Source organism: Nelumbo nucifera, chromosome 5, assembly GCF_055504915.1.
Source record: "Nelumbo nucifera cultivar China Antique chromosome 5, China Antique-T2T, whole genome shotgun sequence".
Taxonomy (NCBI): Eukaryota; Viridiplantae; Streptophyta; class Magnoliopsida; order Proteales; family Nelumbonaceae; genus Nelumbo; species Nelumbo nucifera.
In genome coordinates, this window is record NC_142653.1 from 40,757,015 (window position 1) to 40,828,882 (window position 71,868).

The 71,868-nt window shown below is 37.2% G+C and overlaps 1 protein-coding gene across 3 annotated transcripts; it reads right to left on the reverse strand.

Moving 5' to 3' along the window:
- Positions 1-11,381: 11,381 nt before the first annotated feature.
- Positions 11,382-60,418, reverse strand: CDKE;1 (cyclin-dependent kinase E;1). 3 transcript variants are annotated; one of them, XM_010245186.3, is made up of 16 exons: positions 59,932-60,418; positions 59,734-59,844; positions 55,902-56,005; positions 55,719-55,761; positions 55,461-55,559; positions 52,574-52,643; positions 52,226-52,320; positions 52,042-52,075; positions 51,882-51,966; positions 51,677-51,754; positions 32,885-32,932; positions 21,545-21,577; positions 21,258-21,366; positions 12,840-13,067; positions 12,688-12,754; positions 11,382-11,815 (listed from the first exon to the last, which is right to left on the reverse strand). In XM_010245186.3, exons 1-15 carry the CDS (start codon positions 60,226-60,228, stop codon positions 12,689-12,691), a joined length of 1,500 nt encoding a protein of 499 aa, XP_010243488.1. In that variant the 5' UTR covers positions 60,229-60,418; the 3' UTR covers positions 11,382-11,815; position 12,688. The 3 variants fall into 3 exon arrangements, with proteins under 3 accessions (XP_010243488.1, XP_010243486.1, XP_088743575.1); XM_010245184.3 differs by having other exon boundaries at positions 51,677-51,757; XM_088887449.1 differs by lacking the exons at positions 11,382-11,815; positions 12,688-12,754; positions 12,840-13,067 and adding an exon at positions 13,303-13,502 and having other exon boundaries at positions 51,677-51,757.
- Between the last annotated feature and the right edge of the window lie 11,450 nt (positions 60,419-71,868).

Sequence of the window (71,868 nt, forward strand, 5' to 3'; positions counted from 1 at the left end):
ACTTCAAAATTTCTCTACAATCTTAATTTATTGTTCTTAAAACTCTCATTTCTCCACCCTGACTCTTTCTCTCTTTCTAACCCAACTTCCTAATTATTTAAGAAACGTCATCTCCTAGTTCCTCATAACTTTTTTTATACTCCTAATTAATCCCCACTTCTAACTAAGACACAACTCTCTCTCTCTCTCTACTACATGATTTAATTTTCATTAATCCAACCCAGTGACGACCCACATACTTTGAATGGTATGTTAAAATTTGTTTATAATTAATAATTTTATTTTATTTTATCATAACTCATACCAAAATCAATTAAATATTTTCGTGATTAATTAAAAATTCCCAAACAATATTATTACTATTTCTAATAATTAATCATTTTTATTTTATTAATATTTTTAGGATTAATTACTAATATTTTCGACAATTTACTAATAGTTTACTAACATTAATTACAAAATATCAAACTTCACTTAAAATATATTATTTATATCCATGTTTTATTAAGAATTACCAAAACATATTACTTTTTTTAGTAATTAATATTAGTGATATATTACCAAAATCAATTAATTACCAATAATAATTAATTATTTTATTAATATTAATAATTAATAATTAATATTTTTTCATGAATAATTAAATTAATTGTTTTTATTACTATTTTAATATTGGGATTAATTAAAAATTCCCAAGATTCAATTAAAAATCTACTATTTATATATTCATCATTAATTTAGAATTACCAAAGTTTAATACCAAAATATATTATTGTTTTTAATAATTAATCTTAGTGGCATATTACCAACAAATTAATTAATTGTTTTATTAATATTAAAATTTAAAATTTAATAATTATTTACATGAATAATTAAATTAATTATTTTAGTAATTTTTTAGTAATTCATAATATTAGTTTTGTTAATTAATAATTTTACTAAATATTACTATTAATAATATTACAAAATTAATAAAAAAATTATGTAATAATAGTATAACTTATAATTTTATGGATTAGGAAATACAACAAATAAGTAATATTGAAATAACTAAATAATGATATTATTTAAATAGATAAATAATACTGTAAATAACTAATTTTAAATATTAAAAAATTAATAACTAAAACATATTTTAAATATTATTTAAAAACAAATAAAATAGATTAAATAAAAAAATTATTTAATAACCTTAAAAATTTTATCAAAAACACAAAAATAATTATAATAGATTAAATAATATTTGATAATAAGTATAAAATATAAATAATTTATTTTTTTAAAATATTATTGAAATAATGAAAATAGATTAAAAAATTTAGAGGTATTGAAGCTTTCAAATAACAAAAATAGGTAAAACTTTCAAAAAATGTTTTTAATAGATATTAAAAATATAATAATAATTGCAATTATAAATGTACTAATAATAAAATCATTATTTCACTTACATCCATTAAAAATTCTAGAAAGTATCTTTTCATAAAATTGATATTTATTAATAATAATTTTAAAATCTTAATCTATATTTATTATATATTTATATATAATAAAATTTATATATATATATATATATTGTATTTTTAGTAATTAATTATTGTATTTTGTGATAAATATATTTTCAGTAATTATGTATAAATATACTTTTGTTATGTTATTTAATAGAAAATTTTCAATAATTATTGGATATTAAACCATTGTTATTTATTAGAGATTAAACTATTATTTTAGCTAAAATTAAGAGTATTCACAAGTTGGTTCGGTTCAATTGTATGTTGTTTGGCCAACCAAATTGACTTGGCCAAGTTGGGGAGTTAGTCACTCGAAACCAACCAACCATTAGTGAAAACCAGCCAACTTGGGTTATATTGGTTTGGATCAATTTTCAGTTTGATTGGTTGGTTCAAAAGATTTAAAATTAAAAAATTAAATTTAATAATTACAGTGGTATTACTGAAAAATTTACATTTGTAATATAAAATATCTTAGACTAAGGACAATGGAAAATTTTCCACTTTTCCATATTTAAAATATATATTCGGTTGGTTTGGTTTTGTTGATTTACAAATGGCCAAACTGAAATTGACCCGACATGGTTAGGTTGGGAAATTGTTGAACTGAAACCCACCAGAAATAGTAGAAAATCGACCAACTCAAGTCAAATTAGGTCTTGTTGGTCGATTTCACCAATTTGGTGAACAAGCTAGCTGAAATTAATTATTGTTATTTTTTATTGTAAAAAATATTAAAAGTAGTACATAAAATATAACTAATTATTAATTATTTAAAAGGTTAAAATATAAAACAATTGTCTCCTCTTATGTGCTTTTTATTGTTTAGATTTCTATTAACAAAGCTTGTGCATCGCAAAGATCCTTGTTAGGTGTAACTTGAGTGGATTGGTTTGGGTTGAAGGTCAATCCAATCCTAAACCTCAAACCTCAAGCTCAAGCTTGGTTTAATTCAAGGTTAAACCTGAGTTCACCAACCTAGACCCAACTCAACCTTAACTAAGCATCACAGGCTTAGGGATGGCAATTTCTACCCTACCCGGTGGGTATCCACCCCTAACCACCTCGACAAGGCGGTTTTTTTTTTTTGAAGGACGGGTTTTAGGGCACATTAGGTTTTTGAATTTTACAACACGTACGTTATAGACCGGGTATAGTATTAGGCTAAACCCAACCCCCTCAACCTACATATTGTTGGAAAGCATATAAACTTTATGTACTATGTGTTGAATTTAATAATATTTTGAATTAGATGTAAAGGATAATTGATAGTTTATGTGTTCTTTTACATCTTAATCAAATAATTATAAATTTTGTTGTTTATTTATGTTATTTTACTTATTTATTGCTTTTATATAACAAGAAATAATAGAAAATTAGATGTGGGTTTTAAACCCAACCTACCCTAACCTTGAATATGGAGAGGGTTTTGCATTTTCATGTGTGGGGAGGATTTGGATTCTCAAAATCCAACCCGCTAGGCGGGTTAGAATTTACAAAACCCTTCTTGGACCCACTCTGTTGCCACCCCTATTCAGGCTAGGCTTAAGCGTGGGCATATTGTGCTTGAATACGGGGAGGGTTTTGCTTTTTCGTGTGCGGGGAGGGTTTGGATTCTCAAAATCAAACCTACTAGACAAGTAGAGTCTAGAATTTACAAAACCCTCCCCGAACCCACTCTATTGGCATCCCTACTCGGGCTAGGCTTGGGCTTGAATACGGGGAGGGTTTTGCATTTTCATGTGTGGGTTTGGATTCTCAAAATTCAACCCGCTAGGTGGGTAAAGTCTAGAATTTACAAAACCCTCCCCGAACCCACTTTGTTGCCATCCCTACTCAGGCTAGGCTTGGGCTTGGGCATATTGAGCTTTGTAGCTCAATTTCTTGATAAAATGTTGGGCAAACTTAAATTGCATTAGATGAGTATTCAGGCCTCAACATAAACCCAATCTAAGTTTAGTTTAGGCCCAAGTTTTTTTTTTGGATCAAGTCCATCTTGGGTGGCATTTGATAAATCTAAAATCTGAAGTCTGAAAAGTTAGAAAGATATTAAAATTGTCTGAAATCTGAAAAGAGGCATTGATGCTTTTCTACTTTTCAGAGGCTCTGAATACTTTGGCTCGTTTGTGTTGGACCAAACTCTTAACATCTGAAATACCTTATTTTTACTATTTTACCCTTAGAATAGACTATTTGGTATATTTGAACTCAATTTGTACTATTTCATATAAAATAATTTATCAAATTCAAAATAATATTAAAATCGTACAAAATTTAATAAAATATATAATAATTACGAAAAATAATTAATAATTAATAAATAACATAATTAAATTAATAAAAAAATTAAAATAATTAAAATTTAATAATGCAATTAATAGTTATAATATTATTGAACTAACCCAAACAAAAAATAATTAAATACATAATAATTACGAAAAATAATTAATAAATAATAAATAGCGTGACTAAAATAATAAAAATAATTACTCACTATTAAAAAATAATAAAATGATTAAAATTTAATAGTACAATTAATAGTTATAATAATATTGAACCAACACGAATAATAAATAATTAAATACAGAATAACTACAAAAAATAATTAATAAATAATAAATAACATAATTAAATTAATATAAAATAATTACTCACTATTAAAAAATAATAAAATGATTAAAATTTAATTGTCTGCCTGTTAGAGCCAAACAATGAATTTAGCAGAAACAATAACTATCATGGGCCCATGGAGATGAAGAAGGCAGAAACTAGAGCTAAGGTCCAAAACTTTACAGAATGAGCTTTAAAAAGTACAGACTTCTACTCCCGTTGTCAGGGAAACAGGGATAAAGCAAAATCAAAGTTCAGCTGTTGAGATCCAACTCCAGTTGTCAGCATTCAAAACATTTCTAGATCTGGTAACCAACCAGCTCAGAGGAAAGGATTTCATAGAAGCTTTTGATGTGGAATGTTTTCCCCTCAATCTCTTCTCTTAGCTCATCTAACCCTGGTTGGGCATCTGGTATTTCTACTACTGCCATTCAGGGGTTGCTAGGAATGGTGGTAGAAGGTGGTGCGAACAATGTCAACCAGTGTTTTCTTGAAGCATCACGTTTTGGGAGCACCAAGCTTGTCCGTATCTTATTGCAGATAGGTCAAAGGAACATCTTAGATGTGGATGACCCAGAGAGTAGGAATAACACCTACTCTATGCAACTCATTGACAGACACAGTGAACCTGATCTATGAACCTGAACTTGATGACCAGTGATCCACTTGGATTTCTATGAAAGTGCACATAGACACACTGCTAATCATCTCAAAATATCCTATAAAATAACATTTTTGTGTAATATGGAATGACTACTAAAGCAACAACATAACCAATATCCCATGGACTGATTCAGCCATATCCCATGCATTTTTCTGCTATTACTGGTAAAAACTATACAGTGACATCTCATTAGTTGATAGGTTCATTCAATTCTGCTGGCAAAACTTATGTTTACCCCAAAATTTACCAAAAACCGTATCATTAATAAATAACACACACCTTATCTCTGATTCTGATATGCCAACAACAAGTTCCCCAAACTAGCACCATTCATTTACTCATCCCCAGAGAGCTTGGGACACTCAACAAGACCCAGCAAAAGGCAATACTACTTCAATGAATGGACCAAAAGTAAAATGTTATAAGTAGAACCGAGGCGGTATAACACAGTTAACAAGTTCTTTGAAAAAGTCCTATTCCCTCCCTATACAATGAGTAAAGTAACCCGATAATACAAACTGTGTGACCACAGAACACTAGAATAGGGAGTTCTTTCCCTAAAAACATATGCAATTTTGGGATTAAACTAGTTTCAACGAGATGATTTTGAAGATGTCCAATTGTCTTCTGCCAACATACTTCAAGGAATCTAAAGATGGGTTGTTCCCCATATTCGATAAATTGAAGAAAACTACAACATTGAAAGAAAAAAAAAAACTCCAAAAAAACGAATTTGGGTCAGTTCTTCTCCCCAACATACATTTGCTTAATGATAAATCTTATAGAGAATCTGGGTAAAGCAAATTAAACAAAAATCATTCCTGTTTATCCATATACCACAAAGAAAATGAATCCGAATGGTTGAATAGCATAAAACATTCCTGTTTATCCAACAAGCATGGCAATAAAAAAGAAAAAAACTGAAGATTGCGAGGGTTTTTGAGGGAGTTTCTTCAGATTCGGTTCGAAGAGAAGGTTCTTCAGTTCGAAGCAAGAAGAGAGCAGATTCAGTTTGAAGTGAAGGTTTACAGAGAAATGGCGGTGGAGCTTGCTTGTAGAGAGGATGGCGGTGAGCTTCTTCTCAGTTCGAAAATAGGGTGAATGACCTAATTTTTTGGGTTTTATTTAAAGGATAAATTGTTGTCATTTTTTATTTTTATGAGGATAATATCATCATTTACCGAGGTCTGAATGGCCTCTAAGCGCATTAAGCACTCACCCAACCACTTTCCTTTTAAGATCTGAAAATGCATTTCAGACCTAATATTAAGAGGCACATTCAAACGGCTGTGGCATTTGAAAAGCAACTATTTCAAACTTCAGACATCTGAATAGTGCAATCAAACGCCACCTTAAAGTTTAAAACTCAAACCAAATCTGTGCAAAAGCTTTGATTGAATCAGGTCGGGCTTGAATTGGGTACACCCAACTTGCACCCCTAGTTCTATTCTCCTCGCTTACAAATAAAAATACGATGGTATTACAACTTTAAGAAGAAATGTCTCAGCTGATGTAAACTAATGGAACCACAAAAAACCACTGAACCCAATTTACTCCAATGAAATTCAGCCAATGTTGACAGTTTTGTAGTTAAAACGAACAAATTAAACAAGCAAAATGAAACCTCACTCTCTTCCAATTTGATGCTCAGTTATGAATTGGAATGTGCTCAGTTTATAAGGAAAAAAGCTAAATTTTCCCAAACCATTAGATGTCTAATCATAAAAAAAAAGTGACCCCACCAAAACAGCAATGGAAAATGATGAAAATTGGATTTTATTTCTTTTTTTATTCGTAAGAGGTTAAGTATCTATACCTATATATACAAGAATCCACTTTCAATGGACATATAAGGTGGTGACCAGTAGTGTGAATATTCCCTGGATCAGTTGGTTTTAAAACACACCAGACCTATTAGCCATTCTTTTAAGGGTGAAACGGACCGGTTCCTTTTTCGGGTCCGATCGTCTAGTCCAATCCGATTTTGAAAACACTGTCAAATCAAATGGTTTTAACCATATGGAATTTTCATGGAGCTCCGGTCGGATCAGAAAAATTGGGAATTGGTCAGGTGACTGGTCCGTTTTACCCCAGAACCGTTATTTCACCAAAAACCGTTGATTTGGTCAGCAAATCATTGACTCGGGTGGTTGAACCATTTAAACTGTCCAACGGTTTTGGCTCTTTTATTTTTTTTGTCAGAGCGAGCCGCCCATTCGGTTCAAACTATTGGACTGTTCGACCCAAGAACCAAATCCCTGACTGGTTCGTTGTCCAATTCAGTTTTAAAAACCTTACTTTTGATAGTAAGCAAAATAGGAACATTATCTCGAGACAAATTTAGTGGAGACCTCTAAAAGAGGAGGATATCAAGATAAGTATCAGGCCATAAACAGTTTTGCGGAGGTCCTCGAGCTTGAGACCTATTTTATTGGAGTCACCACCATTAATTTTGTTGAAACTTGTGGCGCTAAATTTTGCTAACTCCCCCTGATAACCCCCTTCTGATCATTTCTTGTCTAAACAAGAAGACAAAAAAGCGGCAGACTGGGCTGCTCGGAAAACCCTCTCTTCTCAGCTACTCCTCTCCATTTTTGCTCTTTTGACATTCCTATACACTTAGTATCCATTTGCAGAGCTCATGTTTGGGGCTATCCCCATCGTGTGTGACTCCTGTTTCTTAACAAAATATATATATATGGTTTCAACCACATACCACTAGGGTTGAGAGTTCCAACCAAACTACACACCAAGTGATCAAAGAAATATAAATCTCTACTTATGTATTTACTTACTATCTATTCTCGCATTGAAATGTACTACTTAGTATTTATTTTCTTGCATCAAGTCCTTGCGTAGAGCAGATTAGGGGTGAACAAGAAAAACTGAAAAACTAAAAATCCAAATTGAACCGACAAGGCCAAACCAAAAATTCCGGTTATTCAGTATTTTTGAAAAATCAACGGTACCAGTTTGGTTTTGGTTAACCAATATAAAAAAACAATGATTAACCGATTATATATATATTATTTATAATAGAATATTTTGTATGTATTTTTAATTTTTTATTATATTTATATATTTATATAATATATTTTGTAAAAATCAAAAAGGCTGAAAAACCGACAAACCAAGCCAACAGTTAACCGAACTGTGAACACCCCTAGAGCAGATCACACATTAGCCCTAAGATGTTTTTTAATTAGAAAAGCAACTGCTTGAGCTTGAGAACTGCTTGTATAAGGAAGATCTGTATTACATTACACATTTTTGGTCATGATACCAAAGCAGATGCTCCCCACCAAAGTGGACCAGTATAGGCCTATCTATCTCGCTGTGCAATGTGCTCTATCAGTACGATTAAAGAGGTTCTTCCATCAGTTATTGACAAAGCTCAACACTCTTCTATCAATGGAAGAGGTATTTCCCCGATACTCAGCAAGGCTATGGAAAATAATCAACTTGTGGGGATTAAAGCTAGTCAAAGAAGCCCATCTATTTCTCATCTCTGTAATGCCAATGACTGCATCCTATTATTAAGGTCAATTTGGACAACTGTGCAAAACTGAATCAGGTCTTGGAAACTTTCACTAAAGCTACAGGGCTCAAGGTCAGCTAAGACAAAATCATCAGTATCTTTCAGAGCAAACACTCTGGGTTAGTTCAGAAGGATAATGAGCAAAAAGCCTAAAGATTCCTGAAGCTAAAGGAACCTCCAATTATGTGGGATTTCTATCTGTGGCAGGTCAAGAAACTCTTATCAAGTTGTGTCAACTTCTGCTAGCCCCATTTAGTCAATGCTCCAATATTTCAAATTGTCCAAAGGAATTTGTATGAAGCTAATTAAATAGCCAGTTAGGAAATTTTTTTCCATGGTGACAGCAGTGATAAGAAAAAACAAAAATAAAAATCATTGGGCATACTGAGGAAAACTGTGTAAGTCCAAATCGGAGGGTGGAATGGGCTTCAGATGGTTAGAAGAGTTTAACTTGGCTCTTCTTGCAAAAGGGGTGTGGCAGTTGATTCACAAATCAAAATCAAGAAGCTTTATGGGTTCGGGTTCGAGTGTTAAAGAACAAGTACTTGGAAAATACTTCAATTTGGAAGAAAATTTGGTAATTGCCCTTCTTGGGCTTGGAGGAGTTTGATCATGATGGGTCGAAACCTTCTAAGTAAAGGAGTTATTTGAAGGTCTGGTGCATGTTTTAGTTGAAAGATCGTTCCCCTGAAGGTAGCATTCGATGGATTCATAGCTTATCAGAAGATCTGGAGTCCAGTAATGCCCTTGTGGATAGAACTGTGGGTGGAAGAGTACTTTCTCGCTGGATATGTCCTCGGGGAGTTGTTAGACTTCATTAGGTGATGCAAACTCAGATGGGAAAGGCAGCTTTTGGCTTCATCTTAAGATCCCCCAATAGGATTCTAATTTCATCCAGGGGAAGTATTTTGAGAGGCACATGGATCTTAACTATGGAGGCCTTGGCAATTCATAGGGGTCTTAGAAGCAGTGGCTATGGGAGTGGAGTGTCATCCTTAATTGTTGAGTCTGATGCTTTGGAGCTCATTCACTTGATTCAGAAGCCTATTTCGACTCTTCATCATGAAATCCTACCTATTTTAGTAGGCATTCACAATCTATGTAGCAGGTTCTCTCCAATTTTGTTCTCATGGGTTAGTCGTGCAGTAAATAGTGCTGCCCATGCATTGGCTGCCTTCTATGGTTGGTTTGGGTGTGGTTCTTTGGCTCCCAGGTGGCTTAGGGATAATTGTTGTATTGGATTTGCCCTCTGTGTAGCCCCAGCTTTTCTTAGGCTTAGTTTGGAAGGAGTACAAATGCAAATATGTAGAATGAAAAATCTTATATTTTGTATTATTTTGTATGTATTTGCACCTTACATATTTGCATTTGTAAAATTGTATTCTTTTCAAACTAAGCTTTAATGAAATTTCGGCTCAGTTTCAAGAAGTACAAATAGTCAAATACAAATATGTAGAGTGCAAAACCTTGTTTTTTGTATTATATTGTATGTATTTGCACTGTACATATTTGCATTTATACTCCTTCCAAACTGAGCCTTATGTTTTCAGGCCCAATAGGCCTATATAATTTACTAGAATAATAGGAGTTTGGATTGGCCAGAGATAAAATCATGCGCAATGCACTGGGCAATCTATCATGAGTGAACACGCCAATGTTCTATACACACAAGGTGTGGGACCCATGTTTACAGAACATTAGCATATTCATCCTGATAGGTTGCCCAGCCTGTTGTGCATGATTTTGCGGCCAATTAATCCACACAAGTCCACACAAAGGATTCCTTTCTTTCTTTCTTTCATTTTTTTTTTAGAAAAATTATTAGATAAGATATACCCAATTATCCTCTAACTGCATCTTCTTAATCGTTCACACTAACAATACAAGGCACTTTGTTTACTCCCCTAATAGCAACAGTAGAAGTGGTGGCATTGGAAATATTAGACCATACTATGATACTACAATACAAGGGCATTACGAATAAAGATAAATTATAGGTAGCATTATAGTATATATATATATATATATAATTTAAAAATATAATGTATATTATATTATACAAGTATATATTAAAGAAATATATTTGTAAGTGTATAAAGATATATAATTATATAAACATTATATAGTATATATTGTTTTATTTAATGTAATATAATATAAAACATAATGCTTGAAACATATTATATGATATAAAATATCATTTATTATTCCAGAACAAAATAATATATATTATTCCTATGCAATATATTATATATTATATAATATTATCTTACTATAAGTATCATAATTTAATATAAGGGTCATTTGTTAAAGCATCTCTTGTAGTTTCATAGATTTACAAAAACCTACCCTATTAAGTTGCATCCAATTTCCTTAATCAACCTTCACTTAAGAATCCATTATATTTCTGTCTAAAAAGAATCCTTTTGTATTTCTATTTAAAAATGATAAAATGACCATATAAAGAAGCAAACATGGTGTCCTGCGATGACACTTCTTATACCATATTGTTTGTTTGAAGTAGCAAAACTCCATTTAAAGCATACTTCGGAAAGAGTTCAATTCGATACTTGGCCCAACTCCATTTTAAGACCTCATTTGGAATGAAAGGATTACTCTGTTTAAATAATGCTTTGGTAGAGCCACACTTAGCACGACTCCATGCTTGATTTGAAAAGAGTGATGTACATTAGTCCTTATTTTTCAATATTTGCCAGAGGTGGCATCAACCTCGAAGCTGTCTTGTTTACAGTTCATCAAATGTTCAAAAAGTCCTTATACAAAGTTTATTACCTTCAGACTAGAGCACCTTTTACTATTACAGAACATGTAAGAAAAGGAGAAAAAAGTGGAATTTTGGTGTAGGACATCTCAACAATAGATAGAATTTAACTACTCAATACTATACTTCTCTAATTGGATTACTACCATCTACAGCTTCCTTTGAATGGGTATATTTCTTTCTTTTTTATTAAGTGCACATTCATCAGAGAAGCTGAATATGCTACAAGACTCGATCAGTATTTAGATATCTAAAAGGCAAGGGAGAACACAACTAGCATGATACCAACCTACTGAATTAGCTTTGCATTCAAATCTACTATGGTAAAGAATGTTGGACAAAGATGATTCATAGCATTTTAGGTACCTAAGATAATGTTACAAGGTCCAACCTCACTGTCATCAAGGTTGGAACAAATGTGCTATTTCAATAACAATACAAAAGGAATGGACATGGTGAACGTCCAACCAGGGAACATCAACTTCTTCCTTCCGTTACATGGACGCCAAAGGATGCAGAACACCCAGAAAAGATAAGGCTTGCAAAATACTGGTCCAGAAGTCTTGACTGTTGGTTCCTGGCATCCACTAAACTGAGTTCCAAATTGTAATGCAGATGAAAAGTCTCCATTTAGGTTAAGTTTATAGCACTTTCTGCCAGTTTCGAGTGTGACAAATATGAATCCAAGTCATTGCACAAGGCAGCAGTAATTCCTGGACAGATGGAAACAATGCACTTAGTCATGCCACAACAGATTAAGCCCGTGGTGGGGGAACCAATAAGAAATTTCTTGGACTTTACATAATAGAATTTTAAGAAAAAAAAAATAGCAGGAGAAATATTTAGTAGCCTCGTTACAAGTAAGGTACTACCTAGTTTATTTGGGTCAACTGGTTCTAGACATTCTCACTGAACAAAAAGATATTATAGACCTGAAGTAGGAAATCTTTTAGACCATAAAAACAACTTTGATTGGATGCCTCTAACCTATATGGATTATTTTCCAAAGAATACAAACCTTGTCTGTTGACAGTTCAAAAATAATTGTATCTTGTAGATGGTTAGTTCATCCAAATGGATAGAATTTTTTTGTGAAATATCCCCAATGTACATATTATAAACTGAACACATTGGATTAGTTAAAAAAATATGCTCATAGATTCTAACACCATTACCGGTAGTATTTAAATTAAGATAGCATAGTGCATGTGCAAAGAAATAAACTAAAAACAGGCTTTTTTTGGACTTTCTCCTCAACTGGGATCATTTCTCAAGGTTGTTACACAAAAAATGGTTTTCAAAGAATTTCTCAGGTTTTCCATAATAGAATTTTAAGGAAAGATTATGTACGCTCTGGGATCAGGAGCTATTACAGTCTAGGATTTTATGGAAAATATTCAATAGCATAACTTCTAGGTTTAAAAATATACTGTTTCCTTAATATTTGTTACAGTGAATAAGGATTGTTTGTCATCCTACTAGTGGAGAAACGAGTGTGAAAATCATTTTAGAAGACGGGGGTGTAATTTGAAACAGCATAGCTTGGTTTAACAGAGAATTTTCTGGAGAAAATAAGCAATATTACCTCAATAGCGCCTTTTCTGTGGTGGTGGATATCCGGGCATCCCCATTCCAGCATCTTTTCTTCTCAACTGATTGGGGGAAAAAGGAATTAGAAAAAGAGAAAGCGATTGGGTAACAAAGATAAACCATCTAAGAATCAAAAACTAGAAAGACCTGTTGCTGCTGATGAGCCTGAGCAGCTGCAGCCCGCATAGGGATGCTGCTACCAGGATTCATTCCACCACCCATGCCAGCCTGAGAAGCAAGATTAAAAGCTGTCATGCCTGGAGGGGGTTGCACCCTTTGTTGCATGCCAACCATAGGCATTGGCCGAGGGACAGATCTAGCTGCCACTACAGGGGCAGCTGCTACACTCCCAGAAACTGCATTTCCAGATGAGACCTGAACACAAAAATCAGCACACAATTACACCACAAACGAAATGCAGTCAAAGGAAAATGATGGAGCTGTTGATAATAACAGAACTGTAAATGACCCGTTTAGGCCCATTAAACAAGTGTATAACCGGGGACCTCGCAAGATGGCCCATTATGGCTGAAAAGGAGGTAACCGGCATCTATAAATAGCCCATGAAATAATGAGAAAGGCATCAAGCCATTTTCAGAATCTCTCTCTCTCTCCTCTCTATTTTCTGATTTCAGGAGGCAGAGTCTCCCTTGAAGAAGACCCCTGTGGTGAGCAGGCTCTCATCAATTCTGGTATCAGAGCTTGAGATTTCATCCGGCGAATTGGTTCTGCATGCCGCATACCAGATCAGCGTCGGTAGAAGAGAGAGTGGATCGAATTGAGGTCGATCTGCACAAATTCTCCGACGACCTGCGAGAGATCAAGGAAGTGATCTCAGCGGTGATCTCACAGTGTGAGAAATGAATGCATCATCAAACAACAAAGAAAATGGTGACGAGAGTTCCAATCAAGACAATGCTCGCCGATTTGGCAGAAATAATCACCGGCAGATCAGAGTGGACTTTCCTGCTTTCAGTGGAGAAAATCCTCTTTCTTGGATCTACAGAGCAGAGCGATACTCTAATATCCAGGAGATCGCGAGCCATCAAAGAGTGGCGATTGCTTCGGTGTACTTAGGAGAGGCGATCAACTGGTTTCAGCGGTATAAATGATCTCATCCTCAGATGACGTGGAAAGAATTTTCGAAAGCCCTATGTATCCGTTTTGGACTGTGGACTTTCAAAAATTTCGATGAAGCTCTGCCGAAGCTGCGACAAGTAGGCACTGTGTGGGAATACCAGGTTGCATTTGAGCGACTGGCAATAAGAGTGTATGGCTGGCCGGAGAACGCACTCGTAGTATGCTTCATTGGCGGTCTCTGAGACGAGATATGGGTAGAGGTGAAGCCTATGCAACCTACTACCATGTCCACACCCATCAGACTAGCTAGACTCCACAAGGGCAGGCTAAATAGCTTGAGGAAAATAAACCGCTGCGTAGGACCAATCTTGAAGACTCCACCCAGTCATCCTGAAGGTCTGGCCGCCAAGGCAATGGCAGTACCAACTCAAACCATTCCCCTGAAGAAGCTCTCATGGTTGGAAATGCAGACCCGTAGGGAATGAGGACTCTGCTACAACTGCGATGAGAAATTCTTCCCTAGACACAAGTATAAGCGACATCAGGTGCTAACCTTACAAATCAATCCTAAGGGAGACTATGAAGATGATTGGGCCGATAACAAGGATGAACCGAGCCAATTAGGGGAACCGGGAGTGTCGGCCATTTCCTTACAAGCTCTAACGGGGACACATTCAGCCCAAACAATGCGAATGATGGACCAGCTTATGGGCCGACGGATTGCAGTGTTAATTGGCAGTGGTTGTACTCTAAATTTCATTACCGTTGTGCTGGCTTGGCAGTTTGGGGCTAGCGATTGAACCGACCATCCCATTCTCCGTCCATGTAGCTGATGGTAACTGTATCTGGTGCAACGGAGTATGCAAAGGGCTCAAGTTACAGATGCAAGGATGTGAATTCCAAGGGGATTTGTATCCGTGGGAATTTTGTAGGACTGATATGGTGTTAGAGATTCAATGGTTAAAAGAGTTGGGGTAGGTAACATGTGATTGGGCCCACCTCACAATGGATTTCCAGAGCCAAGGCAAGTGGTTTCACCTTAAAGGTTGGGAACCCGAGCCGATACAACAAGAGAAGTTAAACCTTATTCTGAAGGCGAGAACTGGTGCAAAGGGAGCTATACTAACGAGCCTGCTCACTGATTACTCAGATGTTTTCCAAGAACCCTCTGGCTTACCACCAGTGTGGTCGCATGACCATCGAATTCCAATCAAACCGGGTGTTGCACCTGCTAATGTGTGGCCCTATCGGTGGGATGTCCAGGTTTGATTTACAAACTGGATATTGAAAAAGCCTATGACCATGTTAATTGGAATTGTTTAGACAAAGTCATGGAAAAGATGAACTTTGGACAAAAGTGGAGGAATTGGATGAAAGTTTGTCTCTTCACCTAGATTTTCTATTCTGATCAATGGTCAATCTGCAGGCTTTTTTGAGAGCTCTAGAGGGTCAAGGCAGGGAGGTCCCCTTTCTCCCCTTCTCTTTATTTGTATTGCAGAGATCCTTACTCTATTTAGTCAGAAGACAACAACTTCTGGTCTGTGGGAAGGGTTTGCAATTTCCCCGGGGGTGAAAAAGTGAACATCCTTCAGTTTGCAGATGACACCTTATGTTTTTTAGATGCTTCTCTTGATCAGTTGGATAATCTGCTTGGGATCCTCAGCTGGTTTGAAGTAGTCACAGGGCTGAAAGTCAACCTTAACAAAAGTCAAGTCATTCCAGTGGGTGATGTCCCTAACCATGAAGATTGTGCTACTGTTTTGGCTAGCCAAGTGGAATAGCTTCCGGTAAAGTATTTGGGCCTTCCATTGGGAGCTAAAAGCTCATCTGTTGCCATATGGGATCCAATTATTGAAAGATTGGAAAAGAAGTTGTCATCTTGGAAGGCTAAATACCTCTCTTTTGGTGGTAGAATGACCCTTCTTTTTTTTTTGATAATTGAAATAATTTTATTAATAGCAATAGACAATAGTACAAAGTCCCCAAGGAAAGGCACGAGTTGCAACCTCTCCAGGCTAGTCAAGTACAGATTTCCAAATTAATAACAACTTGCATAGAAGCACAAAAAAGATCTTCCCTAGAAACCCCCTGTTTGGCTAAAGCATCAGCCAAAGAATTAGCAGACCAAATAACCCATTTTACCTCAACTCTCATATTGTTGGTTAACCACTTTACTTTTTTGATGAGATCTTTGTAGCCCCAAATGGTGGTATCCAAGTTTAGGAGCCATCTTGTTACCACCTGAGAGTCCCCTTCAACTAGGAGATGCTCCACCCCAAGCTGGTTGGTGATCTGAATTCCTTGTACTGCAGCAAGGATTTCTGCCCTTGCGGAATCCCCCACTCCCACCGGTCCTGAGGATAGGGAAATTATGTTGCTGTCCTTATTTCTCAGGATACCCCCTATACCTGAAGGCCCGGGGTTGCCTTGGCTGCTTCCATTAAAGTTCAGCTTGATGACACCTTCCAAAGGCGGAATCCATTCTGACAGAATTCTATCCTTCTTTGTTGAATTGTTAGCTATTACTAGCCAATTCCTCCACAAATCATCAAAGGAGAAGTCATCAAAGATATTCACAATTTTCAGCCAATGGATTGCTCTTGTTAGGATACAATCCTTCATTTCATCTAACCCTCTTTCCTTCTCTAAGGAAGTTCTTGCATTCCTTTCCTCCCAAAGAGTCCACAGGGTGGCTGCCCTGACACATTTCCACATGACCTTACCTCTTCTAGTGTGCCAAACAAAGACAGATGGGTTGAATAACAAGCTTAAATCAAAAGGCATAGACCACCTACCTCCAAATAAACAAAGGCTCCACCTCCATATAGCTGTAGCAAAGGAATAGGAGATCAGCAAATGGAAACAGTCCTCATTCTCGGCCTTACACAAGGAACACCAATTTGGGGAAAGACAAAGCGAGGGTCTCTTTTTCTGCAAGTTTTCCAAAGTATTGATTTTCCCATAGAAGGCATCCCAGCAGAATACAGCAATTTTGGGGGGAATAGGTCGCGCCCAGACTTCTTTGACAGGGAATCCTTGGGAAATGGGGTTAGAACTGAGGGATTTTAGAAAAGAAGAGCAAGTAAAAGTACCTTTTGGAAGAGGAGTCCAAACCCTTTGATCAAAAGAAGTGGGGTCCAAGTAAACGAATTCTAGTAAATGAATTAGCTCAATAACACAACTCGACTCACCATCCCTTAACCCTCTACGAAACCCAAAGTCCCAGTTTAAAGATAAGGGGTTTAACGGGCTCGGAAGAAAAGTTGCAATTGGCTCATGTTTGTGAAGGGAAATGGAATAGAGCGAGGGGAAACAATCTTTGAGGGGTTGAGTACCCACCCAAATATCCTCCCAGAACAGAATAGCATTACCAAAACAAGCATCATACCTGATGAATCTGAGGAAGCAAGGAAGAATACCATGTATAGCCTTCCAAGGTGTAGTAAGGATAGCTCGGCGAGATATCCCGAAATGACCCTTCTTAAAAGTACTCTCTCCAATCTCCCCACATATCTTCTGTCCCTTTTTCCCTATCCCAAATAAAGTGGCTAGGAAAATTGAGACTCCAAAAAAACTTTTTGTGGAGGGGTTGGGAGGAAGAAAGGAAGATCCATCTTGTGAATTGGAACCAAATCTGTCTTCCTAAGGAGAATGGGGGTCTTGGTCTGAGAAGAATCAAGGCGACAAATTCAGCTCTGCTAAGTGGATTTGGAGATTTCAATTGAGAGAAGTACTTGGTGGAGGAATTTAATTGCATCTAAATTTGGGGTTGAGTAGGGTAACTGGAAAACTAAAACCCCCCTCCTAACTGGAGTTATTCTCTGTGGAAAAATATCATGAAAGTTGCTCCCCTGCTTGATGGGGAAATCAGCTTCAAAGTCGGTAAAGGGGACAGAATTAAATTTTGGAAAGATCATTGGTGTTGCAATCACTCCTTGGCAGAAGAATTCCCTCTTATTTTCCAGTGTGCCTCCAACCAGGATGTCTTGGTTGCTGATTCTTACTCAGTTTTGGGTAATGAAGTGGTTTGGGCTCCTCAGTTCAGAAGAGGTCTTTTTGACTAGGAAATACAAGAAGCTTCGAATCTGTTGGAAACTCTACAGGCTCAAATCTTTGACCATAATCAAGATGACCAATGGATTTGGAATTGGTCCAAGGATGGTATTTTTTCAGTCAAAACAATGGCTAATTGGCTTGGTAGCAGAGTGGCAGTGGAAGGTTTTCCTGCGAAACAGATTTGGAATCCTATCTGCCCTTCTAAAGTTAATTTTCTTATCTGGACTATGGCTTTGGACAAATGTCTGTCCCGCACCAATCTTGAAAGAAGAGGGCTGCAGATTCAGGATAAGTCTTGTGTCCTTTGTGATGACCATCTGGAAACTACAGACCATTTATGCATCCATTGCCCGTTTTCTGCTCAGGTGTGGCATCATTTCTTGAAGATGGTGGGGATTTGTTGAGTCATGCCTAAATCAACTAAGGAGTTACTTTGCTGTTGGAAAATCAGCAATTTGAAGAAAAGAGGGAAAGTGGTATGGACCACTATTCCGGCAGCTGTGATTTGGGCCATTTGGTCTGAGAGAAACAACAGAATTTTTAATCAAAAGGTGAGAGGGGCAGAGGATATAGTTCAGCTGGCTGTTGGTAAACTGATTTCTTGGATCTCAGTCACTCCTGAATTCAGAAACTCAAATGTAACTCATCTATTGAGAACTCAATCAATCTGGTGTCTGTAGTGGAAGTCTTCAGACCTGCCTGTTTGTGGGCAGGTTCTGTTCTGTACTTTTTATGAGTTAATTTTAATAAAGTTACCTTACCTTTCAAAAAAAATGTGTGGCCCTATCGGTATCCACATTGCAAGAAAACAAAAATAGAAAAATTGGTGAAGGAACTCAGGGACAAAGGCATGATACAGCTTAGTAACAGTCCGGATTCAGCGCCTGCCCTCTTGGTTAAGAAGAAAGAAGGCACGTGGAGTTTTTTCATTGACTACCATGCCCTAAATAAAATTACAGTCCGGGATCAGTTTCCGATACCTGTAATTGATGAACTGCTGGATGAGCTTGGCATAGCTAAGATTTTCTCCAAATTAGATTTACAGGTAGGGTACCATCAAATTAGAGTACATGCTCAAGATGTTTATAAGACGGCATTTAGGATGCACGAGGGCCACTATGAATTTTTGGTGATGCCTTTCGGCCTCACTAATGCCCCGTCTACTTTTCAGTCCTTAATGAATGAGATCTTTCGTCCGTATTTTTTATGACATTTTAGTTTACATCACGGATTGGAAGTCTCACATGCAGCACTTGCGCTCCACCTTTGACATTCTTAGAGCCAATCAGTTGTATGCTAAAAGGTCAAAATGTGATTTTGGACAGACGCAAATCCACTATTTGGGACACATTGTCATAGCAGGCACAGTCAGAGCTGAACCAGACAAGATAAATTGTATATTGCAGTGGCCCAAGTCCACGATTGTCAAGGATCTTAGGGGTTTTTTGGGCCTTACTGGGTATTACAGGCGGTCCATTAGAGGGTACGGCACTATGACAGCCCCACTAACAGACTTGCTCAAGAAGAATGCTTTCCATTGGTCGGAAGAAGCGGAGAATGCCTTCACGACACTGAAGATGGCCCTTACGACCCCCCCCCCATCTTGTCCCTGCCAGATTTTTCTAAACCATTTGTAGTAGAATCGGATGGCATCAGGAAAGGGCATAGGGGCAGTAGTGTTACAAGACGAAAAGCCCATTGCCTATTTCAGAAAAGCTCTCTCACCACTGGCCCAGGGTAAATCCACGTATGAAAAGGAGTTAATGGCGGGTGTTTTGGTTGTGCAAAAGTGGAGGAGGTACTTGTTGGGTCGAGCTTTTACCATTCGCTCCAATCAAAGAAGCTTTAGATATGTAATAGAACAACCTGCTCTGAATGAGGTACAGAAAAAGTGGCTATATAAGTTGCTAGGCTTTGACTTCACAATATAGTACAAAACAGGTCCGTCCAATCTGGTTGCGGATGCTTTGTCAAGGCAACATGAGTGCTGCCAGACAGTAGCTTCTAAGCTCACTTATCCATTTATGACTCAGCTGAGGGAGGAAGCCTCTAATGATGCTAGCCTCACTAAGATCAGAAACCAGATTTTGAATGGGGAACAAGTCCCACCTGGTTTCTCCCTTTGTGATGAAATTCTGATGCACAAGGGCAGAATGCTGTTGCCGGATAACTCAACCCACATTCCGGCCCTCTTAGAGCTTTTTCACGCTTCTCCAGTAGGGGACATTCAGGCATCCTATGAACCTATCGTAGGGTATCCTCTCATTTTTATTGGGTGGGAATGAAGAGACAGATTCGGGAGTATGTTGCCATGTGTACAATATGTTAACGGCATAAATATGACAATCAGTCCCCGACTGGGCTGTTACAGCCTATACCGCTCCCAGAACAAGTGTAGGATGAGGTAACTATGGATTTCATTACTGGTCTACCTCCTTCCAGTTGGAAGACAGTCATTGTTGTTTTTGTGCATCAGCTGTCCAAGTATGCGTATTTTGCACCACTGTCCCATCCATACACTGCAGCACAAGTGGCCAAAAGTTTTGTCCAGGAGGTCTCCCGTTTACATGGCACACCCAAGACAATTATCTCTGATCAGGACTCAACTTTCATGAGCCGTTTCTGATCTGAATACTTCCGGGTGCAAGGAACAAAACTCCATCATTCCACCAGCTTTCATCCACAATCAGACGGACAGACTGAGGTGGTGAATCATTCCCTTGAGACCTACCTTCGGTGCTTTACTAGTGATTACCCCGGGAAGTGGGTCAAGTGGCTTCCGTGGGCAGAATACTGGTATAACACTTCTTTTCATGTTCCAATTGGCACGTCACCTTTTCATGCTCTATACGGAAGGGAACCCCCTTCCCTACTACCCTATGAGAAGGGATCCACAACTGCGGCTGAAGTAGATACACGTCTAACAGACAGAGATGCGGTCCTTAAGGACTTAAAGGCCAACTTGCTAAAGTCTCAACAACAAATGAAGGCCCACTATGATAAGAAACATCGAGATGTTCAGTTTGAGGTAGGAGACTGGGTTTATTTGAAGCCAAGGCCCTACAGGCAGAGTAGCTTGGCTAAATGGTCCTCCCAAAAGTTGGCTCCCAGATTTTATGGTCCATTCCATGTTATGGCGAGGGTGGGTAAGGTGGCTTATAAGTTAGACCTCCCTAGCTCTTCCAAGATACACCCCACATTTCATGTATCTCTATTGAAGAAACATTTAGGCCCAGTCCGTTCGGTTTCAGCTTGCTTACCAGAATACTGTCACAGGAAAACCAGTAGAAATTTACTAATATCACAAATTTATAAAGACAATCAACAAGCATAAGTATGGCTTCATGAAATGTACATCCATTCATATCTAAGGTTTGCAGCCTTAAATCATCAGAAATTTCAAGAAATCTTCAGTTCTGGATGAAATACCGGTTGAGAAGGTTGAACAGTAGCCGTTCCTTCAAAGTCTGTACTTGTGTCCACAGGTCGAGCAGGATAATTCACAACTTTCTCCCCCGGTTGGCCAGGTACTAGTGCACTGAGCATTGATGCCACATTTACCTGGTCAAAGTGAAGAAAATATGTGCGGAATATATGCTTTATTCACCATGACTTCCTACTTAGTAAACATTCTACCATCATGCATGATTACTGAAACATAACCAAGATGGCTCAGAATTTGGTCATACAACCCTCGTGCAAGTTGGGAGACTTACTTGCGGCCTGGTAGAGGATCAATTCGGAAGTACCTGAAAAAACAGATAGTAAGCAACAATAGAGCAACTGCAACTGACCAAGTAGATCTGTTAACAAGGTAATTCAAAGAACTGTATGCCATGTCACCAAGATGCATTATTGCATTGGTATCTGTTTATGCAACTTGCACTAGAACGTGCCACAGTATTTATATGTTTATATTTTTAGAGCTAAACTCATATAGGCATATATTAGTATGAAAGGAAAAAATGTATCACAATATTAGAAAACATTGACATAATAATTGTATGTCTGTCTCCAAGTACCTTGAGTCCATGTGCCTGACAGTGGTACCCACAGCAAACTAATATAAATCCCATGTTTATACCCAAAAAAAAAAGCATGTCAAGGTTGTCATAATATTGAACTTCAAATTGATCACTTAATACATAATGCAGACAAAAAAAAAATCATGAAGAACTTTCAAATTGAGACGTAAAGCCAGTTAGATGTTTAAGTGCACTTCACATTTACAAGGTGGCAAACTATGTATACTTTTCTATGAGTAAATGTAAATGATTTATTAATTATAAAAATATGTAAAGGTACATCAGGAAGGGAAAACCCAAAATAGGAGGCTAGCCTAGGCTAACTACCCAATGTAACTGATCCCTTGAAACCCCTTGTTTTGCTGCTAATACATCAGCTATTTCATTGGCTGCTCTTGCCTCCACATTATTTGTGCCTGCAGGTCCTCTAATAGTTTTTTCAGCTCTCTGAACACATGTCTGTAGCTCCAAGCCACCTTTTGATCATCTTTCAGCCAAGCTATGACTGTGAGTCTCCTTCCACTTCCACCATCTTCAAATTCAAAGCTTTTAGCCTCCTCAGACCTATGAGCGCTGCCTATCTCTCTTCCCTGATTGCATTTCCTATCCCCAACAGACATGAGAAGAGTTCTAAAATGTTGCCATTTTCATCCCTGATTAGGGGTGTTCACGGTCTGGTTCGGTGTGGTTTAGAGATCTCAGACAAACCAGTAAATTACGGTTTGAGAAATTTCTAAACCGAACCAAACCGTTTTGGTATGGAAATCAAACCAAACCAAACCGTTTTATTACGATTTGGGGACTTTGGACCATTCTATGATTCTTTTGGGCTAAACCCAATTAGAAAGCCCAAATAGCTCCCCTAAAAATTAAAACTTAAAACATTCGTTTATTATTTTATTATAAAATAAAGAGTTCATTATATATTTATAATTTTACGCATTCTAGTTAGATATATTATATATAATATTTATATATCATATATATCATATTATATATATGAATATAAAATTTTGGTTTACGGTTTGGTTCAATTTATAAAATTCAATAAACCAAACCGAAACCGCAAACCGTAATTTAGAAAATTCTCAAACCGAACCGAACTGTTTATAGGTATAAACCAAACCAAACCGCAAATTCAGTTTGGTCTGGTTCGGCTTTGCGGTTTGAACCGTATAATGAGCACCCCTATCCCTGATTACTCCACCTATTCCACAAGGCCCAGGGTTACCCAGACAAGACTGCACCATCGACTACTGGTTTCACTGTCCAAGGAGCAGAATTAGCCGCTTGTTTTCAGTTTCTAAGGATATCATCCGTTGTATAATCAGAAGAGATGTCCAGAGTCTTAGCCCAGTGTAATACTTTAATAGAGATAATGCCAGTCAGTTCTCTAATAGATCTTTTTTTTTCTCCCTGAAGATGTGATTGTTCCTTTCTTTCCACACACTCCACAAGATTGCTGCCCTTGTACACCTCCAATAGTACCTTTCCCCTTTTCTTTGGCAGGGAGAAAAAAAGGTGAGGAATAAACTTTTCCGATCCAAATGTGGGTCCCATCTGTCACCGAACAAGGAGAAAAAGAAATTCCAGATAGCAGACATAAAACTACAGGAGATTAGTAGGTGATAAGAGCTTTCACTAGGTGCTTCACACAGAAGACAAACATGAGGTCAAAGCATCCACCAAGGCTTTCTTTTCTGTAATGTCACCATTGTATTGATTTTGTCATGGTATACCTCCCAACAAAAGGCATTGATTTTGAGTGGAGTTGGACCTTTCAAAATGGCATTTACAGGACAAGTTGAAGAGGTAAGGGGGTCCCTACAGTACAAAAATCATGGAGGAAAGAATTACAAGAAAAGGACCCAGATGTCATTAAAGTCCAAATCCCTCATCAGGTTCGTTTGGGTCAAGGTGGATTTCTTCTAGAATGTTAAGCATGGCAGTGACATCTGACATTTCAGAATCCCTAAAACCCCTCCTTAAGCCCAAATCCCAATGCAGCCCATTGTTGGAGACTGAAACACAATGGGAAACCAAACAATCTATTGGAGGCCAGGTTATATGGTGAAGGGAAAAGGCTCATGAATGGATGGTCCCCCAACCAAAGATCCTTTCAGAGAAAAGATTTACACCCTAAATGTACAGCATACCTATAGATCCCCCTAAATGTACATCATACCTGATAAACATCAAGAAACAGGAAGAGACGGATGAAATAGCTTTCCAAGGTGAAGACAAGGAAGCTTTAGCATGAAGCCCAGCATCCCATCCATTAGAGTGTAATCTGTGAATACTTTTGATAACCTGGTGCAATAGCTTGTTTGAATCAATAGGGAATCTCCACAGCCATTCACCCAGAAGGGCTGACTTCCCACTAACCCCCCTTCCTCCTTACACTTGCACACTGTTTCCCTATTAATCAAATGGTCCCTTTTCCCTTCTCCCAGTTCACAGAGAAAATCTCTCATTATCTTCTACCTTAATGGATTAGATACTTGCTAGCATGTTGATACATGATTTGACAATAAAGATACCTGATTTCTCCCATTTCCAAGTCCTACCATCCATAAGACCATTACATTGATTGGAGCCATGGTGTTTCAGTAAAGATCCACCATTTCCTCCTGCTCCCAGTTGAAACACATTCTGCAACAGCAATATCGCACCTTCATCTCTTTATCCTCGGCTACTAAGGAAATAGCTAATTCAGTGGTTTCTCATCACACCAAGAATCCTGCCAAATTTTGAGTTTTGAGAAACCAGCAACCCTGCAGCTGATGCCAGATCTGAAGAAATCAAATGGCTTTCCAATCCCCTGCCATGCGAAGTAACCATAATAGTATTTATCCATGTTAGGGTCCCACCCACCCTCTCTAAGCCCAATTGTTTTACTAAAGATTTCCACCCACCATTTGTCTCAGTATTGAACAACCAATACCATTTACTTAGAAGTGCTACTTGTCTGGCTGAGGTATCTGACAGAATCTACACTAAAAGTTGAAGTATCTAACATTACGGGTGCAAGTCAGGTGACTCAGGCCAGGTTAGACAGGTTAGATCAGGTTGAGGTCAACCCTAACCCAACCCGAGTTGTTGAACCCTCAACTTTGGATTGGGTTAGGATTGGGTTGCCCCAACTTCTCTACTTTCTTTTGCCAAACGTACTTATTTCTTGGACTCTAAGGGTTTGTGTTAATTCAATATTAGCATTATTATGTGTAAAAGAACATAGTTATCATGTTTGAGGAAAAATATACATGTATAGATAGATAAATACAGTGTTTTAAAAGTGCAAGGTGAAGTGTGCACCTTTTCTGAAGCAAGGCGCAAAAATACAAAAAGAAAATGCTAAAAAATCAAAAAAAATGTCAGAAAATTCAAAATAATCAAAAAACTTAAAAAAATATTAAACATAATATTAATAAGAAATATAAACTTAAATTTTAAAATTAAGGGTTTAAAAAATCTATTGTCTAAAATTAACATACATAAACAAAACATGTAAAGCATATTCAAATGAAAATTTAAAAATAAAATCAAACATAAAAGATTTTTAAGCATGTAAAGCCCACAATCTCTTTTTTTCCTCTATTACATTACTTCAAGTAGCTAATGTGATGTAAAACATATTACATTCCTGATTCTACAAATTGCTTTTGTGCCACACCCCTCGAGGCAAGCCCAAACAAGCCCACAATCGCTCACTTTGCTCGCTCAACAAAGCTCCGAGAACCCCCTATTTGCTAATGTTGTTCATTCACTCATCTTAATAAAATATCTTCTTAAAAGGCAATTAAATTTATAAAATCATTATTTTTTTGTGTGAATTAAGAATTTAAGACCCTAACATGGACTTGTTTGGGCTTGCCTTGAGGGGCGTGGTCGGGGGTCCGGGGGTGGAGCCCCCACCCCAGCCGCTAGGTTCAAAAAAAGCAAAAAAACAAATAATTTTCAAAAGGCACACGTCTAGGCCAAGGCGCATCAGGCGCACCAGGCATGTGCCTTTTGAAAGTGCTGCGCCTAGGACCTGGGCAAGGCACCTACCCTAAAACGTGCCTCACCAATGTGCCTAAGCATGCCTGAGGCGCGCCTTTTAAATCACTAGACAAGTATGCATAAATACCTAAATATACATATACATAAATGTAGATACATAAATACTTGCAGTGAAAGAAATACATAAATATATAGATAATATACACTTATGGGTGCATATTTGCATATGCATACATGCATGAAAATATGCATATACGTAAGTACTTACATGCATAAGAACTATATTTATATAATATATATACATGCAAACATGAAGTTTAGTCGGGTTCAAGTTGTGTTGGGTTGGTCAAGGCCTCAACCTTAACCCAACCCAAAGTTAAGTCAGGTCCATACTTTTCAACCCCAACCCAACCCTACCCTACCTTTTCTGGTTGGGTTCTGGGGACATGAGGACATCAAATGTTGGAGCAGGGAAAGCTTCTCATTGATGAGGAATTCAAAATTATGAAGAGGAAAGAAAACAATCCCGAGCTGTCCCACATCCATACTCTCCTGTCCTCTTTATTATCACACGGCTTCACATCTTGTATTTTATATAGAGCTAAGTCATAAATTAAATCTCCCAATCATTTAGATTATTCTGCACCCTGGGGGTTCCACACAATTGCCTCATTTCTAAACTCATGGAACTCTACCATGAGCATCCCTGTTTCTGGCCACCATGAATAAAGATGGCTATATCTGTACAAGCGGCCAACAATCACACAATAGGTTCCTCCAAAATCTTACCCTACTACCATCCACAATCTTGTACTGAAAACCTTTGATGAACTGCGGTAAGATTTCTCATTCCTTTCCGAATCATGCTGTCATTAGTGTGCATCTCAGCTGAATCAGAGACCCTATTCTTCATACCATACTTGGGCGCACTGCCTCTCATCTCCATAAGCTCTCTTATTGTTTGTTAATCTCCAAAACCACTTTCCAAGCAAAGCCAAGCTCACCATTCCCAACTTCCTTACTCCTAACCATACAAGCTCTTTTGGGCTGCACACCTTGATCCACTTTACCACATGGAACTTTCACTCTTCCTTCTGCTTTTTTTTCCACACACACACACAAAAAAAAAAAAAAATCTCAAATCCTCTTCTTGAGCTGATTTGCCACCAATATTAGTAAGGGGCTAGAAGGGCTAGAGGCAGACCAAGAAGGACATAGATCAAAGCAGTAATAAATGATTTAAGCACTCACAATTTAACAATGGATATGGCATTAAACAGAATAGAATGGTGAAATAGGATTCATGTAGCCAACCCCATAAAGTTGGGATAAGCTTAGATGATGATGATTTTTTTTTTATCAGCAGAGGTAAATTTTATTAAGCATTATATGAAACTTGAGCTTATCATTTTGTAGGTAATTTACCGACACCCATAGCAGTAAACAAATACAACTAGATTTGCAATCCCCAAAAACCAGCCTTACAATTTAGCCCAAAATAAGTGCTGCCCGTTTGCCCCCTGTTTAGCTAAAGTATCTGCCATGCCATTTGCAGTTCTTCTCACCCATTTAAAAGTAACACTCAATTCCCATGGTAACCTTTCAATTTCCCTAATCCTTTGCCTGTAAACCCAAGGGTTTGGCTGTGAAATTTTGTCCAGGAAATAACCACCTGAGAGCCCCCTTCCACTTCTAACCTTTGAAAGCCAAACTCTTTTGCAAGTTTCAGCCCTTGAAGCAGAGCCATTAATTCTGCTGTCAGTGGATCTCCATGCTCTACAGGACCCAAATGAAGTGCTAGCCTCACACCTTCTATATCTCGAAATACACCCCCTAAACCAGCCCTTACTTCATAAAAACTTCCATCAAAATTTTTTTTGGAAAAGGTAAGGTAATTTTATTCAAAACAAAAGAACATACAAGCTGGATTCAGGCCCTGTAAGGCATCCTGAAAACCACAGCAATTACAGTCTCCACCAGAAGTTAGAACAAAGGAATGAAGACAAATTCAGACTTTTGAATTCCTCAGATACAGAAACCGAAGATATCAGCTTGTCCACAGCTCTCTGAATAATATCTTCAGGACTTTTAGGTCTATTACAGAAAACCCTACTATTCCTCTCCACCCAAATGGACCATAAGACAGCAGCCGGAATAGTCCTCCACACCAGACTCCCTTTCTTGGTTAGGCCTTTAACATTCCAGCAGCAGAGAAGCTCCTTAACCGACCTAGGCATAACCCAACTGATATCCATGAACTTGAGAAAGTGTTCCCAAATCTAAGAGGAGAACGGACAATGAATACACAAATGATATGTCGATTCATTTAGGAGCCCACAAAGACCACAGGATAGATCCATAATTTGGATGCCCCGCCTCACAAGATTAGATCTTGTAAGGCATTTGTCAAGGGCCATCGTCCAAATCAGAAAGTTGGCTTTTGATGGACTTGTAGAATTCCAGATCTGTGAAGCTGGGAAATCAGTGAGACCCAAACTGCAAAGCCTAGAGGCAAAGGATTTGACAGTACATTCACCATCCAAATTCCATCTCCAGCACCATTTGTCTTCCAAGAGCAGATCTATCTTCTGCTTATGAAGAAGAGACATCAACAACTCCACAATCTCTTCTAACTCCCAATCAAAGAGATTCCTCCTAAAGAGGGGGTCCAAGTAACAGAGCCACCAGTCAAACAAAAGCACTCAGCCACAGATGCTTCTTGGTTAGAAGCACACTGAAAAAGGAGAGGAAAAGACTCAGCTAGCGTCCCGTCCAAACACCAAGGGTCCTTCCAAAATTTAGTTCAATCCCCTTTACCAACCTTGACTGAAATCGCTTCCAAGAAAACAGAGAAATTCTTCATGATACCTTTCCAAGGGGAACTTCCCCAGCCTGGGGGAGGATCCCTAGATCTCCAGTTGCCCCACTCCACCCCATATTTTTCAGCTATGAGAGTTCTCCACCAGGCCTCTCTCTCAGCCGAGAACCTCCAAATCCACTTGCTAAGGAGGGCAGAATTAAAACTCCTCAACTTCCTTATGCCTAAACCACCTTCAGCCTTAGGAAGACATACATGGTCCGAACTTACTAGGTGAACTCTTTTTTCCTCCTCCCAACCCCTCCAAAGAAAACTTCTTTGCATCTGCCCCAATCTTTTTGCTACTTTGTTTGGGATGGGGAAAAGAGAAAGGAAATAAGTAGGTAAATTGGAAAGAGTACTTTTAATCAGAGTAACCCTACCCCCAAAAGAGAGATATCTTGCCTTCCAGGATGCTAATTTCCTTTCCATTCTTTCAATAACTGGATCCCAAATCGATGAAACTGAGCAATTTGCCCCCAAGGGCAAACCCAAAAATTTCACAGGGAGGAATTCAATCTGACAAGCCAGCACCTCCGCACAATCAACTATATTGGTTACTTGGCCCACTGGAATGATTTGGCTATTGTTCCAATTGACTTTAAGTCCAGAGACAACCTCAAACCAGGTTAAAATCCCAAGGACAATATCAAACTGGGAGGGAGAAGCATCCACAAAACATAAAGTATCATCTGCAAATTGGAGAATATTGACCCTTTCCCCCTCAAGAGAGATTGCAAAACCTTCCCAAACACCGGAATCAGCAGCCTTTTTACAAAACAAAGTAAGAATTTCCATAACATATAAAGAGCAAGGGGGACAAGGGATTCCCCTGTCATAGACCCCTAGAACTATCAAAAAACCCTGCTGACTGACCATGACCATTAATCAAAACTGAGAATTTGGAAGTGGTTATACATACTTTTATCCAGTTTCTCCACTTCTGCCTAAACCTCATATGCTGCAACACCAAATCAATACACCTCCAATTAACATGGTCATAGGCTTTCTCAATGTCAAGTTTGCAAATCAAACCATGGGCACCCTCTCTTCTTCTTGAGTGAATCAGCTCATAATAAGAACAGAATCAAGCATCTACCTCCCCGACAAAAGCACTTTGATTGTATGAGATAACATTTCCTATCACCCCTTTCATTCTCTCGGCTAACACTTTATCCAAGATCTTATAGAAATTGTGCAAAAGACTGATTGGTCTGAAATCTTTAACATTAACCGCCCCTTCAATTTTTGGAATGAGGGTGATAAACGTAGTATTTAAGCTTCTTTGAAGGGAAGCATTATCATAAAACGCCTGAAAGACATTCAATAAATCTTGTTTCACAAAGTCCCAGCATTTAGCATAAAATAGGTTGGTAAGACCATCCGGCCCTGGCAATTTATCATCTGCCAACATTAGAAATGGCACCTTTAATTTCCTCCTCCATAAAGGGTCTCTCAATGAAGGAACTCTGATCTTCACTCAACTGCTTAAAAGGAAGGTCTTTAGGAAAGGGTCTGAAGGTGCAAACCTCTTTATAAAGGTTTTTATAAAATTTAGTTGCCACTACCTTCATTTCTTCATCAAACTCCCCCAATCTGCCACTACCTTCCATCAAAACTTAGTTTCACAGAATTAGGTGTTGGCAGTCTCCATTCCATAACCACCCTTTCTTTCCCTTGAGCCAAGTTTGCCACTTGCTTCCATGATCTCAAAGTATCATTGAAGGAGAAAACATGGAAGATTTCCAAGGTTTTTACCCAATGATGATGATTGGTAAAGGGAATATAAGTGGCTAGAGACAAAACTCCTAGCAAGGGTGAGTTTGCCACCTTTTCACAGGAATTTGTTCTGCCAAGTCGATCTTCTATCAAAGCATACAACCATAGGACCCCAAATAAATTTTAGGTGCATGTCACCCCTGATGGCAGTCCCAAATATTTAGTTGGTAGGAGATCCCATATCACAGCGCAACACTCCTGCTAACTGTTCTAACACCAACTACTGACCAACCACCTTAAGTTTACTCTTGTGCATGTAAATGTACAGTTCAGATACCATTGCAAACCATCTTAAATGTAGTAGCTGATCAAGAGAAACCTTGCAAATAAATAATGCACGTGCACCATCAGCAAATTGGAATAAAGGTATATTGATTGATTACCTACCTGCCTGAAATCCTTCAGTAAAGCCTCCCTAAGCAGCTCACAGTCATCCTACCAGGTACTTCCTAATGTTTTTAAAGGCATGTGAGGCATACACCTGGGGGCGCCTCCAGGCAGGACATGCCCAAAATGCCCTTAGGTGTATGCCTAGGGCTGTCAATGGGTCGGGTTGGACCCGGTGACCCGAACCGATTGAGTTAGTTCTGGTTCCTCATATATTGTCCCGATTCTTATCAGGTTGGAACCAGCTCCACCCAGTCCAAACCAATTCAGACCCGACCCGAGCTATATATATAAAATAAATTAATATTATATATTATATTTTCAATAGGTTTATTATAAACAGGCCCATCAGGTCAGACCCGATTGTCCCAATAACCGATGGTTCGGTTCTGGCTCTAAAATTATAGACCCTATTGGGTCCAGTTCAGTTCTGGGTACTTGGTAATTCTTGTCAGGTCGGTTCCGGTTCTACTTGGACCCAACCCAGACACGACCCATTGAAAGCCCTATGCATGCCTCAGGTCAATGAGGCATTATGCCTGAAATGCCTTTTGCATGAGGTGTATGCCTCTGATACACCTCGTACAGAAAGGGGAAAAAAAGAAAGAAAGAAAGAAAGAAAGAAAGAAAGAAAGAAAGAAAGAAAGAAAGAAAGAAAGGAAAAAGAAAAGGACAGTACAAACATACCAACATGATACTAATTTGTGCCATGCCAGCCTACATACTAATTTCTATTAAACTTTTTTCCCAACTGCCATTGATAATCCATTTCTTATTTTTTTAAATCTAAAAAAACCTATAAACTCAAGAAGTATAATCCTCCAAGTTACCCAAACAAAGTACAAATCCACACAACCAAGAGGACGTAATACAGCCTTATCATAAAAATAACATGATATGGCACTCATTCATAAATATCTGGTTATCATAGCTTATCCTGACAATATTGGGTTGGCTACATCAGTCCTGTTTTTGCAATTCCACTCTATCAAGGGCCATATCATCTACTAGTATCTATGGAATTGTGACTCAGATCTTGCATAAGGATACCCCTCACTAGTGGAGTAGAGGGTCTTCCAATTTTATGCATATGCCCAAACTATGTAATTTCCCATGAATGCACATATTGTTAATCCTATCCTATCTACTCTGCCCAGTCATCCATTGCAGTATGCTCATTTTCATAATGAGCATATGCCCACTCATCCCCTCATCCATTGCCTTTTGCTTCGTCAAACACTACATTGGCAACCTTACAGCCACTTTATAACATTCCTTTCAATCTAATTGGTATTCTCTAATCACAAAATATTCCAGATGTATATGGATTAATCCACCCTCTGAAACTATGTGGGCAACATCTTCTTGAAACTCTACATCATTGCATGTCAATGGTGTGTCACTTCCACTAAGCTGAGAAAATCAGATCAACTGGAATGTTCTCCTCACCCAATAAAGGAGAAAAGCAAATAACAAATTGATTAGAGCAAAAGAAATAACCTATTTCTTTTCCCTCCAACTTATGGGTTTACCATATTTATTTATAAACCATTTTTTTGAAGATGAGGGTACAAATTCAATATGAACATAAGAAAAGTATAGAATTTCTAAGACACTCATTATTAAAGGAAAAAAGCCCAATTCCTGAGAATCAAGACATTCTAAGGTTTTCGTGGAACCTAGTCCACTTAGATTCTTATAGATCCTTATGAAGTCCAAGCACAGCAAAATGCAAACTGAGAAAAGCATAGGAGTTATTGTAAAGATCATTCTGAAATAACTACGAATGCAATACTGAAAACATAATCATGACTTAAATTCCAAGTTTATAGCATTTCAAAAAATGGATTAGAGACTCAACAATATGAGAACAGAAGTCCTCATGCTCAAGTGCTTGACTGCTTGTGCTGCTATTATATGCTTTCCAAGATCATATAGTATATAGTATATAGCAAAATGGATTAGAGACCTCAACAATAAGATAAATATAAGAACAGAAGTCCTACTCATGCTCAAGTGCTTGTGCTGCTGTTATACGCTTTCGAGGATCATATCTGCAAACAAAGACATAATAGAAGTGAAAAGTTAATATGGTCAAAATGAACTGACAAATTAGTTAGTGCCAGATCAAATTATGTAAAAGGATTAACAACTTTAGAAAGAAGAACAAAGAAAAGAATGACCAACTTTTTGCACCAAATGCATTAATCATATTATGGGTATGCTACAACTGGAGAGCCAAAAAACAAACTCAGAAGTCAGAACAGGCCACTTAGATATACTGTTTCCCACTGAACAAAATGCTTTCACGTGATCAATGTTCATATAACCCTCAATAAAAAGCTCAGACAATTCATGTCAAATAGGCCTCCCTGATTATGCTTAAATATACAGACTTCCACACCTAAAGGAACTAATACAAATGGAATGAGCATGTGATGGGGCTCAAGGAAATGAAAACACCAGGCCTCATACCCTCAACACCCAACTGACAACCCAAAAGAACCCAAGACAGGCTAAACGGCTACACCAGGACCTTGGGACAACCAAATATGAAAAAGAGAAGAGGAAAATAGGAACATAATGAACCACCTCTGTAGCATAGAACCCTCACCTGCAAAGCCCAAGAATACTACCTGTCCCCAAACTGCATATAGGACAATGAGGGAAAAAAATGTCCCTTATTTGGGGGAACTGGAAACTCCCAAGCCTTTGCTCACTAGACAAACTTTTGACCAATCATTCCTACAAAAATTATTTACGTTAAAAACCTCACTCCAGGACTGTCACTTTTCTATTTTCTAAGTAGATCCTTGACTTCTTTTTTTTTTCACTTCCTCTTCCCTGTGATCAATAGAATCTCCACAGAAGTCTCCAACTTCAACTACGTCATCATCCGCTGTGCAACCCAACACCTTATGTACCTGCTACCTCAACACCATTACACAGTCAGAAGAGTCACATTCAAAAACCTTATCCAGAGAAGACTCTGCACCATAGGGATTTTCATCCAATGCAAATTTTCCTTATCCCTAAAATAGGACTCTAATAGGATGCCCACAATTGTATCAGCCCATGAGTAATGATGACCTTAAAAAAACCTACAAAGCCCATCTATATTCTGATTAATTTGATTACAGATTTGAGATTTCAATCAACCCCTTCCGTAGCTCATTCTCAATTGGCAATATATCTGGAACTGATGCAAATCAATAAGGAAAGCCAACATTCATTTTTAAATTCTAGGCAAATAAATAGAAATTCAAAAAATGCAGCCTTCCATTAAGTTTCAGTATGTTTGAAATGAGAATATAAAATTATAAATTACAAAAGGACAAAAACTATATCCCAACCAAAGCCCTTCACATGATGGAAATTAGGATGTATAAAACCTCTTTATTGCCCTTCACGTCAACAGAAAAAGGGGTCACACTAAATTCAGATATCTACTTACAAGTATTAACCAGTCATTACAACTAACCATATCAGAAGCAACCATGCAGAAAAAAACAAGTTAGCTAATCTCCTATAGAATCTTTAAGCACCAAAAGCAGTTAAAGGGACTGGAGAAAGAAAAAGAAAAGACTACATTGTTCTATATACACAACACTTTGTTTTCAAAGCCATGATGACAAAGGAATTGCATACTCTAAGGACTTCCTATATGACAAATCAACGAAGAATGCAAAGGAGCTAATGTTGAAAATTATAAGTCAATTTCTTGGACTTAACCCAAAGTAAATGAGAGAATTTCTACACTCATCACTCAGGTTATGGCCTAAATAATGAAGGAGGAGGTACCTAACCCTTTCTCTAGTGGTCACAAAGGTCCACAACTAGAGAAAGGGTTAACAGGAAAGATTTGTTTTGGAGTCCTGCCCATGGAAGGCATGGTAGTAGCATGTAAGCTATGGGGATCTTTTGACTGTAGGGACCTGCTGGCTTGTGTTAACTATTAAATAGTTATTTTTAGGTAACTTCTCCCATTTATTCCTAATAAAATTTTGTTGCTCGGTATAGTCTCTCACTATACAGGAGCTATATTTGTAGATGATCTTTTTGAATATATTGCAATACTTTACCTTTTACATATCCAAAAGATAACAATTTTCAAAATTTTATCAGTCCCTTTAGACCAATATCCACAGATTAAGGCATTATTTTAGGAAAAATAGCAATTACAATTTCATTAGTAAAAGCAGAAAAAAATTTGTTATAAAAAGAATGGGATACATCAATACCAAAATAAAGAGTCCTTCAATCCAAATACGTGCACGAACTTTTTCGATAAAAAAAATAAAATTATTAGAGAACAAAAAGAGTGTGAGATAGGAATATTGAGATAACACCCCAACAACAAATAATTACAAACAGAAAACACCAAAAACCTTATAATCATTGTTTTTATCTTTTTTTATCAACAACAGAATCAATGTCAATGAAAAAGAGGAAATTTAGTACACTAAGAAAGAGGAGGGATAAAAACTCTTAGCCCTCCCCAACAGAAAATAAAGTTACAATGCAGCCCAAAATAAACTATTCCTCCCCACCCCTTGTTTAGCAAGTACCACCATCCATCCTCCTCTTCTTTCCTGAGCCAGCTAATTACAAGCTTTGAATCACCTTCAATTAACAACTTCTTGATATTCAGCTCTTTATCATTTTGAATCCCTTCCAATAACAGCCTTAATTTCAGCCCTTAGCAAGTCCCAAACTCCAATTGGACCAGAGTAGAATGCAATCCCTCCTCATTCCTGAAGACCCTTCTATGCCAGACAGACCCGGATTCCCTTCTCTGCTACCATCAAAGTTGAGCTTAATAAAACCTCTAGATAGTGGGGAGTGGGGACCACACAGGCCTGATCACCTCCTTACAAGGAGCAGAAACAACTACCTGTCTCCACTTTCTCATCACGTCAATGCCAGGAATACCCTTAAAAAGATCCATTGACTTAACCCAGTGAACCACCTTGATTGTTTTTTATCAGAAATGTAATATACTGAAAAGGAAAAGCAAAAAATGAGGTAGGTGCATGGAAGGGGAGTAGAAGGAGAAAAACAAAATCCTCCCATCCAAGCTCCCAAAAACTAGAAATATTTGATATATAACACCTCCAATTCATGATAAGAACCATACACCTCAAAGAGAGAGAGAGAGAGAATAAAAGAATGGAACCTAACGATCATTCAAAAAGGAATGCATCGGGCTTAAAAAAAGGGACTGCATCCAAAAAATTCTTGGTTAAGTTTTTTATGACAATTTGAATGGTAACACCTGACACCCCTTCCACTGCCCCTTTCCCAAATTCCTTGATCTAACAGAACCCCGCCCCCTCCAAAAGTTTCCTTCTTATGCTGGATGGCTTCACTGTTGATAGGATGAACAGAATAGAGCTGAAGGTAGACAACTCCGACTGTGTTTTATGTTTGTAAGAATCTGAAACACAAAGGCACCCCTTCCATCATTGTGAGGTTACAACTTCCATCTAGGTGATGGCCCCTTGACATCTTTGGCATACGCCTTCACTTCCAGGAATCCTTGCATGAGCTCTTGCTGGGCTGGCATCTGAAGGGTCTTAGTCCCAAAGCAAGAGTGGTGTGGAGAATACTTCACTGGATTCTTTGGATTATATATGGGTTGAAAAAAAATGTCAGTATTTTTAAAAATAAATCCAGAAGCATTGATGAGATATAAAAGAAATATTAAGGCACGTTATACTCTTGGGTGAGCATCAATCACAGATTCAGGGGCATATTTCATCATTCCTATCTCTCTTATGATACTCTTTTTGCACCAACCTAGATTCTTATAAAAAAAAAATCAAATGTATTACACATTTACACTTTTGTATATTTCTCTGACAGCTATTCTATGTACACAAAGGTTTCTCATTTTGTGATACATTAATACAAAATCTTACTTTATAGTGACCTTCTCTTTCTTACCTCTATTGAATCTGAAGATCTCCCCTTCCCAGCTTATTTCTTTTCCCCTTCGATCCCCCCTATCCAAACAAATTTTGCTCAATCTCCTACGTCTAACATCCTTTGAATGTTTAAACGTTACTAACCTCTTTCTATTTACCCTTAGACTGAGTGGGACGATTGGCTGTCTTGCATATTTTGGTTTAGGCATTGGAAAGTGGGCCCCAACATCATCCCAATTCCAAGTGCAAGACTCCCCTTCAAAACGCAACATTGAAGGCTTTTCATCAACCTCTCTAGACCCCAACCCCTTTTCCTCTTGGCCTACCACATGTCTCTCAGCCTCTATCCCTCCTATGACATCATAAATCACTAAGTCTAGCATGCCAGCCCCATTTTTTTTCCTTTAGCCGACTTCGAGTGGGCCCCACTCCTATCTCCCTTTTTTCGAACTCTTCCCCAAATCTCCCCTCTTCACCTTCCCAATCTTTCGAAAATCAATTAGCCCCAAAACACCACCCCCACCATCATCAATTGATTTTTCATTCCCAAAATGCCCTCATCTTCAACCTTTGACGCTTCCTTTGCTACCAGCCCATCTAAATTCCACCTATTCAAACCAGTTGATGACAAAGATCCACTTCCCTCCTGCTATGAAACCATGTTATCGATCCAGCCACCAGGGTAAGCTCCCTCTACCACCACTCTTAAATCAAAAAGCAAGAATGCTGGAATGAGATGAATTTCCTCCACCTCAATTAAGATATGTGCACTTACTAGATTCTTCCCCTCGATGGTTCTTGAGTTAACGAACTTGAACCTACCACATGCATCCCTGAACATTTGGAAGCTCCAAGCATGTAAAGGAATACCAAAACATTTATCCAAACGATGTTTGATGACCCCACATTTGTCAAAGCTCCAACAAGGGGGTTCCACCTCCCCAACCATAAATCTAGAACCCGTAGTTGATCCTATTCTATCCTCACTGCTAAAGGAAAAAAGAAAGTAGCACACGTTGAGCCTCCTCACCTGAAAGGAGTTACTTGGCTTCCATCTAGCCACTACCCAAGTCAACACCTCTTCCACGTCTGGTTCAGAGTTAACAAAACGTCCAACCAAGCATTTGTTTATATTAATCTATATTCGGATTGTCATGGAATTAGGGATGGCAATTTTCCCCATCCCTGTTGGGTACCCGACCTCCCTGACCCAATGGGGTAGGGGATGGGGATTGTTTTGGCAGGGCGGGGACGGGGATGAGGATTAATAGGGATCCCCAACCGGGGTCGGGATCGGGGATGGGGAACGAAGTCCCCACCCCGCCCCAACCCCGGTTATATATATTAAATACTATCCATATTAAATATTATATATATGATATTATTTATATTATATATATATATATATCAAAACATATTTAAATTATTTATATTTTAAAATTTTACTTTTTTTAAGTAAATTTATTTTTCAAAAATACTATTAATTAAAAATTTTGAGGATTTGGGTCCCCATGGAGAACCCATCTTTGTCAAGGATAGGTGATGGAGAACAATTTTTATCCCCGATAGGGATCAAGGTTGGGAACGGGGATTTGTTTTAAAATCAAGGTCGGGGAAGGGCAATATGATCCCCACCTCGTTGTCATTCCTACATGGAATCTTGGTTTCAAAAGCACAAGGGTGGAAACCAAAGTTTTAGGACTGCATTTTGAATTTTAGAACTTTTGCATCCTGCATCTTCTGGTTGTTGTCCATGTAAAATTTGCACCGAGGAACGGCAAGTCTACTCCAAGTGCCATGTTAAGATGCGTTTAAAAAATTAAAATCCATTTGTTTTGCAAAACCTAAGTTGATGGTGAACTTCCAGATAAAAGAGATTTAGAGTAAGCCCATTCTGCCTAAACTTCAAGATTTCTATTGGAAATTTTTCCTTAGATTAATACTTGTGATATGCTACAAAGAAGAAGGCCTAATTCTTGCCTTTCTCCTCATATGTGCTTCTAATGTAGGGCTAATGGTGAGACCCTCTCCCATCTATTAATCTCATGTGCCTTTGTGCATTGCATCTAGAAGTATTTCTATTCTCCTTTTGGTTGTAGGCGATACCCCCCACAAGATGTGGTTGGTATTTCCCCCACAAGATGTGGTTGGTATTTTCCACCCTACCTTCTTGAGGCAACCAAAGAAAAGAGGGAGGATAATTTTGAGAGCTGCAAAGGCAGCAGTTGTTTAGGTTATTTGGGAAGAGAGAAATGGAAGAATCTTCATTTTCCTTTCATTGTAATGTGCTGATGGGGAAGCTAAGACTTTTTATCTCCCCCTTACTGAATCTAAAGCTTCATAAATTTTCTCTTAATTAATAAAGTTTCTGTTATTGATCAAAAAAAAAAATGGAAGAATCTTCAATGGAAAGAGCAGAACTCTGGAGGAGGTAGTAAAAAGCATAAAAATAAAGGTTGCACATTGGGTAAAAACAATGGACAGCTTTCAGACGTTTTCTGTCAACGACATTTCAAGAGCCTGGACTGAGGTAGCACAGTCCTCTAGAGAAAAGACAGAATAAGATTGGATTGGAAACCTCTAGAAGGCAACAAACTAAAACTGAATTTTGATGGAACCTCCTTTGGAAATCCGGGTATGGCAAGAATAGGTGTAACCAGAAACTCTAGAAGTAGGATAATGGTTTTATCATTAGGGCCAATCAGAATGGAAAACTCCTTCAAAGCTGAACTGATGTCTTTGTTGCAAGGTTTTCGATTAGCAAAACAATTGGGCTATAGACATGTTAAGGTGGGAGGGGATTCAAAGCTAATTACTCATGGGCAAATTGTAATAGACATACCCAGTGGACTCTCAGACATGCTTTTAGGGTAGTGGAAGGTATTGCAATAAAGTACGTTTCTGGGAAGACCTTTGGTGGGAGATAGTCCACTCAAAGACCCCTTCCCAGACCTATACACTTCGTCAAACTTCAAAGGGAAAACAGTAAACATTTTGGGTAATCCTGGCCCAAGTGGGGTCAATTGGAATCTGGGTTTTAGGAGGGACCTTAGGGAAAATGAATGTGTCTCCTTAATTCAATTGTTGGATCTAATAGGACAAGTTCATTTGGACCCGTCCTTGGAAGATTCTAGAATTTGGAAAGGCTCCTTAGATGGCCTCTTCTCTTGTTCCTCTTTCTTTAATGTTCTTGCCACACCTAGCAACCCGGTTGGGGAATTCCCTGTAAAAGAAATTTGGAGTAAGCCTATCCCCCCAAAAATTCAAGCCTTCTGTTGGGAAATTTTCCTTGGCAAGGTTAACACGTGTGATATGTTGTAGAAAAGAAGGCCTTTTGCTGGACTTTCTCCTCACATGTGCTCCCTTTGTAAGGAAAGTGGTGAGACCTTGACACATCTACTGTTATTTTGTTCCTTTGTGCATCATATTTGGGAATCTTTTTGTCTTCTCTTTGGTTGCAGGTGGGTTTCCCCTCAAGATGTGGCAGGACTTTTCAACCGAGACTTTTTGAGGCAATCAAAGAAAAGAGGGAAGGTTATGTGAAAAGCTACAAAAGCAGCTATTTGGGTGATATGGGAAGAAAGGAATAACAGAATATTCTTGGATAAGAGTAGAACAATGGAGGAGGTAATTGACACAATCAAAGTCAAAGTAGCTCATTGGGTAAGATCTTTGCATATTTTCCAAGATTTCTCAGTCACTGAAATTATAAGATCCTGGACAGAAGTAGCACAATCTTCAAGAGTGAAAGAGAGAGTAAGGATGGAATGGAAACCTCCAGATGGTAACAGAATTAAACTGAATTTTGATGGAAGCTAATTTGGAAATCTGGGATTGTCAGGTATTAGGGGAGTAATCAGAAATTCTGAAAGGAGAATATTAGCATTATTTTGTGGCCTATCGGCATGGGCAACTCTCTAAAAGTTAAGGTAATGGCATTGCTACAAGGATTGAAGATAGCCAAGCAACTAGGAATGAGGCATATTGAGGTTGAAGGGGATTCCAAGGTGATCATCTCTTGGGCTAAAAACAATAGAACTACTCCATGGACTTTCAAACAAGTGAAAAGGGAAGTGGAAAAGGTTGAAAGGGAGGTAGAGGCAGAATTCAAATGGGTTAGAAGGAGTGCAAATGGGCTAGCTGACTATCTTGCTAAACAAGGGGCTTTGAGGCAACAATTGTTTTAGTGTAGGACTTCTAGTCCCATACACAAAGTTGTAAAACTTTTTAACTTTAATTTCGATTATAAAATTCCTTTAATGATCAATAAAAAAAGTATTGCGAAGAATAAGTGCTAAATTCGAGTGGATAAGGACTGCAAACGGGATGGTTGATTCCCTTGCTAAGCAACGGGTTATGAGCATAGTTGTCATTTGTCAAGGCAACGCCTAGGCGACAAGGCGCCCTTTGAGGCTCGCCTCACCTAACCACCAAGCAATTTTGTACTATGTATTATAAAATACTTTTTTATTCTTTATTTTTTTGGCATTATAATTATAAAATAGGCACTATTAAACTTAAATATTCATTTTGTGTGTTTATATACTAATCTCTTTTTATTATTTTCTTATTTGTTAGGGTTTAATCAATACAAACATTGCTAAATGCTGTATTGAATCCTCAAAGACGCTAAAAGTTAAAACCTGAACCAATAAGTAAGAAAGAACTTAAAATTTTGTCTAATCAACATATTTTCTACTACTACTTTTACTTTTCTTCTTTTCCTATAGCAAAAATAAGGGTTCAGCCCCTATACTTTTTTATTTTACTTTTCCTTCTTTTTCTTCTCATTAATATGCTGATTTTCTATACATGAACTCTATACTTTTCTTATGAAAATTATGAATAATTATTAAGGAAATATGGTTATGGTACCTAGAGAACTACCCTAGGATCTATGTTTTCTACATAAAAAAATCCATCGCCTAGGCGAGCGACTAGGTGACACCCCCTTATCGCCTAGCCTCGCCTTGGCACCTTGAAAACTATGGTTATTATGAGACAGCGATTGTTTTAGGCTTCTATGTAAATGTAATTTCAATTTTGGGGGTGATAATAGATGTGACTTAGACCAATAAAATTAGTAGAATAATTTAGATTAAAGCAAAAGAAGTAGAGAAGAAGAGGAAGACAGCAAGAAGAAGGAGGAAGAATGGAGAAGAAAGGAAAAAGAAAGGAGGAGTTCGATGATCTCCTCTTTCCCCCACACTAATCTTTTATTAAACTTACTTAAGTTACATAATTTACAAGACTGCACTTAAGTGGGCGTCCACATCAGCAATACACTTAGAAAACATAAACAAGAGCTAAAGGCCCAATAAGAAAAAAAAAAAAAAAAACATAACAACAAAGAACTAATAAGTAAGACACTAATGGGCTTGGGACCATTTGGCCCAACCTCTTTACACTCCCCTTCAAGCTGAGCATAGATATCAATCATGCCCAACTTGCTTATATAGTGAATCAGCTTTCCTTAGGAATACCTTTTGTCAAAACATCAGCCAACTGTTCTTCAGAAGCAACAAATGGTGGACAGACTTCTCCTGAGGCAACTCTCTCTCGTATAAAATGCCTGTCAACTTCAATGTGCTTAGTTCTGTCATGTTGAAAAGGATTATGTGCAATGTTGATAGCAGCCTAGTTGTCACAATATAACATCATTGGCTTCTCACAGTCTATACCCAGTTCTTCTAAAAGTGATCTCAACCACAAAAGTTCAGAAACTCCATGTGCCATTGCCCTGTACTCCACTTCAGCTAAGGATCTAGCCACTACAGACTACTTCTTACTCCTCCATGATACAATGTTCCCTACAACCATAGCACAATAACCTGAAGTGGACCTCCTATCATCAATACATCCGGCCCAGTCAGCATCAGTATATGCTTCCAGCTTCATGTGTCCATGCTTAACAAACAAGATACCTTTCCCTGGAGTCCCTTTTAGATAGCATAGAACCCTTTCTACAGCTATTAAATGTGTATCTCTAGGAGAATGCATGAACTGGCTAATTACACTAACTACATAGAAAATATCTAGTCGAGTCATGCAAAGGTATAATAACTTCCCAACCAGTCTCTCTACACCACTTCCAACTGCAACCACCCACTTTTGGAGATAAAAAGGAACCCTCCAAGCCTTCAGCGCCACACCCAAACGATCTCTTCAACCCATAACTGGAAACTCTAGTCAGCTAGGGTTTTGGGAAAAATCTGCAATCCCACTTTCTTTGCAATCTACAGCCAGATTCTGACTCTCCAAACCCTCTACCAACTAGGCAAACAAACTCTCTAAATGATCAACAATTTATCTCTCCATACACATTTCAATTAGAAAAAGTGTATGGGAAAAGAAAAGGAAAAAAAAAAAGAGAAAAGCGAATGAAGACCTACTCTGATACCAAGATGCGAATCAGACCAATAAAATTAGTAGAATAATTTAGATAAAAGCAAAAGAAGTAGAGAAGAAGAGGAAGACAGCAAGGAGGAAGAATGGAGATGAAAGGAGAAAGAAAGGAGTCCGATGATCTCCTCTTTCCCCCACACTAATCTTTTATTAAACTTACTTAAATTACATAATTTACAAGACTGCCCTTAAGTGGGCGTCCACATCAGCAATACACTTAGAAAACATAAACAAGAGCTAAAGGCCCATAAAGAAAAATGCCCAATAAGAAAAAAAGAAAAGAAAGAAAAGAAAGAAAGAACTATTAAGTAAGACACTAATGGGCTAGGGCCCATTCGGCCCAGTCTCTCTACAATAGTCCTATCATCAGTCATCTAGATGTATTTTTAAACAACTAGTGTCCAGCTAGCCATCAAAACATCTTTCCCAAAGCCTTCTGAAAAGTAGAGTCCACAGAACTACTTTTGATTTCAAAAATCCTTGCACAGTTGCACCCCTCTCCTGCCATAGAGACCAAAAAACCACAGCAGGGATCACATTCCAGGCCAATTTTCCCCTCTTTGACAGCCCTTCTATCCACAACCTCTTCACAAAATCCACTACTGAACATGAGCAGCATCTCTTCACTCCAAACAAGCTCTCAAACTTGGCCAGACTTCAAAAAAGAATCTGCAGTGTAGTAAACGATCTACAGATTCAAAATGCCCTTCATACAGCACACAGTCAGCTGAGTCCAACACCAGACTTCAAAAAGTTAAAAATAATATATCAAGAGTATCCCCAAACTCCATTGCAAAAGAATCTATCCCACATCTTCAGACTGGTTAAACCATCAGCCAATCAAAATGTAATTCAATATCAGCATACCATTTTATCTCCTCTCTTTTGCTTTCAAAGATCTTCCTATTTCTTCTTTCCAAATATCCAATAAAATAAATTAGCCTTCTTGTACAAATATTTCAGCTATACAATAAAGGGACATTTAATAATAGTTTAAATGGCTGAAGTGAACAATTGTCTTGTCTCTTAGTGAACAAGTTATTAATGAAGTTGTGAGCTCCTTCATGGCTGAAGCTGAAGTTGGGGTGATTACTATACATTCAAATCTTATTACTTAATTATTTTATCCACTAAAAAACAAAGCAATAAGTCATTCAAGTCATCCATTATCTACTAGCCCCTAAGGCTAATTACATCTCTAAACATGACTACAGAATTTCAAATGTAGATGTATCTCATTCAACATGAAAGGCCCCTCCCAAGAAACTAAGCTCATTAAATGACACTTGCAGATTCACCACCAATCAAGAATGACAGTTTCTAGAGACAAGTCCAACACACTAAGGCCAAAAAGGAGAGTCATTATCTCAGCTTTTGTTAAATCTGCCTCCAAAATAGGTCCACCAATACTTTAAAAGATGAAGGAATGAGTTGAGGCACTAGAATCTTCTGATGCAAGAGGCAGAACCCTTATATGAGGCTTAAGGCTCATGAGATTCATTCTTCGAGAAAAAAGCATGAACTAAAATGAAAAAATTAAAGTATAGATGTAATACTCAAAAAAGATTATCTTCATGAAAGAAGAATGCATAAATGGATTCTATCGTATAAATCCATGGTACAAAGTACTACTACGAGGTTTTAAGAAAAAATAATTACATCCTTAGAAATCTTTCAACACTATTAGAGAGCTCTTAATGTAAATTAAAACTTCTAATGGGTGTCAAAAACACTAAATATTTTAACAAATCACAAACAAGACCCAAAATACTTAGAATGGTCTTCAACTCAGTCTGGTTATGGGAAAGAAGCATATTTTCTTTATATGAGGCATCAGAAGGCATAGGTACATTATATGTTTGGGTGTAACCTTCAAGGCATAAGTCTCATACAAGCCCAGACTATGTTAATCCTTCTATCTTCCATAATCCCTCTGATTCCTAAAGGATCACGGTTACCCAATGGGTCGTCAGCAAACCTCGAAACTGTCTTATAACTCTCTCATTACATTCTTTTTTTTAAGTGCTTTCCTTCTCGACTTCATGATCTGAATGAGCCCTGTCCAAAGCATCGGACACTCGATGAAGCTGTGATTGAAGTGTGTTTCTACACTCTCTTTACATTGTTAGATGTATTACATGACACCACACGAGGAATAACATATAAGCAAGATTTTAGAATCTGTAGTAAATTTCTGAAAATGATCTCAAAGTTAATACCATAGAATTCTTTTTGGAGCTGCAATTTTCTTTTAGGAGCTGCAAATTTCTGAAAATGATGTATTATATGACACCACAAAAACATAACTCTATCTTTTAAGAGCTGCAATTTTCTAAAAGGGCATCTTGTTTCAGTAGAAATCTGCTGAATTAAAAAATATGAAAGAAAAGTAGTTTCTTGAAGAGAATAAGAGAATAAGAGAAGTTGAAAAGAAAAGAGAGCAATCATCTGGCCGCCCCCTTCACTTATTATTTATACTAAAAATAATAGAAGAGCACAAAGACAACTATGCCCTTATAGGATGGCAAAACATAAAACAGCATATATAACACTCAAAAACATAATAAAATTTGGACTCACATAAAACAGCATATATAACACTCAAAAACATAATAAAATTTGGACTCACATAGTTACTGTGGTCCCCACCTATAAAACAACTAACATAAAACATCTACTCAGAAAATCATCATAAAACTGATTAATCTTCAACACTCCCCCTCAAGTTGGGAGTAAATGTCACACATTCCCAACTTGTGTAGATCATGTTTAAGCTTGTTCTTTGCCATCCCTTTAGTGAGAACATCAGCCAGCTGCAACTCTGAAGAGACATAAGGCAAACAAACTTCCCCGGTTGTTACCCTTTCTCTTATAAAGTGTCTATCAACTTCAATGTATTTTGTCCTATCATGCTGAATTGGATTATGGGCAACATTGATTGCAGCCTGATTGTCACAGTATAACATCATAGGTTCCTCTGTTTTCACCCCAATCTCACTCAAAAGAGATCTAACCCAAAGAAGTTCTGAGACACCATGAGCCATGGATCTATATACTCAGCCTCTGCACTTGACCTTGCCACAACCACTTGCTTCTTACTCTTCCAGGAGATCAAGTTTCCACCTACAAAGGTACACACTCCTGATGTAGACCTCCTGTCATCTAAGCATCCTGCCCAGTCTACATCTGTATAGGATTTTAGCTTCAGATTCTCATGATTTGAGAAAAGAATGCCTCTGCCAAGGTGCTTTTTCAGATATGCAAGTATTCTCTCAAATAGTTTCCCAATGATGAACCCGAGGTGCGTGCATGTACTGACTCACAACACTGACAGCATAAGAACTATCTAATCGTGTCATACACAAATACAGCAGTCGGCCCACCATTCTTTGATATCTCCCCACATCCTTTACCAACTCACCATCCACACCATTAATTCTATGATTTGGATCAATAGGAGTGTCGGTTAGTTTGGTCTCCAACTTCCCAGTCTTTCGTAGTAGGTCAAGTACATACTTTCTCTGTGAAATGAAGATCCCACGCTTGGATCTTGCAACTTCAATCCCCAAGAAGTATTTGAGCACACCAAGATCTTTGATCTCAAATTCTTGTTGCAATGATTTTTTGAGATCATCAATCTCCTCCAAATCATTTCTTGTCACCACTATATCACCCACATACACAATCAGAATTGACACCAGAGCATCTCTCTTCTTCACAAAGAGGGTGTGCTCAGACTGTGTCTGTGTGTATCCAAAACGGATGAGTGCCCCTCTGAACCTGTCAAACCAAGCCCTAGGTGACTGCTTCAGTCCATACATGGATTTTCTGAGTCTACACACCTTTCCTTTACCAACATTTTCATAAAAGCCTATTGGAATGTCCATATATACCTCCTCCTGTAAATCACCATTTTTTTATGAATCCTGTAAATCACCACTGAGGAAAGCATTTTTGACATCAAGCTGGAACAAGGGCCATGAATAAGTGGCTGCTAAAGATAAAAGGATACGAACTGAATTCATCTTAGCTACTAGTGCAAAGGCTTCCAGATAATCAACACCATAGGTCTAAGTATACCCTTTCGCTACCAACCTTGCCTTATACCTCTCTATCTTGCCATCAGCATTATACTTCACTGTGAATACCCATCTACATCCGACTGCCTCCTTGTCTAGGGGGAGATCAACTATTTCCCAAGTTTGGTTTTTGACCAAAGAATCCATCTCATCTTGCATGGTTGTTTTCCACTCTGGTTTGGAGAGAGCCTCAGTAACATTCCTGGGTATAGACACAGAATCCAGGGAAGAAAGAAAAGCACGGTAGGAGGGTGATAAGGCACTGTAGGAAAGATGGTGTGAAATGCAGTGGGTTGTACACTTTCTCATCCCCTTACGAAGTGCAATGGGAAGATTAAGGTCAATGGGGTCAGCTGCAACAATGGTGTTAGGCACAGAAACATTATCATCAAAAAACATAACAGGCTTAGGCTCAAGAGGAATACCTGGAACTGTATTTGCCAAATCTGGAGTTTCAGAAGGACTGACAGAGAGTGGTGTGGGTTGAGGATGTGTGGAGTCAACCATCATCTGTCGGTGTTGATATTTCTGTGAGACTACCCGTAGTGGCTCAAGTAATGAAACTAGAGGTGTAGGTGCTAGCTGAACTGATGCAGATGCTGGCTGAACTGATGCAAATGCTAGTTGAACTGATAGACGTGCTAACTGAACTGATAGAAGCACCAAAGAAACAAGAAGAGGAACAGATTGTGAGTTCTCCTCTCCAAAACTCTCCCCCTAAGGAGAACCGCTCGAGAAGAAGAAGGTGAATTCAAAGAAGGTAACATCCATAGTGACAAATCTGCTCCTCGACAGTAGGTCATAACAGCAATACCCTTTTTGGTTCTGAGCATACCCGAGAAAAACACATTTCTTGGCCTTAGGATCCAATTTCTTGCAATGATGGTCAAGAATGTGAACAAAAGAAACACAACCAAAAACCCTCAGAGGTATATGAAATATCTCCCTATCTGGAAAAAGAAGACTAAATGGCACCTTAAACCCCAAAGTACATGAAGGAACACAGTTAATCAAACGCACGGTTGTAAGAACTGCATCTCCCCAGAACTGCACAGGAACTGGAGCACACACCATAAGACTCCTTGCCACCTCCACGATGTGTCTGTTTTTCCTCTTAGCAACTCCATTCTGTTGCAATGTATATGCACAATTGCTCTAATGAACTACACCATGTTCTAAGAGATACGTGGTCAGGTCCTTCTCAAAGTACTCTCTAGCATTATCTGATCTAAAAGCATTAGTTCCCACACCAAATTGTGTGAGAACCATCTAGTGGAATTATCTTACCAAGTTAGGAACCTCATCACGTGATCTCATCAAATATATCCAAGAATATCGTGTATAATCATCCACAAACAAGAGAAAGTAATGGAATCCTCCCATTGAAGGGATATGATATGGCCCCATACATCAGTGTGAACAATATTAAAAGCAGAAGTACATCTTTTATTACTTGGTTTAAAAGACTATCTACAGTGTTTTCCTAACTGACAACTCTCACACTCCAAAGTAGATAACTAAACAAACTCAAACAACTTTGGGAAAAGACATTTCAAATAACTAAAAGAAAGATGTCCCAAGCGATTGTGCCAAAGCATAATCTAATTCATTGACTCTGACCCACTACTACTGCTTCTACTAACATGATGGCCCTGATGTCTTGGAATCTCATCCAGAAGGTAGACTCCATTCACCTCACGACCACTCCCAATCATCTTCTTTGACTCCAGATCCTGCAAAACACAATTACCAGGAAAAAAGGTCACAGAACAATTCAATTTTTTTGTCAAAGAACCAACAGACAGTAGGTTGGTATGAAGTCTAGGAACATGTAAAACAGAACATAGAGTTATATCATTGGTCACTCTAACTGTCCCCTTCCCAGCAATGGGCATATGTGAACCATCTGCTGTAGAGACTATCTCTACCAGAGCACAACTGATAGGAACTAAAAATGGTAGGGGCATTAGTCATATGCTCATATACTCCTGAGTCTATAATCCAAGGAGGTCCCTCCTTACCTGAAGTGGATGCAAGATTTGCAGTTGCATATGAACTACCTATATGTGCAAAAGAAGTGGTGTAGTTGGCTCCTGCATTCTTCTGTCCATCTGGAAGGCTAGAGCTAGGTGAATCTTTCTTACTCATAAGTTGTCCAAACCTCTTCAATTTTGTTCTCATTGTTGCTACTGCAATGGATTCCCAATCAGTTTGGGAAAGAGGGGTTGAAGAGTCTCCTGTAGTGGCTACATTTGCATTCCCTTCTTGTTTCTTATTCGAGCAGTCATATGATTTGGATGAAGCTTCCAACAAGTGTCCCTGGTATGCTTAGGCTTCTTGCAATAATCACACACCAAGTTCTTCTTATCTTCCCTTCTAGTCTCACTACTCTCCCTGTCTCCATTCGGCTTAGGTTTTATTGTACCAACCATAGCCGGCTGGTCAATCCCAGGCTGTCTCAACATTATATTTCTCCTACTCTCCTCCTCTCCAGAGACAAAGGCATAGGCCTGAGAGAGTGTCACACCCTCCCTAAAAAGAATATGTTGCCTAGCAATGTCAAATTCAGGGTTCAGCCCTGCCAAGAACTCAAAAACCCTATTCCTCTCTACCAGTCTGTGATAAGTTGTTGCATCATTTACACTTTCCCATACCACAGTTTCTAAGGGATCTATTTCCTGCCATAAGGTTTTCAGCATGGAGAAATACACAACAAGAGGTTTTTCTCCCTGTTTCATACTTATCACCTGATTTCTCGACTGATAGGTTGTGGCTTCATTTTGCTTCTAAGAGTAGGTTTTAGTCACTCTATCCCAAATCTCCTTAGTAGTATTAGCCCTTAGGAAATTTTTTGCAATATAAGGTAACATAGAATTACACAGCCAGGAGGACATTACCATGTAATTCTCCTACACCCATCGGGAAGAGTCTGTATTAGGTTTATTTTCCTCCCCAGTGAGATACCCTAATTTTCCATGGGCACCAATAGCCATTTTAGTTGATTGTGCCCACTCCAAATAATTTGTACCATCAAGTTTTACTGTAGTAATGATCCCAGACCCAAAAATATCACTACTACCTCCAACACCTAGTCCCACAGTACCAGTGGATTTCATCTCGGTATTCCAACTCTCCATCTTACTTAAAGCAGTTCAACAGTAAGAAAAAATAGATTGGAGACCTTTAAAAAATAATTTAATATCACACACACAGAAATCAGCCCTTCCGGAAGAAGAAAGCCCTAGCTGGAGGGAAATCTCTCTCCTCCCCACGCCTCCCAACATAGAGAAAAGTGAATCGATCACTCTGCGAGGCCCAGAAAATTCCAGAAACCAAACCGCCCTCTTTAGAAAATCAAAAGAAAACTAACAATACCTGGGCACCCAAGATCATATCAAAAACAAATAATCCAACTTTTCTGGGACTCTTCCCCGTACTCCAATTCTTCCTGATTTTGATGCCGAACAGTAGATCACCTTCCTGATGACTAGATCCCACCAAAAAATCCAAGAACTAGGCAATTTATAGCAGATCGATCAGCCCTTTACTACTTCATGCAGTCGGCTGATCTAGGGCTGCATGAGAATGCTTCAAGAAACCCTAGTCGATGCTCTTATACCAAGTAGAAATCTGTTGAATTAAAAAAATATGAAAGAAAAGTAATTTCTTGAAGAGAGAAGGAAGAGAAAAGAAGAAGAGAAGAAGAGAAGTTGAAAAGAAAAGAGAGCAATCATCTGGCCACCCCCTTCACTTATTATTTATACTAAAAATAATATAACAGTACAAAGACAATTATGCCCTTATAGGGCGGAAAAACATAAAACAGCATATATAACACTCAAAAGCATAATAAAATTTGGACTCGCATAACTACTGTGGTCCCCACCTCCTATCTAACAACTAACATAAAACATCTATACTCAAAAAATCATCATAAAACTGATTAATCTTCAACAGTTTCTCTCCGCCCATACTCCCCACAGTAGCATGAGCCACTCCTAGAAAATTTATCCCCTTTAAGCCCAGTCATTAAGTCTTGTTTCTCCATTCCAGTATCTTTTAGACTTCTAACCTCCCCAAGCATAGGACCAATAACACCACTAATACAAAGAACCTATCTTTTTTGAGAACGTTTAACCCATAGAAATTGCCTACAAAATAACTAGAGGTTAAAACAGGGGGAGCCATACGCCCTCCCCAACCCAACCCCACCCCTAAAATAAAAGAAAAGAATGGCCCTGGAACTATGGAATAAAATCCAAATTCAAAGTAACTGCAATTTTCTTCAATCATAAATAACTCTATATCACATACTAAAGTGTTAGTACCCCTTGATGGCACTATAACATCGCATTTCATCATTACCATATTCAAAGAAAGTACTTACTCAAGCATCTTTGACAGGAGGTCATATGGAGGACTTTTCTGAGATAGATGAACAACACTGTAGAGACCAGGATTGTCACTGCTAGCAGAACAGCAGGGGGGATTAGTATGAAAGAAAGAGATCCAAAATAATAGATAATAAATCCCTAGAAGAGTAAATCCAAGAGAAAATTTAACCCAAGAAGGTGGCAGAGAATAAAACTTACTACTTACGCCCTTGGATATGTTGTTGATCTGATTGCCAATGTGGAAGATTTACAAGTGTTGGCCACTTTTCTTGCGTGGGGTGGCCTGAAAAGATAGATTGTTAAAACATTTTGCAGCAAATCCCAAAAGACAGAAAATATCAAATCAATGGTCTCTTACCTAGGACTTTAAATATCTTGTCAAGCTGATCAAGCTGAATGAGTTAATAAAGTATTAGGAAACAATGAATAGAATATGTTAAAAATTGACAAAGATATTAGGAATCATATATTGTAATTAAAACAAGGATCAATTAAGGAAGAAAAACGATGTACATCAATGTGCATCAAAACCAGTCTGGTACCTGAAAGGGGTTAGGTGTGGCTTTAACTTCTGCTCCTTGAAAAAGTGGCTTTAAAGTCAGTAACTCAGCAAAAATACATCCAACAGCCCACATATCTAATTACAATTTTAAGGGGAAATTTTCCACTTGGAGATGAACAAACCTTGTTCAGTTTTCAATGGTTTTAAAGAATGAAAGAAAATAAAAACCAAAGCTATTCTCTTAAGAGAATATTTTACAGTTAGAAATATATGATTCTTATTTTGTTTTTAAATAAACAAAATTGTTATTCAGTTTTCAATGATTTGTATCATAACAATCAAAATTATTTGCAAAAAATATGTAGTATGATCTATTATCACAGGATACCAACAGCACTAGTATAGTGCTTAGCCCCAAGAAGTAGCTCAGGTGCCCGATACCAAATAGTTACAACAACCTGCCAAAAGCATTTACATCAAATATTAACATAAAAGAGAAGCAGAACTGTAGGAAAAAATAAATAAATTTGAGAAAAGTATAAAATATAGATACACAAGAACATTTACTTATTAGATATATTTTTATAGATCTTAGACATAATCATTTCCAGCTGCAAAAGGCCATATTTGGAAGAGATATCTATTTGAGTACGCCCTTGTGGAGACCCACATACCACTAATAAGCCCCTTGCAGTTCATGAGATGATAATCCTTAAGAAGGGTAGTCCATGGGTTTCATTATATGAATATTCGCTGTTGAACCATGATATACGGACATGGCAAGGACACTGCATGCACTATATTCTTCAAATGTACACTAAAAAGTGGACTGCGTGTACTATATTCTTCAAATGTACACTAAAAATTGGAAATTTTGAAGTGTGCAACATGGACAAAGAACCTATCTTGAGGTGCCTATGCAGCACATATGAAGAACTTAGTGCTTGCAGCAGTTCATAGGACACATTAAGCTGATCTATTGATTCTAGAGCTAGTATCTTTTTTTCTCTTTTGAGAAGAGGTAGATTATAGAATTTCATTAATCGAAAAAACATGTAAAACTAGATGCTGTACTCTAGAGATATTATCTTGATTATGATGTGTACAAAATTATCTCTAATATTCAATCTAGAAGACTTGGAGAGGTTGTAAAATATGTTATTTTACTACTTGAGAAAAAAGACATAGTGTTAAATAGAGATTCCTAATTATTTTCAGAAAAAGTTGGTCTTGCACAAGGAGAAAATGGCTTGGTGCTTGTATTTTCTTCTTTTGAAATGCAAGGCATTTGAACATGGTCCATAACAGTAAAAGAAACAGAAAAGAAGAAGAAGAAGAAGAAGAAGAAGAGAGATAGCAGTAACATAGAACTAGAAGAACAAAATGGGCTGCTGATTGGGGAGAAACTTTTAATCTCCCAATCAGCCAGATCTCTTCATCTACATGATCTACCATCTCATAAAACAATGGTCAACAAAAAATAGGATAAATGAGGAATAAAACAGAACTGCTGATACTCCTCATCAAGTTACATAAAAAATGGTCAACAAAAATCAAACATAGTAGCAACAGAAAATAGGATAAATGAGGAATATCCCTGAAAGCCTGTTACTGACAACCTTGATTTAAGTCTTGCCACAGCATTCCTTAACACTTCTTCCTGAGGTGTTTTGTTGTCAAATAGTCTCATATGTTGTTATGTCCAAACAGACCATATAACTGCTGAAGGTATAGAACCCCAGGCTATTTTATTGCTCCTATTTAACTCTTTGATGTGCCATCCTGGCTTATGTACTGTTCTGGGGAAATACCAACTAAGGTTGAGAATCTGCAAGAAAGGGGCTGACTGAAAAGTGAATGAAGAGATGGTCTGCCAATTCAACGCCAAACTGACAGAAAGTTCAGTTGGCTGTAGGAAGTTCCATACCTCATTTTTTTCATCAAATTGCCTCTAGCTAGACATTTCCCCAATAAAGAAATACAAATCATGAAAGCAATGTTAGATATAACTGGGGGATCCTACACCACCCAACAAGGAGAAGGGTTTTGGCTTGGTGTTGATTCAAAGGATTTATGATTGTATATCATATGCATATTTCTCCATTAATGGTTCCCTAAGGGTTTTCTCTAAGAAAAATTAGGTACTAGATAGGGTGTTCTATCTTCCTTCCTGTTTATCATTGCAAGAGATGATTGAATAGATAAATGAGCAAAGCAAAGAGCTTAGGTCTGCTTGAAGGTTTTTAGGTGAGGGTAAGGACATTGACATGTCTCACCAGTTCACGAAGTCAGTACTCTCATTTAATCCAAAAACTCAAGGATGTAAACTGCTTTGAGTGGTTATGACTGAAGCCCCGTTTGGGAGGGCTTCTGCATTGACCGAACCACTCTGGAGAAGCTACTTAAGATAGCTTCACCGAAAAGTTAATTTTTCTACTCAATGTAAGCCTATTTCTGGCTTTCCAGTTTTTTTACCAAACATGGATTAAGTACAGCTTTCTGAGTTTCTCAGCTCATATAACACCAGAAGCTACAAATTTGGCCAACAGAGCTGGAGTGTTTAGCCCATGTTTGAAAAGAAATTAGCTAGGAAGAACTCTTGCATTGCTAGTTGCATTAATTCTCATTCCTTGAAAATAGTATTCAACATATGACATTATTATGAGGTTCATCACAGTCAGAAGAGATCAAACCGGAGTGATCCAACTTTTTTTTATCAATCGGAGTAACCCAACTTGTAGGAATTCACTTTCTATCTCATTGCTTAAAAGCCAAAATCAGTCAACACAATTAGATAATAAGCAGCCTGAGCTAGAGACTGGGATCATTTTATTAGATTGTGAACGCACACAGAAGTTGTTTAGTGTCATTGAGGATTTTTGAGATTTAGTCTCTTCTTTGAACATATTGTTCTTACTTTCCCAATAAAATCTAATGATAAGGAAGATCTTTTTTTAGCAAGTGGAGTTAGCATGGATGTTCTGAGCATTCATGCTAATGTGCTAGATATTTTCTTCAAATGATAATGCATAAGCAAAAAGAAAAAATATTACAAACCACATTCCATGAAATTCTTGAAGAAATTCTTCCAGTTTTTCACCAATTAGATGCATGCATAAGTACAAATGTAGTTTACCAAAACAAACAGGTCATAGTATCAGTCCGCATTTTTTTTATTAGTATCAGTCTGCATTTTAAACTTAGAGCAAAGAAAAGTTGCATAGATCTGCAAATATAAGTACTAATGTGACTGAAGAAAACTGCGGGTACCATACCCCATTTTCGGATAAAGGCTTCAATGGAGCTTGATATATTCTTGCAAGTCCAAAATCAGCAATTTTAACAACACCTTGCTCTTCTCCCTCACCCATAACCTGGACCATAGAAAAGTCTTCATGAGCAAATGGTAGCATATGTAACCTAAAGCAGCAAGCAGCATAAATGTAAACTTGTTCATAAATTATCACTTGAAAAAATAATAATCTCAGCATATTTGTTAGAAGGAAGTGGCACCATGAGTACAGCAGCCATACCAAAATGTTTGATGGCTTTAGATCTCGGTGTATAATCCAATTACTGCAGTGAATCAAAATATATGAAGAAACAAATAAATAAGAGTTTGCCCAGAGACCAGAGTCTTGGATGAATTCCAGGTTAAGAACTGCTAGTAGAACTATCTAACTCATACACCAGTATCATGCAAGTGAAAGCCTTGCCTGTGAAGATAGTTCAACCCATTGAGCAACTGCCAGAGCAATGATTTAATTGTGTACTGATTGATAGAATGGTTAACTTTTTCTCTATGATGTCTGATAATTTCCTGTCACAAAAATCAAGAGGAAGAAACAGTGAAGATATGACAGTGTATTGACTAAAATTGCAAGTAAACCTTTTAAATCATAAACATGAATCTCACTCTTCCCAACTGTTGAAGGCTTGCAGCACAAAAGAGGGGGGGAAACATTTGTTAATATGCTCTTATCTTTCATCAATAAATTTTATTCAAGCAGTAAAATAATAACCATCTGGGAATCCTAGAAGAGTCCTAATAACAAGAAGTTTCATAGATAACTACTCTCTACGCTACTCCCAGATGAGACCATGCCAGGGTTGGCATATTGTGACACTGAATGGAGCAAAATATTCAACCTAGCTGCCAAGACTCAATCTTTAACACAATGTATCTATGGCAAAGGACCACCGGTCCCTTTCTCATCCAACCACTGACAGTCTGAGTTCCCCCTCCACCATCATTGCACTAAATCCAATTGAAAATATCAGCTTGGAGGCCATATAAAAGCGTAAGGATTTTTGCTCCCCTGGAATCCCCTGATTCAATTGATCTTGAAAAGAAAAGAAAAGAAATACTGTCTCTGAAGCCCCTCCCAAAAAAAAAAAAAAGACGAGAGAAGTGGAGATCTTGGATTTTCACAATTCTCCACAATTAACAAACATCAAAGTTGAAATTGATTACCCCTTGAGGAAGGAATAGAAACCAAGAAACAGATATTGATGGCACATCAAGTACTGACCAAGGAAGAAGAGTTTGTGGAGATCATAGTGGACTCCATTTTGAGAGGTTGACTAATGGTGGAAGATTTTACCTCTAGAAAATAGCAAGCTATTCAATCTTGGACAACAGCGGAGATGGGGATGATAAAATTGAAGTTCAGTGGATGCTGTTTTAGTAACCCAAGGTCTTCAGAAATTTGGAGTTTATTCAGAGATCATAATAGAAATATCCTGCTTAGCCATTTGGGTCCAGCAGGTAGAGGAATGCCTACAAGGATTGAACTTCTTGCTCTGCTCCAGGGGTTTAGACTGACCTGTTCCTCGTGCTGGAATAAACTGTTGGTGAAGGAGACTGCCAAGTACCAATTGGCCTGTTCCTTTCAAGGAGTGATAACTCTTGGCCTCTCAGAAGGTGGTAAAGTGGAGCCCACCAGGGGATGGGAGATGCAAACTAAACTTTGATGGGTGCTGCCTTGGGAATCCCAGGGAATCTGGTGTGGAGGAGTGGTTAGGGATTCTCATAGTAATATAATTCTCAATTATTCAGGGCCAACTGGGTTTGGGAACTCCCTAAGGGCAGAGTTCTTAGCCTTAATTCAAGACCTCAAATTGATATTGCAGTAGGGTTTAAGGAATATAGTAGTCAAGGGGGGTTGTCAAATAATCATATCATGGATGAAATCTTAAGATCAAATTCCTTGGCAGTTCAGGCATGTAATATGTAAGAGATTTCTGTTTTATTTTTTCTTTGGCCTCTGTGGAGGAGCTGTTGTATTTACAGGCCTCTGTGGTGTTCTTTTGCTTAATGAAATTTTTCCTGTTGCTTATGAAAAATAAATAAATAAAATTGCCTTTTTTTATATCAGCAACACAGAAGTTCATTCATTCATTCATTAATAAAAGATAAACATTACAACCAGAAGTTGTGAAGAAACTGTCTAACCCAATACAAAGCAGTCCCATCCGTTAAACTATTGGCAGATCTCCTAACCCACTTGATCTGAATTGTCATATTTCTTGAAAGCCATTTGAAGTGCCTGTATTCATTTCTAAGCTTCCAAATCACCCCTTCACCTTTCTTTAACCACCCCACTACCAGTTTCGAGTCATCTTCAAGAACCAATATTTCTGCTCCCATGTCTCTAGCCATCTTTAACCCAGATACTGCAGCAAAAAAATCTGCAGTTACAGCACCACCTTGTTCAATTTGGCCCGAAAATAAAGCCCGTATAGTGCCACCTCATCTCTAATCACTCCTACAATTCCTGACAGACCTGGATTGCTCAGACTACTTACTACTACCATCAAAGTTCAATTTCAATCACCCAGCCATTGGGGGAGACCACACCTCAAGGGGTTTTTGTTTCCTAGAGGAGGATCCAGCAATTGGCCCCCAACAAAAATAAAAATCACTCTTGATCCCTTAAGTATCTATTAAGAGAAGCTAAGACCCCAGCATCCAGCATGAACTACTACACTGCTTGTTCAACTGGACTCAAGATTGGAAAATATGGCTGCTGATTCCTTAGAAATGGGAGGGTTGAACAGGAAAAAGGGCAATGGACCCAGGTAAGGTTGTAAATTGTGTTTAACTATTTGGATGTCTGAAACAGTTATGGCACTGTTTTCAGGATTGATTGGTTATGGAGACTCAACAAGGACAGAATTGATGGCAGAGTTATACAGGTTAATGTTGGGAAGTAATCTGAACTACAAAAGTTTTTTTTTGATAATTAACTACAAAAAGATTATAGTGGAGGAGATTCCAAAGCAATTGTGGGATGGCTAAGAAATAGAGCACCAGGAAATTGGATATACAGATGCATGTCAAGGGAAATCAGGTTATTGGCAGAAGAATTGGAAGCAACTTTTCAGTGGGTTCCAAGATGTGCAAATAGCATGGCTGATGCCTTAAGCAGACATGGGGTAATCAGGACTGAACTATATTGGGGTGAGGTTCCAAGGGGAGCCTGATTTAAGGAGTGTAGGGATATGTGGTTTATGCTGGCCGGCTGGTCCACAACAAATACTCTTATGTAAATTTGAATTCTGTTCATGAGCTTTAATAATTTGATTGTTACAATCAAAAAAATATTTGGACATTTGAATGCGAGCCTTTGGCAGTTTTGTACTGGCATCCTTTCCTTCCAATTTCTTCACAATGTTGGGATATTTTCTTTTTTGTTACATCCAATGAAGTTTCAGACTGCTGTTACTGATCAAAAAAGTGTAACATCCTCTACCATGGTTAATAGAATGCAACCTCAGTGCACATAAGTTCCAAGCTCCAAGAAACAAAAAATCAAAGTGACATCATGAAACATGCTCCAAAAAAATAAATAAATCTGAAAAGAAATGCAAGAAAATCCAGCATTTAAACAACAAATGCCAAATCAAAATGATTCTTTTAGCATTTTTGTAGTTAAGAGTAAGGAGTCCAGCTGCCTTGGGAATTGGTTTGGTCTTCCTATGAACAGCTTTCCTTGATAAAATCCGGATGACAAACCTCTAAACTTCAAGAGAATCTGTGACTGGCAATGTATGCCTCGTCTGGAAGAAATTAGAAATTGGTTGTTCACTTATTACCACATTTCGAGTATGCTGTAACCATGTGACATCATTTCACTAGATTGTTTGCCCATCTAGGGTCACCACGCCAAGAATTTGTTAACAGGAAAGGGAAGATTGCATAAATATCTGTTTGCGAGATGACCCCTTTTGTGCAACCTTCGGCTAATTACACTACAAGCGGGTCCTATCCTATCGCTATCTTAGGGATTTATACAGGAGGAACCCAACGATTCTTCCTAAAGCTTTCCTAATCTAGAAAAATAAATAAATGTATCCAAGTGCATCCACAACTAGGTGATCATTGAAATTTATAATCAAAAGCAATGATATCTATTATTTTCAAATAAAGTGAAACTTCCGTTTCATGTACTCAAATTTGTACCCTCAATTCTCAATCCAATTTCTCCAAATACACCAAAAACTAAAACAGCCTCAGCTGTTAAAAAGAAAAACAAATATACTAACATAGAGATCATGCTCGGCGTAATCGAACGCGAGATAAAGCGACATGTCGGCATGATTGATGTGCACATTCACAAGCTTAACAACGTTCTCGTGATTGATCTCCCTGAGTAACTAAACCATAAAAGATGCAAACCACACCAGTCAGAAACAAAATTGGGTTTTCAAAAACAAGAGGAAAAAAACAAGAACAAGGCATACCATGATTTCGCGGATGGCGGTGGGAGATACGCCATCGCCGTCCTTGGACTGCTTGAATTTCTTGATGGCGATGCACTTGCCGCGGTTGGGGTTGGACTTCGTTCGGGCGAGGAAGACGAGGCCGTAGGTTCCCTCGCCGATCTTACCAATCAGGTCGTACTGCTGCAACCAAGCCGGCTTGTTGCTGTTGCTGTTGCTGCCGCTGCTGCTATTGGCGGTGGCGGTGGCGTTGTTGTGGGTGGAACTCCCAATGCTGCCTCTGCTGCTCATGCTGCTGTTGCCGCTGCCTGCGCTCATCAACTCCTCCGAGACCGCATCGATTGGCCCCGACCGCGAAAACCCCAATTCGTTTTCTTGGAGGAAATCAGGATTCAAGAATTGGGCTTGTTTTTAATTTATATTTGGTTCGGTTCATTTATTTATGGGTTCCGCGGATGATACTGCTGTGGGGGCCGTCGGGCAGTGGACTTTTGAGGGATGAAGGCGCGCGCTGGGGTGGGGCCTGGGGATCTACGTCAAGTCATCGGACTTTTTTGGAACCGTCCAGAATATTGGCTTCGTGGTAGGGTTTGTCTGGCCCTCGACTCGAATGTGGAATATCATCATGGGTTTCTAGCATACAAGGCCAACTTTTGGGGTTTAATATTAATAAAAGTAATATATTTAAAAAATTCAAAAATAGGTTAACTTTTTAAACATAATATCAATAAAGGGCAAAAATACCATTCATCTTCTTCTTCTTGCCATTTGTTCACCAGAGCCATCGTTCATCACCATCTGATGCCACCTCCGCCAACGTTGCTGAAGGTGACCAGAGGCAGAGGTGGTGGCGGCGGCGCTAGTGGTTTCTCTGTCCAATGCCACCACCTCTGCCTCCGCCTCTGGCAACATTGCCGAAGATGGGTGGAGACAGAGGTGGTGGTGGCGACAAGCAGAGGAATGACCACCAGCATCGCCACCGCCACCTCCAGCAACGTTGGCGGAGGTGGGCGGCGGCGGCGGCGGCAGACAGCGGTGGCGAGCAGCGGCTTTGATGAACAAATGGCAAGAAGAAGAATATGAACAGTGTTTTTGCCCTTTATTGATATTAATTTTATAAAGTTAACCTATTTTTGAATTTTTTTTAAATATATTACTTTTATTGATATTAAACACCAAAAGTTGCCTTATATGCTATCTTAGCCTGGCCCATGGTGCATTTGGAGGGTTAGATAGTGAGATTCATTTGGAATCAAGACTAAAGGCTAGGGCTGTAATTGGGTTGGATTTGGATTGGATCCAAATATCCAACTACAATACAATTTTATTTGATTATTGAAAATTCAAATCCGAATTTGATTGGTGTAAGGCAATGGGTTTATATTAGTGTTTTAAAAACCAACCTGAATGTCAGAACCATTTTTGCCTTTGGATCGCAGGTCATCTATTTGATCGGACGGGTAGGACAAGTAAGCCCGTGCTACGTCAACCATATCTGTGTGTATATATACATGTACATATATGTGTATAGGTATGTATAAACATGTATTTATCAATAAATAATGTATAATTATGTTAAACTTTTTATATTTAATTTGATTTTAATTTTTTTTATTTATAAAAATATACAAAAATTACAATTTGAAGCCAAAGGGTTTTTGGAAAAAAAAATGGGGATCTCGAAAAGTTACCCAAAATCAAAAAAACACCTCAATAGGACATTGGAGTGCAAAGCTATGGCCTCCTAAAATTTGCATACATAGTATTGCAACCCATGACCTGGTTACCGGGTCAAACGGGTCAATGCTTCAACCGTCTATGTCATATGGGTTTTGAACAAGCCAACCTTTTTTTACCTTCTTTGGATTTTACTTGAAGCGGACCTGAAATCTTGATCGAGTGGCAGTTCAAGCTGTTCAACTGACCAGGTCAAAAATAGGTTAAAAAACATTGATTTATATATACATGGGCCCAACTGACTTGATACAAATCTGATTAGGCCAATTCAAGCCAATTTCCTACTCGAGCACAAGTATTTGTGCCGGTTTAAATATATTTCTTTGGAATAATAAGGCTGAGTTTGGAAGGAGTACAAATGCAAATATGTAAAGTGCAAAACCTTATATTTTGTATTATTTTGCATGTATTTACGCTGTACATATTTGCATTTATACTGCTTCCAAACTGATCCTTATTGGCAAAATAGGCAAAGATAAGAAAAGGAAGATTCTAGATTATGGAGTTCCAAAATACTATAAAGAGGGCATAGGAGGACATCATGCCCATATGGGGACCCCTTAATACCATATTGATTAAACCCATTAAGAGGGAGGAGAGACCAACGCTTTATCTCTTTCCCTTTCCTAAACCATCAATCTCTACAACCACCATTTTGAAGTTGGACCATCCCCATCCCCAAATTGGGCTTACAATTGGACATCTAACTTGATTTAGGGGTCTCTAATAGGGTGTTCATGGTTTCAACTCTGCAATATTTAGAACCAAAACCGAACCAAATCAATAGATTATTGATCAGTTTGGTTTTGACTGGTTCGACTCTTCAATTTTTCAAATTTTTATATTTATAGTATAATATGTTATAAATAAATATATAATATAAATACTATATACATAATATATTATAATATACAATACATGTATATAATATATGGTTAATAATATAATATACACATATATATAAGCCGGTCAATGATATGTGAAAATCCAAGGCCCAATCCGACATCCAATCCAATTAGGGTAAATTTCTTAAACTACCCTTATGGTTTAGCTAATTGAATAAGTGTACCCTTACTGTTTGAAAATTGACTAACTATACTCCTGTCATTAACATCCGTTAATTCTCCGTTACAATCTCTACACATGTAACCCCACGTGACTTATAAAATTTGTTTCAAAAGGCAATATTACCCTCCTCCCATGAACCCCCACTATCTCTCTCTCTTCATTCTTAGACCACCCCTTTCGCCTCTGCTTCTCTCTCAGACCTCCCCCTCCCCCTTCGTCCCGGGTCTCTCTCTCCCCTTCTTTTTATGGAAGAAGAAAAAGAAGTGGAAGGAGAGAAAGAAAGGAAGAGATCAAAGAGAGAACTTGCAGTCGTCACCCCTATTTTCGTCATATTAAAAAGATTAACAGTGTGGATTTGTAATGCAATTGCTCCATAGTATGCTCAACAGTTGCCCCCGTCTTTGGTTTCGGTGTCCAACTGAAAACTGCTCTTATCATTATAATGTGAATGCTCCGCCAATTGCCACTCCTGTCTTTGGTCTCAATGTTCGAATGAAAACCGCTCTTCTCATATGCTCCCCCGTGTTTAGATGAGTTGCAGCGGCGGCGGCGGCAATGATGCAACAGTAAAATGAGGGAGAGGACGCGGAGGAGAGAAGAATGGGAAGAAAAAAAAAAGAAGAAGAAGTGTGAGAAAAGAAGAGAGATCAGAGAGAAAATTGCCATTGTTGTTTTTGGTTTGAGCAGAGGTCGATGATATTTCAGATGATTTGGGATCTGAAGAAGAGGAAATAAAGGAATGAACAGAGAGATAGATATGGGAGAGAATGGGCGGAGGGGTGCCGTTGGTTCACCGCCGCCAGTTCACCTTTGTTCATCACCGCTCACCGTTGGTTCACCTCTGTTCACCGCCGCTCATCACCTCTGGTTCACCGCCACTCATTTCCTCTAGTTCACAAGGGGTTGTCGTTGCCATCGCCGTCGCCCAAAGAATAAGAGAGAGAAAGAGATAGGGGTTTCATAGGAGGTTGCCACTGCCGTCGCCATTGCCCAGAGGACGAAGATAGAGAAAGAGAGATGGGTTCAGAGGGTGTTGTCGTCGCCATCGCACCTATTCGATTCACCTGTTCATTGCTTCTTCAATAGAGCACTCCATTGTTGAAGAAGAAAGAGGATGAAGGGTGTGACGATTCATTCATTGGTTCTCAAAAACAATAGGGCTAAATTAGTCTTTTCCATCTTTCTATTAACGGGAGCTAACGGTAAGGGAAGTATTAGTCAATTGTCAAAAACAGTAGGGGTAGTGTTAGTCAATTTTCAAACAGTAAGGGTACACTTAGTCAAATAGCTAAACAGTAAGGGTAGTTTAAGAAATTTACCCATCCAATTATCTCGAATTTGGATGATGTATTTATGCAATCAGGTCATATTCGAATTTTGGAATCTACACTTGATTAACAATCGGATCATATTCAAATTTGACTCCATCCAATCTGATTAAAATATGAATTTGATTACATTATAATATTTATTATTTGGGAAATTGTCAAAAACTCACCATGAGTTTTCAACATTTCTCTTAAACTCACCACAACTTTTCAAAATGTTTAAAACTCACCATGTCACTAACTTGATGTTAAAGAGACTAACGACTATGAATATATTACCATTTTAACCTTCATAGAAAATATAAAATATAAAATATATACATATATTTTAATATTTAGATATAAAAAAGGGAAGTTCAAATAATATTTTCAAATATAAAATATATAAAAACACAAAAATTGCAAAAAAATATAACAAATTATAGAAATTGCACACAAAATAAAAAACTATTTTCAAATTATAGAAACTATAGGTTGTAGAAAACACAAAAATTGCAAACAAATAACACAAAATACAGGAAATTTTATAGGTTGTAGAAAATAGAAAAGTAGAAAAAAATGTAAAAAAAAACAGAAATTATAAAAAACATTAGAAATTATAACAAAACACTAAAATGTAAAAAAAGAAAATTGAAAAAGGAAATAGACCCTTTTCCTCTAACTCGCCATTCAAGGGTGATTTGGTCATAAAAATTGTTTTTTATGCTGCTTTGGACACCTCTGTTAAGAAACATTAACGGTGCACTAACGGAAGGTGAGTTTTAGACAATTTCACTTATTATTTTAATATATCAATTTTACACAATCATATATAAAATTATAATATATTATATATGAACTTACATCTAATCAATCCAGTATGTTTAAGATTAAAAGATTAAAGGTAGTTAGATTAAAACCGAATTCAATCCGAGTTTCCTCAGATTTGAATCCAAATCTGAAGTCTTCAAATCCAATTTGATCTCAATTCGAATCCAATTACAGCCCTACATATATATACCGATTTATTTGGATAATAGGACTTCTCGATTCTTTTTTCGGGTTTCTTTATGAGCATCCCGGGTCTCTAATCATATTTTGGACACGTCATGCTTTAATCACAATTTACTTCATCATCTTCAAAACTAAAGATTAAATAAAAAAGGCATGTAATTAATTAATATAAATATGAAACTTTTAATTTATTAATCATAAATTTTATATAATCGTATGCATGTTATATCCATATATTGTAAAATTTAATCGAACGTGGAACTAAATCAGTTCATATGGGTCAAATCTTTATTCAATCCAATTATTAAAGGGTTGCATATTATAAAATCTAAAACTAATCTAATTATGTAAACTGGTCATCCAATTCTAAAATGACTAGATCAGATTTTGGACTTTCCAACTCCAATAGTAGCCATATCCAAAACATATACGCAACAAATATTAAAATTTTTGGGGTTCTGAAGCATTTATTTGGGAACTCAAGCATAAATCCTAGGAGGATAGTGGGTTAGCTGAATTTGATATTTTATTTTATTGGCTCTTAAATCAGTCATTTTGCTCTACACCAATCATAAAATGCATATTAGCCCTAATAACTCAATCTCTCATTTACATTTATGGCTGGTGTGGAGCAAAACGATTGGTCCCACAGTGATCAAATTCAGCTAATCCTTGGAAGGAGAGGGAGACAAGGTCACAACACCTTTGATGCTTGCCCCTCCTTATCTAGTTGGTACAATTGTTTTTGACTTGTTTGGTGTGGTCCAGTTAAAGTTGCTTATTAAAAAAATGGAATTGACATAAGACTATGTTGTATAAATAATGAAAATAGATACTATAATGGCATTTTTATATAAGTTGCGTTTGGTTGGAGTGCAAACTTGAACTGAATTGTTACAAATTTGCACTCCCGTTCAGATTTGCATTTGTTTGGTTAGGTTTCAAAAATGCATCAAATTTTGATGCAAATTTATATATTTTCTTAGGTTTGTATCGAAAGTTTGAGAAAATATTATTTTTCTAAAAAGGAAGAAAAAATTGCTCCTATCATCGGTTGAAGTAAATAGGTATCGTGGTTGTATTGATTTTGAGTTTTTCTTCTCCAAAACCCTCGAAGAAAAAGAGAGACAGAGGAGAACAACAAGCAATTGTGTACAAACGAAGTAGATAGAGGAGAAACAAAGTAAAAACAGAGTAGAACAAAACGACTCTGAACTACCTTCATTTTCACAGAGGTAATCTGAACTGCCTCCGGTTTCCCTTTTTTCATTTATTTGCCTTCCCACTCTTCTCTTTTCTCGTTTATTTGTCTTCCCATTCTATCTCTCTCTCAGTCGGACCTCTGCTCATTCCATGTCTTTGATCTACAATTTCCATGGCGACAATCGGAAATAGTAATCTAAATGCTAAGCTCGTAAGTCAACACCTAATTAGGGTTTTAATTTCAAATTTTTGTGCTACAGTATTGTTTTTTTTTTTTGTAATTGTGCTTTTCGTTCAATTACAGGTTCCTCTCGGTGATATGGGTGATGGGAAATCGAGTTTGGTTCTGAGGTTTGTCAAGGGGCAATTCCTTGAATTCCATGTGGCTTTTTGTTCAGATAATTGATCATGAGTTTGATTGTTTAAGGTTTTCGTTGTAGGTTAGGATTTGAAATTCATATATTATTTAAGTTTCTGATGAGTTCCTTTGACTTTTTACTGTTATGATGATAGGAGTCAACAATTGGAGGAATGATTTGGCTAGTTTGCAACTTTTTCCACCTTTGCTCTTCGCTATTTGTAGCGAATACAAGGAAGCATCGAGCATTCATCCATATGGGAGGAATGACTTGGCCAGTTCTTGTTCGATGTGATGTAAAGTTATTTATTTTGATGCATACTTGTGGTGCTTCAACTTCATGAGACCATTGATTTATATTTATATTTTAGTAATGGTTATTACTACATTGCTTAAAAATGTGCTTGAAGTTTTGCGATTTTTGCATCATGAATTGCTAGTGGAAAGCCTTTATGTTGTTTTCTAACATCATGTATGCTGCAAAAAGCAAAGAAACTGTATCGATTTTTCATTTCTTTCATCATTATCAACTTCTTTCACTTTTCAGTGTGTTCCCTGTCGTTTTACCTGGGACAGTTGATAGTTGTTGTCACATGTTTGATAGGAAGGATGATTACTAATTGAATGGATTACTGTCTGCCAGATTTTGGTTATGTCATTGTTTGCCAGGTGATCTATAGAGAGTTATTTATTTATTTTTCTTCTTTTTCCATAAGAGTTTTTTTATTTCTGGTGAATTTGCAACCTCCATGCATTTTTGGTACAATGCAGTAGTCAATTTCAAATATTAATTAGTAACCCTATATTAAACATTTAAAAAAAGTTTTGGTCAATGGAGTTCTTTTTACCCTTTTTAACAATGATGGATCTCCCAATATCAATGTGAACCTATAGAAACACAATTTGCATGTTATCCTTGTATAGTATGACTTTCATAGCATCTATACTTTTGATTTTGTAATGCTTATGGTATTCATCCATCTCTTGAACCAAAAGCTCTCTCATAGTACAACCTCTGAATATTGACAAATTGGAAACTTTAGGAAATAGTTCTTGTTGTCATTTTGAATACTTGTGTGTTAATTTGTAAAACATTGTGCATTTAAGTATTTGTTTTATGAATCTATAGCTAACAACATTTGTGTCAGAGTGACTGTGGTATCAGTCCCACAGAAAATAGATATTTATCTTGAATACATATTGTTTTAGAACATGGACAAGTTTTATTCATTCAACCTAATCATATTTACTAATCAATGTTAATATGAAATGTGCCAAGAAGAGCCTCGATTTTTTTTTTTCAAGTGCAAATACTGATCAGTGCTTAGAATTATAACTCTTAATATAATAACCATAACTTAATACGTTTAGTTATATCCTTATTTCAAATTTTGGAATGACTCAGTTTAAGAGAATTAGTAGAGGGTTTTGCTATCAATTACTGCATTCATGTATAGAAAATTAGGTATCTAATGTTTTAGATGATTTTATTTAAAAGAAGAGGTTCTCATCAGTGTTTTCTTTTTATTCTCCTTTATTTATAAAATTTTCTCAACAAACTTTTAAAACAGGAATTTGGTTATTAGGGGGCATGTATTTTCACTTGTTTGTTCATTAATTCTTACATCCGAGTAACTTCAAACCATTTATCCTGATGACATAAGAAATAACCTTCTAGAGATTTTTTCAGCTTTCCCCAGTTCCCCTACTTTTCCATTTGTGTGGGCTCCTGTCTCCGTATAACATGGTAATACAACTTGATAGGAGATCACAAGGAACTCCATCTAACAGACATCCCTAGTAATGATGACCCACTATCATTGCTTCAGGGCTGAGTATATTTTTCCATGAAACCTCTTTCTTTTTGCTTTCACATGACATGGCTTCTAATTTGAGGTATGCAAGTCTAGTGTGAAATCATCTTATAAACAATTAGAAGTAATGATACATGGTAACTAAAGTCTTTATAACATATTAATGCTTTTGCAGACTTATGTACTAAAGGAAATTGGCTGTATAGATGTTGATCTTGTAGTTCAGATCGAGGAACGTGTTGCATGTGAAAAGAATTATAGGGAAAAGTTAATATGCACAGAGTATTTGTTTGAGAACCAACTGGATGATCTGGAACCATAAGAAGTTGCAGCTCTTATGTATGCCCTTGCATTTCAACAGGAACACTTTCAATAGAAGAACCAGAAGAAGTTGAGCCTCCTCTTACTTTCAAAAATGCACTCAACAAGAGATATGCTAGATTCTGTTATTTCAAAAAAAAGTCTTTAACAAAATGATTTTTGTTATTTTTTATATTTATTTAATGGTTGTTATTTTTATATTTGTTTAATGGTGGGAGTAGCTGGAACACCATTTGGTAGCAAGGAACAGTTGTATTTGCATTGATAAAAATGCGAAACATTCACAAAAATTGTATTATTATTTGCATATTTCAAAACAAATGAACTGAGTGCAAAGTGGATGTGTAAATCTGTTTTGCACTCTACAAATTTGTATTCGTACTCCAACCAAATGCAGACATAGTTATTAAGCATGCACATGGCAATTTTTTGTGATGATAATACTAATAAATAATATGCTTTCAAAATTTTATACATTTTATTATATTTCTATGGCTATAAGAATTATTCTTATTAGTCATGCTTATTATTTTTTAATATGATGAATATACAATATTTGAGATGTGCCCAAATGTTTTTTACTATTTTTGTATTTTATATTTTTGTGTATTTTCATCTTTTTTTTTAATTTTATTATTAGTTAATTATGGTATTAAGGGTTTGCACATTTGACCTAAAATGTTGAATTATTAACTTGCCATGCTAAACAATAAAACAACTCTTTTTTTGGGTTGGTGTTTTAAATTTGTATTTTATTTATATCATCAATAAAATCGATTATTGTTTGATACACTTATTTTCCTTTAATACATTAATTAATATAGGATTAAATGAAAGAATATGAGTTAATACCTAAATATAAGACTTAATGAGGTGGGATCCAATGAAAAGAAATGTAATAGTTCAAATTACATTTGTGCCCTCACAATTAAAAAGGGACCAAATTCAAAAATATGGGTATCCTAGTTAAGAATATGATTCAATCAATGATAATAGGAGTTAATACCTTAAATACAAGACGTGATGAGAGGAATTTGAATGAAGGGAAAATTGATTTTTCAAATTACATTACTATGCTTACAATTAGAAATAAACAAAATTCAAAAAATTAAGATATTGTAGTCAAACAAGAGTTCCATGTTCTTATTCACACTTCTAATAACATTATAGTCACATAGATAATATAGTATTGATACTATAAATATAGGGGGGCAAATTGACTCATTAGTGAACCAAAAATCTTTCATTTGGAAATCTCAACCTCTTAGTGTTACAAAATAACTCTTTTATTATTACAAATTGCATAAATAAATCTTATTGGAAGATATTGACACTCAAACATGGATTCTACACGAGACAGATTAGATACAAGAAACATATGAATAGTATAGTCAACGTTAAAAGGGAAGACATTAAAAATAAATCCAAAACCATATATTTACAAGGTGTAATAGTTTTTTCTTTTTCTATAATTGTGTGAATTGCTGATGTAGGATATTAAAGGGATAATCCATATACCTATATATAAAAGAGAGAGTTTCATGCTCTCTCTTTTCGTCCATTATGTAATTTTGTTTTCCAACTTTATCCTTTCAAATTTCTAAAATGCTATCACATAAGACAAAAGCAATCATTACACTTTTCCCCGTTCATATTTGTTATTAAATTTCTAATTATTAATGAGTCATGCCACCATTAAAAAATAACAATGAATTTCATCACTTTCTTCCCTCTCCCCTTATTATTTTCTTCTATCTCTTGCATAATATTTAGGATTGTCAATGGGTTGGGTCCAGTTCAGGATAGACCGTACCAATCCCATTCCAAAAAACTTTATTTATTTTATCAAGTTAAATAAATTATTGTCTACAAAATTTTATTTATTTGGAAATAACTTATTAACAAATTATTATTAGCCCAATATTCAGGACCGTCAATGGGTCAGGTTTGGTTTGGGATAGCTTGTACCAATTCTATCTTTATACCTCTCTCTCTCTCTCTCTCTCTCTATCTATCTATATATATAATAGCCTAATATTTAAGATTGTCAATGGGTCAATTTGATTTTGGATAGTTTGTACTAGTCCCATCCTGATAAACTGTATTTAATCATTTATTTATTTTATTAAATTAAATAAATTATTATATAAAATTTTATTTATTTAACTTATTAATTATGTATTTATTTAGAGATAATTTACTAACAAATTATTATTAGCCTAATATATGGGGCTATCACTGGTTAGGGGTGCAAATGCATGATCCGATCCAATCCAAGATCTAATCCTATTTGGTCGAATTCGGATCACCCCATATCCAATCTAAGAAGATCCGGTCCAATGTGTTAGATATTTATAAATATATATAATTCATATGTATATGTGTTATTTATTTATTTATAAATATATATTATTTATATTATATTTTTATAAATTTGTTATATTACTTATTTTTTATAAAAAAACATGTATATATATGATGAAAATAATTAAAAAATACTTGTATTTTTTGTTTTTTTTTTTAATTGGTATATTTTATTTCTTTTAATAATCTATTATTTTTAAAGAAAACAAGTCAAACCAAATCAGATCCGAAGATCCCATAGGGTTGTCAACAAGTCGGGTCTGGGTCAAGTCAAGGTAGAATCGGAACCAATTCGATAAGAATTATCAAGGACTCGGAACCAAACTAAACCCGATGGGGTCTGTAATTTTAAACACAAATTAACTTCATGGGACAATTGGGATTGACTCAATTATAATAAACCTATTGAAAATATTTATATTATTAATTTATTATATATGTATATGTATATATGTTGGATCTGAATTGGTTCGGGAGCAGGTGGAACCAGTTTATACCCAATAAGAAATGGTTTCGTCATGTTCAACCTGATCCATTGACAATTCCAATCATTGGGTTGGGTTTGGTTTGGAATAGCTTTTACTAGTTTTGTCCCAATAAACTTTTATTTATTCATTTATTTATTTTTTCTTATCCCTTTATTTTTTTCCTTTGAATTCTATCTCTCTCTCTCCCCCATCAAGCCCAATATATAGGATTGTTAATGGGTTAGGTTTGTTTTGGGGTAGCTTGTACCAGTCCTATCCCAATAAACTTCATTTATTCATTTATA